Source organism: Adelges cooleyi, unplaced genomic scaffold, assembly GCF_023614345.1.
Source record: "Adelges cooleyi isolate 19-005CV unplaced genomic scaffold, UGA_ACOO_1.1 ACOO_flye_CR_arks_rails_tigmint_CR_PRNA_247, whole genome shotgun sequence".
NCBI classification, from domain to species: Eukaryota; Metazoa; Arthropoda; class Insecta; order Hemiptera; family Adelgidae; genus Adelges; species Adelges cooleyi.
In genome coordinates this window covers 614,702-686,790 of record NW_026095912.1, presented here as the reverse complement: position 1 = coordinate 686,790, position 72,089 = coordinate 614,702, and the positions used below count along the sequence as shown (strand labels likewise).

Here is a 72,089-nt window from a genome sequence, read left to right as displayed (position 1 = left end):
CTTCGAGTATGAACTCTCTTCCTGTTATTCGATTCGGTAAATAATATTTGTATTATTTACCGAATATACAGTTTTTTAAATAATACAGTGTTTTTAAAAGTTTTTTTAAATTTCATTTACGCAGTAGGAACGTCTCGTAGATTGTGTTAAATGAAAAACATTTGTACAAAAAAACAATACTTATCTACGTAGCAACTCAGAAAATACTAGCCAGTTAATGCAATCAACAAAGTTCATAAAAAAAAATCTTACATAGAGCTACCGATTATAACATAAAGCCAAGGAGATAAATATATACAAGGAGCAATAAAAAATATGTACAACAATTTGTATACTATTTTTTCTATACATGAAAACTTTTTGGGGGTTTTATCTATAAAAAGTAAAAATTAAAAGCATTCACATTTTTGTCAATCTTTATCAATTACCTACTTCACTCTCTTCACTCTCACTTAATTTTCCAAAATATCACAAAATCATGGACAATAAACCCTGATATAAAAACGCTTTGAGCAAAGTTAGAACTTATTAAATTAAGCGCCTGTATTTACAAATTAGCATTTTATTTATAATAATTCCTGTGGACCAGTGACCTCTCCGTCCCCTCGATGCTTTGATTCCATTGGGCTTATACTCTACAGACTAGTCCTCTCGGATAAAATCACTTTCAAATTAATAACGCTTTGATGCTTATTTTTAAATACAGCACCTCAATTTAATAATTACTAACTTGTTATTAAATTATTTTTAAAAAATGAAAATAAAATACTTCTGTTGAACAATTTTTTTTCTAGCAACGGTCGGACTAACTTTTTAATGAAGAAATAATTTTTTGAACGATGAGAGATTAAAAAACTTGTTTTTACCGTTTGTTCAGACCGAAGAAAATTTAATAAGGATGATAAACAATTTGATGAAAAATTAAAAACAAAAATGATCTTAGCTTGCCAGTTTTAATTAATTTAGGTAACACATTTTGTTTCAAACAAATAACAGTGTGAAATTTCCTTAAGAATAGTTTTATCTATAACTTCGATAGCCGAGAAGGTATTTTAGTTGTATAATACATAATTATACATTACTATACATGTATATAGTCGAGTAATGAAATCAGTGAATGTGAACAAATAGAATATCATCACAATGTTTAACCGATTAAACAACTATACACTAACGTTACAGTAAACAGGATAACCATACTATAAAATATGATATTGTATTAATGAAAAATTAAATAAATAATTTCGACGTTTAAAAAAAAGCAGATAAATCTTACATACCATTTTCAAAATAACACAGTTGGAAATTTGTAATAATAATAATTGTAGGATCGCCCATTAGTCACCCAACTCAAAAGTATAGATAATGTTTCCATCTTACTTAGATCTAAATCGAAAATCCGCACTCAGAAGAGCTGGGAAAAAGTCTGGATGAACTCTGAACCTCGCGCCAACGGAATGTTATGAAATCACTTCTCCAAAAGAGTCAGCTAGGCGACTTCAACTGGATTATTAAGTATGTAAAAGGAGTTCCGTCAATTGTGTCAAAAAACTAGTTTACTCGAAAGATCAAAATTCTGTGTTATGTACCTAATATTTGTAAATTAAATAATATATGTTTTTGTAAAATAAACTAAAATAAGTAAATAATGTAAAATATTTTCTAGATATTACCAAAATGTAAGGGGTTGAATGTAAAAAACTACTTCACTATTAAATTTCTTAAAATAAAACAAGTTTTTGTAAATGTAACTCCGAGAAATACGTTTAGGTATACAATAGGTACATGTTATATACCAACATGTATTCATGTGTTCTGTTGGTGTGTAAAAAAAGCACATTGATACAGTTGACTTTTCTATTGCTAATGCCAATGCCTGTGTGATCTTAGCGGATGAATACAATCTTAGTGGAACTAAATGGTTTGAAAATGACATTGGGCTAAATTATAACGAAACTATTACAAATTATTCTTAGCTAATTTATGAATACTTCACTGGGCTTAATATTTATCAATAAATAACACCAATAATGATTATGGTTCAACACTACATTTAATATTTGCAAGTAACAAATCACCAATAGGAAACAAGTCTGATAGTAATTTAGTTTATTCGGATCGGTATCATCCATCATAATAATTAGTTGATTCAAATAAGCAGTATAAATTTAATTTGTGGTACTATGACTTTAGTAATATTGATTTTAATGGGTTGTCGTACTATTTGTACGGCTGTGACTGGTCCAATACCTATAGCAGTAATGATATTAATGTTGCAGTAAAATATGTTTATGATGGATCAAATGAAGGCTACGTTTATTTGTTGTTAAGAAAAAACCCAACTCACTAAGTTTTCCTATCTAGTTCTTTAGTTCATTACGTTCGTTAACTTTAATAAATAAATATTATAAATTTAGAATGTAATACACTTTTATACTTTATGATTGGCTAAATGTTTTAAGTACACTCAGCAACTAAATGGCTTCTCGCCGGTGTGTATACGTTTGTGGCTTTTAAGAGTTCCAAATCGTATAAAGGTCATCAAGCATATTTCGCACTGAAAAGGCCTTTCGCCAGTGTGGGTCCTTGTGTGGCTTTCAAGAGTACTAAGACGAGCAAATGTTCTTGAGCACAGTTCACACTGAAAAGGCTTCTCACCAGTGTGGATCATTTTATGTCGTCTAAGATTGCTAGATTGTGAAAATGTTTTCAAGCATACGTTGCACTGATAAGGCCTTTCTCCAGTGTGTGTACGTTTGTGGCTTTTAAGATTTCCAGATTCTGAAAAGGTCACCAAGCATACGTCGCACTGATAAGGCCTTTCGCCAGTATGTGTACATTTGTGCCTTTTAAGATTTCCTTGTTGTGAAAAAAACATCAAGCATGTTTTGCACTGAAATGGCTTTTCACCAGTGTGTGTACGTTTGTGACTTTTAAGATGTTCAGATTGTGAAAAGGCCACCAAGCATACTTCGCACTGATAAGGCCTTTCGCCAGTGTGGGTCCTTTTGTGTTTTATAAGACTTCCTGATACTGAAAAGGACACCAAGCATACTTCGCACTGATAAGGCTTCTCGCCAGTGTGGGTCCTTTTGTGGCTTTCAAGAGTACTAAGACGAGCAAATGTTCTTGAGCACAATTCACACTGAAAAGACTTCTCACCAGTGTGGATCATTTTATGTGTTCTGAGATGTCCTGATTGTGAAAATGTCACCAAGCACATTTCACACTGAAAAGGCCTCTCTCCGGTGTGGGTCCTTTTGTGATTTGTAAGATTACCAGAATGTGAAAATCCCTTTAAGCATACATCACACTGAAAAAGCTTATCGTATATTTCATTCTGTGCCCTTGTTCTTAGGCAACACGGACGTTGAAATATTCTTTCATTGTGCTTTATCAACTCTCCCTGCGTTGGTGTAGATGGCTCTTCTCCAGTACAAGTTCGTTCGTGTTTTACTGTACTGGGTGTAGCGCTAAAACAACATGATTTATTATTTAAGTAGTGAATTGAAAAAAATTAAATATGTTAACCCTTTGAATTATGAAATATATAAGGAGTCATATTTTTTACGGGAACCTAACTTGAATCCACTGCTCCACGGTGTTAAGTAGTATTGAAAGTACTTAATTTGATTAGGTTTAAATTTGGCCAGATTAGTTATGATGAATGTACGAAAGAATAATATAGATTATTAAAAAAGATTTACCTAGTAGACCAATCAAAACCATTTTCTTCTTCAGCTTTAGTTTTAATTTTATCGACGCTATGTTCTCCAATACTAGACGAAAAAAGAAGAATAGTGTTACATTTATAAAAAATCTAGCTCATGATCTGATATATATACTTGTTAAACATATAAATATTTAAAACAAATTATCTTTTAAAAACGTAAATTTAAGTGATAATCTTGTTATCAAACTAAAGACAAAAATCACACTTACCCCAAAGAAATGTGGTCCACATCTTCGTCCTCTTTATCTGCTAAATCTTGGTTTTCTTCTATTTCTATCTCAGATTTGAAATAATAATCTTTATCGACTTGATCAACTTCCAATTTAACTACGGCCATGCTGTTTTAATTTTTAACAATAAAAACATAACTAATGTTATTAATTGAGGTTGTTCTACGACTCTTGGAATACATTTATATGGTGTAAATTAATTCCCTAAATAAAATATAATTTTTCAAAATTACTTTTCATATTGTTTGCCCGTCTTAGTTATAACGCTCGTGCATGCGAAGCTCTCGACTCCAATCATTTTTTATAAATGTTGTATTAGTTAATTTATACAAAAATTATTCAAACATGGACAATAAAAATGTTTTTAATTATGAACGTTTACAATACAATAAATACAGATTGTTTACGAGTACAGAACACAGTTATTAGTTGTCTTGGATAATTTGTTCAGTTTATACTAGATATAAGTTATTACCGTTTTATTTTCCTATTTAAAAGCCAGTTATTTTCGAAATTTACAAAATTATTTAAAATTTAATTATATGTTTACACCAAAAGCATTCGTTTATAAGTTTAGAAAAGACTTGGCTTCGAAACACAACTAAGATGGTTTTACTATCCAGAGTGTTACACCCAGTTTCATTAAAACCAAATTAGTCAAATTCTTTTAAATGACACTGTTATTTACTGATCCTGAAAAATTTGTCAATTATTTGCTACAAACTACCGGAATTAAAAACATCACTACAGAAAAGCCTCCACACTAGATTTTTGTACGTATAATAGTAATAATAATGAAATTAATAAAAATAAGTAACTTAGATCGATGATTTAAACCTTATTTTGCCAGGTCATCTTATTTGGACTTTAATGGAATGGGTACAAAAAAAAAATGTAAATCATTAATTATCAAGAAAAAATTAAAAACCGGAAGTTCATAAATTTCTTTATTTTACTGATAGGCATGAAAAATGATTAATCGAGCTACTATAGTTTAAGTAGTTATTGTTAGTTGAAAAATATGAAAAAAAGTTATTATTTTTATGCAAGTCGTTTTATTTGTGATTAAAAAAAAAAACATTTGTTTTATTTTTTATTACTTCTAAATACATATTATTCAATTAAAAGAACTTTTTTTTTCTATGCATTTAAATATACATGAAAGCATTTCCTTATCGTAGAATAGGGTCTTCTTTAGTTTATTTCACATAAATGTATGCGTGTATAGGAAGATTGTAAAATCATAAACTTTTGGGCTCTAATAATAGTGACCGAAAATTTAAAAATAATTAAAATCCCTGAATTTGTTATAATTAATAATTATATAGCATTATAACATATTATAATATTAAATTATAATTACAAATGTTTTAGATGAAAATGAATCAGTTGTGTAAAAGTACATGACGTCCACTACTAATTAAAATACAAATGTATATTTTACTCAGAGGACGTAAGAAATATCACTACCTCTGTTTTTGCCCCGACTTATATTCTGTTGTTGTTTTGGTTGCACCTTTTAACTTTAAGAAGAAACCACTAAAATCCTCCTCGGTAACTTCTTTGGTGCAGTTTTCTTATTACGTTAAGAAAACAAATAATACGTTACAATATTTGTATAATACAAATTTATACTAATTTTGTAATTAATAAATGATGTTGCATCTATAAATGTTTATTTTATTTTATAACTATTTGAGAGTAATAAATGTGATAAATTTTTTTTTCCTGAATAGTCCTTGCATTCCTGCATAATAAAAATTAAAACAGAAAAGTATTAATTATTAAAATAGTAGCAAAGTATGTTATCCACGATGAAATTATTTAATTGCTTGATACCAGTAAAGCTTGTATAACTTTATACAGACTAACGACATAGTAGTGATTAAAAAAACCATGTTTCATGAAAAAATCTAAAATAGATATTCAATATAGCATGCTTAAAAGTTAAAACTGAAGCATATACGAGTGTCCAAAGAGTTCAGAACTAAGCTTTTCTTGAAGCCGTTATAGATTTTTTTTCAAATTTGGAATTTTAGATGTTGGTATGTGTTATTTTTTGCACATTTTAAGCCTAAATCCAAAATCTTATCATAAGTAGTTTAACTTTAAAGTATAAATGGGAACCTATTTTTAAGAAAATTCTATATGTCCTAGTTTAATTATAGATTTACCTTCGTAACAATTTTCAGACCTGAATCGCTAAAACTTGCCTTAAAAAGTGAAATAAAGAAAACATTTTTTTCTTATCTAGGGGAAGTATTCACGATATTGTATTGGTTGTCAATGTTTATTGGTAGTACTATGTTTAACGAATATCCTATGCAAATTTGGAATTAATTCGACTATTAAAATGTAAGGTGTGCCATAATTTTTAGTGTTTCTCTGTTTTGAGAGGAATGGATAACCTTTATAAATTGTTGGTCAAATTAAGTACCTTACAGATAAGATTTCTGACCAATAAAGTATAATTTAATTTTTTGATAGAGCTGATAGCAAACTGCGTGATAGTATAAAGGATATATTGTGCACAATTAGGATATTTTAAATAAAATATTTAGGTATAAATCGTTATGAGAAATATTAAATTTTCTATATTACAAATACATATATTATTTATAGGTATGCTTTAACTCAATTGTACAAAACTTGTTGTACAATGCACAAAACATACAATAATCTAACAAATTATACTTAAGCATGCAATACACTTTTTAACTTTATGATTGGCTAAATGTTTTAAGTACACTCAGCAACTAAATGGCTTCTCGCCAGTGTGTATACGTTTGTGGCTTTTAAGAGTTCCAGATTCTGAAAAGGTCACCAAGCATACGTCGCACTGATAAGGCATTTCGCCAGTGTGTGTACGTTTGTGGCTTTTAAGAGTTCGCGAATGCGAAAAGGACACTAAGCATATTTCGCACTGAAATGGCTTCTCGCCAGTGTGTGTACGTTTGTGGCTTTTAAGAGTTCCAAATTGTGTAAAGGTCATCAAGCATACTTCGCACTGATAAGGCTTCTCGCCAGTGTGGGTCCTTTTGTGGCTTTCAAGAGTACTAAGACGAGCAAATGTTCTTGAGCACAATTCACATTGAAAAGGCTTCTCACCAGTGTGGATCATTTTATGTGTTCTAAGATTGCTAGATTTTGAAAATGTTTTCAAGCATACGTTGCACTGATAAAGCCTTTCGCCAGTATGGGTCCTTTCGCGACATTTCAGAATTCCAGATTCTGAAAACGTCACCAAGCTTACTTCGCACGGATAAGGCTTTTCGCCAGTGTGTGTACGTTTGTGGCTTTTAAGAGTTCCAGGTTCTGAAAAGGTCACCAAGCATACGTCGCACAGATAAGACTTTTCGTCAGTGTGTGTACGTTTGTGGCTTTTAAGAGTTCGCGAATGTGAAAAGGACACTAAGCATATTTCGCACTGAAATGGCTTCTTGCCAGTGTGTGTACGTTTGTGGCTTTTAAGAGTTCCAAATTGTGTAAAGGTCATCAAGCATACTTCGCACTGATAAGGCTTCTCGCCAGTGTGGGTCCTTTTGTGGCTTTCAAGAGTACTAAGACGAGCAAATGTTCTTGAGCACAATTCACACTGAAAAGGCTTCTCACCAGTGTGGATCATTTTATGTGTTCTAAGATTGCTAGATTGTGAAAATGTTTTCAAGCATACGTTGCACTGATAAGGCCTTTCTCCAGTGTAAATCTTTTTGCGTCTTATAATATTACTAGATGGTAAAAATGTTTTCAGGAATGCGTCGCACTGAAAAGGCTTCTCACTCAACTCTTCTTGTGTAGGTGGCTCTCGTCCAATACAAGTTTGGTCGTGTTTTGCTGTACTGATCGTATCGCTATAACACCAAATTTTATTATTTTAGTAGTGAATTTTAAATATGTTAAGAATTGTTTTGTAACCCTTGTAAATTGTGAAATATAAACTTGAAATATATAACTTGAATCCACTGTTCCGCGACTTTTTAAAAATCCATACCTAATGTATATCCTGACAGGCTAACCCATGTTAAATGTTTGATTATGATTTATTCATTGAAATGTTATTTTGGATTTCTACCGAATTCAGTTTATAATTTGTAATTTTTACATTTTAAAATGTTTATTATTTGGAATATGCCAAATTTTATATTGGAATTCAATTCAAAATTATTCCACAAACATTTTGAATGTATTTTACAAATAAGGGAACATTTTAAACATTGCGTTACCAGTTTTCGTTTGATTATTATGCTATCTAATTGCTTATTAGAAAATAATTCTGGTGTAACTATTTTTACAACTCCGTTACCTATCAAATAAAAACTATCCTAGTTAGGTTTTTTAAGTTACCTAGTAAAATAAGGGTACACATCTTCGTAGATTATAGTATCTGAATCTTGATTTTCTTCGATTTCCGCTTTGATTATGGCCACGTTATTCAAATTTCTAAATATTATGCAGAAAAAAAACATTGATTAACAGTACTTAAGTATATTAAGTTTTATCACATTTTAGTTGAAATTTAGAACGACACTATATATATATAGAAATAAAGGTGTTTATTGAATTAAATGTTTCAACATTCTACATTTTGCTAGATTAGAAATGATTAATGTACGAAAGAATAATATAGACTATAAAAAAAATTCACCTAGTAGACAAATCAAAATCATTTACTTCTTCGGCTTCAATTTTAATTTTGACCACGCATGGTTCTCCCATACTAGACAAAAAAAGTACATCAAGTGATATGACAGTACCTATTTTTAATTTATAATGTTATTTTATAAAAGAAAAGGCTAAAAAACAAACTAATTACTTTGAAACTTATGTACTTCTTAAACACACAATTATTTTAAAAAAATAAGTTATAAAAACAAACATTTTAGTGATAATGACATTATTAAAATTAAGGCAAAAAAATGTACCTACCCAAAAGAAATAGGGACCACATATTTGTCTCCTATAGCTGCTAAATCTTGGTTTTCTTCTATTTCGATCTTAGATTTGAAATAAATATCTTTATCGACTTGATCGACTTCCAGTTTAACTACGTCGAAGCTCTCGTTTTCAATCATTATTATTAATGTTATAATAATTAATTTATACAAAAATAATTCAGATATGGACAATACAAATGTTTTTATAATAATTAGTTACACTACAGAAATACACATTTTATAAGTGTACAGAATACGGTTAATAGTTGTCTTGGATAATTTGTCAAGTTTATACTAGACATCAACATGGTTTAATTTTACTATTCAAAAGCCAGCTATTATCGAATTTAACATAAACCATACAACTAATATTATTGTATTAAAAAAAAAACTAGGCTGAATTTTTATTTGATATGAAGTATGTTTGGCAAAACCAAAATATCATAAAAAAATTATGGACATAAACCCTGAAATAAAAACTTTTTTAAGCAAAGTTAGTGTATTAAATTGAGGGTCTCTATTTACAAATAATCATCAAAGCGTTTATTTGAAAGTAATTTTATTCACTTTCAGACTTAAAAATTTCTGTAGACCTGTGACTTCTCCGTCCCCTTGTCGCTTTAATTCCATTATGCCTATACTCCACTGTAATGGCTTTTGTTCATTAACAAACATACGTATAATAAAAAATGTTTAATAAATAAGATAAGATGTTCATAATGAACCAATAAACACATATTTTACCTTTATTTAAAAAATCAAAACCAATACCAAGAAAATATTTTTAATGCTGATATATTGTCATTTTGAGAATCATTCTTCAGCTCATCGTGTTTCCTTTTTTAATTTTTTCTATTATTTTTAGTATTATGTTAATTTATCTTCGTAAAAATAACAAAATAAGTAATACAACCAAATAAGTTGGATGTATTGTACATTTCAAAATAACTAAATAAAACTAAATAACTGTTTCTTCTCTTAATTATCTAAAACTCGGTTCTAGATTATCTTTTCAGAGTAATCTTAATTTTTATTTTCCGTTTTCTTTATTATATCTTTCCTATTAAAACTATTCGAGCATATTCAACATTCGTTTCAAATTCATTGCAAGCATTAGTCTTTTAGTACCTAATTAGAAAACACAGACCGGTAGAAAAACAACACAGGATGATCAAAATTGATTTTTAAATTATTTAAAAATAAATAAAATATCATATAATACTGCTGTTGAACAATTCTTTTTCTAGCAGCAGTCAGACTAACTTTTTGATGTAGAAATAAAAATAGTTATTTGATTATTGTTTTGAACGATGGGAAATTAAAATTTTGCTTTTATGGTAATAAACCAAGGAAAATTTAATAAGGAAACCCGGTAAAAATCACCGAACTGACACAGTTCAAAAGTCAATATTGATTTTATTATGATTACTGCTGGTAGAATAATAATTGTAATGCGTGTAAATGGTTTCGTTTAATACTATTTACCTCGAATTATTTTCGGCATGTTGTATTTTTGCTATTAGTTGTAAAACAAAAACCAGATAAAACGTACTCGCCATTTTCAAAATAACACAGTTGGCAATTTTTAATAACAATTATAAGACGATAGCGTACCACACAATTCATTATAACAACACATAAGTTGTGGGTAGAGATTTTAGTACGCAAGATTTTTGTGTGAAAATTTTCTTTGATATATATTATAATTCTTAAAAATTTCACAAACCGTGAGATAATTTAGTTGAATATTAAAATATATTTACTTTAATGAATAATTTATTGGTAACAAATAAAATCAACCGTATTTTATCCGTTGTAATTATTATAGATTTATAATTACTTAGGATATGTTAATAAATAAAACAAAATGTATACATAATTTTATAATCATAAAATATACTACGTTTTTTTAAGGGGCTTTATATATGCAACATTTATGAAAATTGTGGTTTTAATAAATTTCTACCTTGCCAATTAATTTTCAAGTTAATTTGTAAAAAGTTCAGAGTATAGTTTTGAATTATAATGTGTAAAATAGCCATAATGTGTCGATACAATGTGATTAAAATTTTTTTTTTGTTTTTTTTATAACAACTTTTGAAACTTAAATGGTACACACCATTACATACCGCATACATATCATTAGCTTTTAAAAATGAGAAAAAATTGATGTTGAATTAAATTTCTTATTAAACCATATGAGACATTGAGTGGTTCAAAACGATCACCTGTTTTTGATATTATTCTAAAATTAAAGAAAAAATCCAAGTCTAAACAGCGAACTGAAACACGGTAAGTTTTGATTAAACTTCAGTAATTTATATTCTCTGTACTATACTGAACACCGTAGAGCCCTGCAAATGATTCAAAGCCAACATAATCAAACAAGTTTAAAGCATATTAATGTATTGACATACGGACAACAAGAATGTAAAATTAAAAAATACCTATTTATGATAGCAATAATATTGATTTAATTAAGTTTGTAGTAAGGATTATTGGGGGCGGTTAAAATGGATAACGCTGTACGTACCTACTCAGATTACCGATTTATTTAATCGGCCACGCCTATTTTAATGATATAGAGATAGTAATAATAATTATTATTAAAATAATATATATATATATATATTGCTAACAGTCCATTAGTATTAAAACAACGCATGTATTGCATCAAGGAGAGACATTCCATCTCATTATTCTCCCCAATTTTGATTTATATGTTTCCATCTCTTATCTCTGTCGTCTGTCCGTCTATGTTCCCATAGGTTTGCCCATTAAACTTGAGACACCTATTATCTTTGGAAATAATTAATAACAATAACAATTTTATACTTTTTCTTTTTTGTTGAATTTTTAGTCAAAAGGTATTTGACAGCATTTAACAATATATCAATTATACTTCACATTTTTATGTATCGTTGCCGTTTCTAGAGTTTATTCTATCAGCTTTTTAAAATGTAAAAGGTAACGTTTGTATTGGACAATCTTTTTTAAATTAATAAATTATTCACTGAAGCATGTTGTCCGGTCGATAACCGGTTTTGAATAATTATTTTTAAAGTTATTCAAGCATAAAACTCAGGACGGGTGAGGAAAGATGAATTGTAGTATATTTATTATATTAATAAACGCGCTATACTCAACTGCACTCCATCATCTCACGTTCTAAATTTTACACTCTTTAAAACGTTAAAAGTAATCATTCATGTCTGGTTGTCGACCAGTCAACGTTTTTAGCAAATTATTGTCAATTGAAAAAAATCATTTAAAAATAAACATATTTGTTACCGTTTATACTACAAAAAAAGGTAAATAAATACTAAAAAAGGTAAATATTTTGTAAGATTATAATGTTGTAAGCATACAGTTTTTCAAAAAGAAAAAATTTAAAATTTAAACCATTTTAATACATATTGAGAGCGTCTTACGTTGGAATTGATCACTCTCTATTGTTAATGTTGTGTGTGTAGTGCACCAAGGAGAGAAGAAGGCGCCAAACTCGTGGACGACATTCCCTCCCTTTTACTCTCTACATAATATTCCATGGTTATCTTTCCATCTTTGTCCGTCTGCTATACTATATTATACCGGATGATCGGTTTAACGTGAGACACTCGATTTAAAATAATTGCAATTTTGTAATTTTTTCTTTAAAAAAAAAAAGTATTTTTGTTTGTGTTATATTGCAAGCTGGTATGATAATTGTAAACGAATTGCATTGTATTTTCTGCATAATATAGTGATTGAAAAAGCTCAATTTTAACTTAAGATTTTTAATTATTAATACAGGGTGATCTGTTTTGTCGCACTCTTTTTCACTTAAAATAATTGCCAGTTTTTCTTTTTTGGCACCACTTTATTTTATGTTATTTTACAATATTCAAATTTGTACCTAATTCATTTTTTTCAAGAAATGTTTAAACTTACACGGTACCGTATATATGTAATTCAATTTTTTAATTCAGAATAATTTACTGAAAATGTCGACTGGTCGGAAACCCGATTTAGATGATTACTTTAGGAGTTACCGTTGTCTAAAATTTTGGACGGGAGGCGGATCAATGATATTACTTTTAATGGATAGGTTTACTCTGTAAGTAATCACACAATATGTAAGTTTGGGTTTCTCGGTAATGAGACGTGAGTGGGTTACATGGGCGTGCCCTATTCTTGTACGGATGATTAATAATTCTTCTTTTCTTTTGGATGTTAGGATGATACTTACTTTTTTTGACACTGAGTTGACTGCTCGTTGAGTTTGTTCGAGAGGAGTGTGTTGTTCGGCCGTGTTTCCATTAATGTTTCTTAATAGCTAGTACAGCGGGGTAGGAACACATAGGAATGGGAGAGGTCACAGGTCTACAGGAATTGTTACAACTCAAAGTGATAAAATCACTTACAAATAAACGCTTCGATGGTTTTTCCTTAATAAAAACAAAAGTTGGACTACACATTTTTGAGAAAATTGTAAATGTTTTAGACCCTATGAAAATCTACCTTCGGCCTAATTATCACACCTAAATCCCTAAGACTTCAGTCTTCACCTAATAAAGCGAAATTAAGAAAACAATTCCACCCATTCTAGGAGGGAGGTTAGGTTTGGTTAGGTTAGGTTAGGTAAAAAAAAAATTAACAAAAACTCATCACTGATTAATATTTCAAAATTTTTACGGTTTATTCTTTGGCCATGGTACTAATACCTTTTCCCCAAGAAAACTTGGAAACATTATTATTTATTTAACAGTACACCGAAGGGTGTATAGGTAGGTATAGCCATAGCGATATGTATTCAAAACTGGTTATCGACCGGTCATTATATTATTTTATATTACATAATTTGTGATTTTTTTTTCAAACGATATGTAATTAGCGATAACAGATCTACTTGTAGATCAATATAGGGTTACCATGATCCTTAGTCCTAACCAACATTCTTAGCTTCCTTACATACACAAGGAATGGGCTCTGGTTTCAAGTAAGCAATTCCTTTTTATTCAGTGCAAAATGCACTGTCAATTAGACGTTTTAAAGGTTCAAACTCATACATACATACGTCCATTAATAGCTTAGTACTGTTTTATTTCATTATAAACTTACCCGCGACGCTCTATGACTTTTAACAGTTACCTTTTGACATTTGGAGATAATAATGACACTAATATGGCAGACACAAAAATAACAAACACATTATTGTAAAAAAAAAAATGAAAAAACTATTAATACTCGGATGTATTCGAATGACTTAAACTACAAAATTTACTATTATTATTCGACGACATATCGAGCGGTAAACGCATCACCCTGTATATGTGTGTATATACAAATATTATATAATATCTCTCTCCCTGTATGCACACACACACACATGTTTATACCGACTGCAGCCCATTTCATTTGCATCGCGTTACCGGCACATCAGTCTCGTGCGTTCCACCGGTTCGGCGACATTCGTTTTCGTCGCGATCCGATCATATACCATTATTACTATTATTTCATTATCGTTTAAATAAAATACAAAAAACATCAGTGCCGTTCGATCGCGCGATATTGGCTATTATTATTATTATAATTACAATACGTCCTAATATTAATATATATATTGTTGTAATAGTTTACCTGGAAGAACCGAACAACATTAAACAGCACCGGCTCGACCGTCCCATTCGTCATGATATTGTTATTGTATTTTTGTTGAACTAACCGCAGGTGAGTAACGGCTAAAAATTAAAATAGATTTGTTTTCTTTTTTTTAAAACAATATAATATAATATATATTAAAATAGACGAATCCATTTCCTTCCCCCCACACCCCCAAAAAAAAAAAAATTCCAACCGTTATTTTCAAAATAATACCATATCATCATTTTTATCGTACCCACAGCTGCTATGCTTTGTGTTTATTTTAATTATAAATTTAAAAATAATTATCGCCTTATGCATATTTCGTATTGTTGAATAGTCGGCCAGCCGATTAAACGTTTTTCTAGTATTATAATTTTATCCAGTATTGACCGGTAATAAAAATAAATTCGGTTGTTGCCCAGACCGACAGCTGTTATCACTGTACTCTGTACCTACCTGTATAGAAATCTAGTCAAAAGAAACAAATATATTGTGTTTAAATGTTGACAAATTGAATCTAAAGTGACGGCGGCGCGGCGGTGGTGGTGGGAATAAGAAAATTAATGTGTAATTTCACACGCCGTTCGGTAGGTGAAGTACTTTAACCTTTATTGTATTTTTACAAAAAAAAAATAGTTCAAATGACAGCGATTTTCCACTTGCTGGGGAAACGTTTGAAAGGAAAACAATTTTTTTTTTCGATGCCTAATTTTTTTTTCTGTATATTATAATATGGTTAGGTACAGCCATTCGCGGTAAACCAGCAGGTAGAAAGATAACCGATTTGCTTAGCCGAAGCAACACTTTGTCGATACATTTAACAGATGGCCGTTTTGTACAATATTATATTCTGTTCACAAATTATTAACACAACGGTACACACCTAACATCCTAACCTTATCTCGTTTGTAAAGTTTTAATCGTGAAAAAAAAATGTATACACACAAGTTGTAGGCATAAATACGTTTATAGCTAATTCATTTTTAGTAAGTATTCGGTAATTGTTCAAGTGTATGACTCAATAATATAAGTCATTAGAATTTAAAGAAATTAAAGCTAGTCTATCGAGTTCCCTCGTTAACAAGTTTTCATTAACCTTACTTTTTAAAAAAAAATTTTAATGTATACAAAATTTACTTTTTTTCTTTTGAGTCTGCTGAACGCATTGCCAGGAAGTGAGGGCGAAGATAGTTGCTTTATTAAGACATTAGATTGAGGGAGCTTAGATTAGAATGAAAATTCAAGCAGTGAGACTTGGCTGGTTAAGTGTATAGGTATTTTTAGGTCTTCGTGTAAATTCTTGTTAGTGATGTAACAACAAAGGGCAGAGGTTATTGGTCGCAAGCAGATCGTCTATGAAACGCCTGAAGAGTTTTGTTGTTCGAAGGCTGCATAGCGGCGCTGATTATGGATTTGTATAAGATTAGTTTATTGGAGACAGAGAGAGAGAGCTTAGGTTTAAGTAGTGATCAAAGGAGTCGAAGTCAAGAGGTAAATGATTTTCGATAAATTTAACAAGTACTAGCAACATTTTGCAGTTAGGAATGTGTTTATAATGTGTTGAGTTTACAACAAATTCCACAATGCGTGTAAAATCTTATAAGTTATTATAGTTCATCGTTCGTTTGGTAATAAATCTGACTGGAAAAATTGTACTGGATATTTATACACAAATTAAAAACTCCAATGTTTAAGTATGGGTATTTAAAAAACAATTTTTTTTTACAATATTGCACCATATCTCGCATTACACAATATGGCGACAATTTCGATACTTAACGGTGTACGACGGTTATATAACAATACATTATAATTTTTTTCTCAACGGGTTAGTTTTATTTTTGCTTATAAAAGTAACATGTCTACACATGACAGCAAATACGGTTTTTTTTTCTGCATAGGTGCCTGGCAAATTTTATTATTAAATATTATACAAGTTACAACTATAAAATAAATTCTACAATTTCATACAATGCCCATTTGATAGTTTAAATAACATGTTACTTTAGTTTTATTAATATTTAAGTAAGTTGAATAAAATTTATTAAAAAATATAGGGAAAAAAACGATTAAGATATTATTATTCAAAAAGTAGTATTAATATCACTGACCAAAAATTTAAAAAAAATCTATGGGATTTTCCCCTAAATACTAATGTGAGCCTTCTCCACGCTGTCACTGTTAATCTTTTCTCAAATTTACTTTTTGAACTCATAGTATATGTTGTAAGTAGTCCAAGAAAAAAAAGATTTTTCCCACAAACCCTAAACTGGTTTCAAATTTTGTATAATAAATTAGTATCCTATTGTCGGGTAAAAGTCAAAGAAATTTATTTACAAATAAAATATTATATTGTACATAATTTATTATTTGCAAGTCGTTAATTTGCAATACTTGATGTAGATAACAATTTAACTACCTAGTTCAGTAATAACAAACTGAAAACGTTTCGTTTAATATTATAATATTGTTGAAAGCAAAACTAATAAATTAATTTTTTCATACCTTTAACCTTATCCAATCTTGTCATTAAAACGTGCAAATTTCAGAACGGGCTATCTTTTTTTTTTTTTATTACTGTTATGTTCACAATATTGTCTGTAATTGATTCTAAACTACTGAAATGTCTGTTTTTGTTCATCCACCGTCAATGTTCACCTTTGGTTGAATAATAGTAATTATATTTTGCATCTTATTAAACTTTATCATGCCGGTTTCGAAACCGGACGTTGTTTATTGCATGGAAACCTTGTCGAATTAAAAACCACGAGTCCCACAAAATTTTATTATAATTTAATTAACCGTAAAAATATCATTATTCGATATTCATTACTGTCGGACTTCACAAGTCCTACAAATACCGCATAATATGAGAATCCCTAACAGTTACAACGAAATAAGATTATAATAAAGTTAGGTTGGTACCTAATTAAATTTATCATATCATTGTTTGTTTATGGTCCAATTAAAATTCAAATGCGTTTTTACTTTTCAGTAGAGTTTTATATTGTATTTATTCGTTTTAACAAGTCGACAATAATAATAGTTGCATGCAATTTGAACACTTTGAATATAACTTTCACTATATAATTTTGTTGTCATGAAATTTCATAAGCGACCACAAACATTACTGGTAAAGTGGCAATGCAATTTTTCATGATTTTGTATTTTATATTGCCCTACCATAGCTTTAAGCTAAGTATGGTAATAATAACAAACTGTAATTCTTGAAAAGTTTCCAATAAATATACTCTTTTCGAGTATTCTAACGAAAAAAGATGATTTTTCAAGTATTAAATAAACTTAAAACGTTAAGGAAATTGGCGCCAAATCAACCGGTCTTAGTGGTTACCGAGAATACTTGAAGTAACCTTCTGGTCAAGTACATATTTAATTGTTTTACCATACCACTATCGAAACGCAATCAAATGATATTACAATATTTTAATGGAATAGGTCAAATTATACTTAATTGCCTTTGCATAATATTAATTCGTTAATAAATTAAAAAGTATAAAAGTATGTAAGTTACCAGAGTGGTATTTCAAGATTAAAGCAATCGTTTAAAATGTATATTTTATAAGTAGTCTGTGAATCATAAAAATGTCACAATGAAAAAACAATCGCATTTTTGAACCTATCGTGTGCCTTATAAAACCATTTGTCTACTTGTTTATTTGGATAAAATATAATTCAGTTAGTAGAATTATACTGTACATTGTAACCCGTCTTTGTTGTCTCATTTATAATAATGTCATCTCTGGTTATGACTCGAAGGAAAAATAACATCAGCTGTAGCCTGTATAATAATTAGCCAAACGACTTTCTTGTTGTATGCTTGGCTTGGATTGTCTTTAACGTGCAAACATAAAAAGATTTATTTTAACAATGGTAATTACCTGGAAAATACACGCCATTCGTGATTCCTGGTAATAATTTCATATGGCAATCGGATCTAAAACAGATAGAGATTTAATATAATATATAGTTCCTGGTAAATGTATATATTATCGTGATCCATATAGGTAATCATAAATCAATATGATACCGTTATCCATTGCATTTCATAAATATGTATGTATGTGATATGCACACTGATATTTCATGTCGATCAATTTAATGTAATAATAATTCAAATCTAAATAGGTTTGTTTTTGTAAAATAATATTATCTAATCAATTTACGACATAAGTACGATTCTTCTTTGTTCGCCAGTTTCCGTGTAGGATACACAAACCTGGTTGAGTTCAATACACACACACATGTTGTTTTTTAGAACTATTATTATTGATATAAAAAAAAAACAATGTATTTTAAAGCGTCAATAATATAAACACACAATAAAACGGTGTTAAAAACAAACCGTCAATGATGTTCATAATTCCTTAGCTGATATTCTGCGTTTAGAATATTCAATTAGATATTATAATTTATTTAATGTATTTATTGTATTAATTCTAATAAACATTATATAATACATTGCAAACTAGATTTCACGTTATTGTGCAATACTTATTTTATATACTCAATTCTTGGATTAGTTAAGAAAAGGTGGAGAAATATTTTGTGATCACTGATCAGTCTTACAAAACAAAATAGATTGGCTGAAACAGCAATAGGTCACACAACACAATCCCGAGGTGTCGTTTAGAGAAATAGAAAATTTGGCTAGGTCTTATCCTTTTTTAAGTATTTAAAAAACCCCATAAGGGTAGACATAAAATATGCAGTTTAGAGAACATACTCTCATTGCATCACTATTTCTATGATTTTTTTTTTTGTTAAATATCAAATCTGGCCAGTTTTTATAAAATGATAATTATTAGCAAAAAATTAGTTGTTTAAAATCAATTTTCATTTAGCGTCCTGATTCAATAATTAAGTATATAAATAATAAGTTATTTGAAGTATATTATTATTTAGAACTTCAAATAATATTTAAATGATTTAATTAATTTGGCATTTAAATAACTACATAATGTTCATTTGTATAGTATTATGATGCATATGCAGTAGGTACAATAGAAAAGAAATCATTTTGTTTACTAGATAAACAACAATTGTTAATTTGATTTTAGTATTTGAACTTTTTTTTAAATCATATTTTCACTTCACTAATTCAATTTTTATTTAAATAAAATTATTAGAGTTAAAAATTAAATATTTATTGAAACCAATTTTTATTTATAATTGATTTTTATTTGTAATTATTTTTTGAATTTATTTTTAAATAAAAATAAGTTTAAGACTTAAGTAAAACAAGTTTCTACTACTGTTTTTTGTTGGTTTTAACTTTTACATGAAGATAGGATAGGTTTATATCTGACAAATATCCCAAACAAATTTCGAACTGATTCTACTGTTTCAATCATTATTACCTGATCGACCATACAATGTGGAGCAGTTTTTATTTCTTAATTCATTATTTTTAAAAGTTAATTATTTTTTTCATAAGTTATAATATAAGTTGTTTTTTGAAATCGAAAAATAAAATACCGTAAATTAACGGCACTGTTATTACCCGACAAGAAGGCATTTAGGGGGGAAGAGTGTTTTTTTTATTGGTAAATAAAATGTTTAAACATCCATTTGTCTTATACGACGACGTTTAAATTATTAAATAAAACCTATTTTTTACAACATCCCGACTGTTTTAATGATTACTTTTTAGGTAGGTATACGTTATCTCGTCCAGTTGGATTTAAACAATTATATATTAACTACCGTATAAATTACCATAATAGTGATTATTATATATGATGTGTTTATTCCTTATACTTAACCCTATGCATACTGTTGAGAATGACTAAAAAATAACGGTGTGTATGGTAATTATTATTATTTTAATCTAATGGAAGATTTGGTTAGCTGTGTACAGAGAGATCCTGTAACCGTGAGACACTCAACATCTCTTAAGGTAATAGCAATTTATATTTTTTTTTTTTCAATGTTTGAGTATTTTAACAAAATTATATCAATATCTCTTACCTACTGAAGAATTCCACCTCGCCGGAACAGGCCATCAATTACCTACAATATCTCCAAAAGGAAAAAACTACAAAAATGTTTAATTATTTTTTAAAGAAAACGAGTGCCTTATACGTTAAACGGATCACCTTGTATACGGGATAGGTATGTACTCGCACTGATTTAATTTAAAAGTATCCAATGTCGTAGTAAAACGATATTGTCCTTTTTAATGAAATAATAACATAACATTATTGAAACTGTAGAGCAGTATCTACTTGCACGTCTTCACCTCATTTATTTATATAACACACATACATAATATAATTCTCATTAATCACATTGAAAATAATCCCATAGAAGTGTGTTTACTTCATTATGTTTCATCTCGGGTGTCGTTAATACGGTCGGTATTGTGTGACACGAGTATTGCCTACCAACAATATACCTATACACAAAAACCGAAAAACATATTAATATAAGCCTATATTATAGTATTGAGATCAGTGTGATATAGCATAAAACATACATTAGATCATATTTAACCCCATTTTCGATCTGTTTAGGCGAATGGGTGCGTGAGAACCAGCGTTTTTGGTATTTTACACATTTTGTGTACACACGTTTTGTCTACTTTTGTTACTTGTACTGATATCAGCAAACCAAATAAATCCATCACGGTTCACAGCCGTCTTAGACTTAACATCGTAGTATTCACTGTACAGTTGTTACAATGACTACCTTTTAGTTCCCTAACTAAGAAAATGAGAAATATTTAGCACATATTATATCATATTTGTGAATATCTTGCAAATAATTGTAGCTGTTGGTGTGGGCAAATAGTGTAATCAGTCAACATTATGTTGCAGACTGCAGTTATGCTGTTATATTTATGTCAGTCATTCTGGGCAGGTATAAAACTATAAATTCTATATGTATATATATTAACTTCGATGGCTGAGAAGCTCAACCGACAAAGCCCCGCCAACAGTTCTACTGAACAAACGGACTTTCAACATGTTTTTTTTTTTATGTACTTTGCATATTATCTTGGTGTCCATTTGAATTGTATAATATCTTCAATATCGGTGTAGTCAGCAACCAAATTCAGTTACGACGTTAGCCAAATGAGTGTGACCTGGAACTGCACATTACAAGGTATAATTAAGTATTTCATCATTGATGTTCTACGCATCTAAGCCATAATATTATTACACCACTCTGTGAAAAAAAAAAATTGGTTGTATCTACAAAAAATGTATAAATATTTTACATTTACAATTCATATTTTATACAGTCGACTCCGCTCGAAAAATAATTATTCAAGTTGACTTCGCTCAATCTGAAAGGGAAAATAAGTAATAATTTATCTGTTTAATCTATCTGCACAGTGCTGTAAATATTATGTTCTTGGTCTTCATAGATTAGCTTTTTGAGTATACATTTTTCTTCTTCTAATTATGAATTGGTATTTGTTCTTCATTTTGACTTCTCTTCAGAGAACAATGCGTTTAACATATTATAACAAGGTTCCAGAGATGCAAAAAACCGTCGGAACGTTTGCTAAAATTATGTAATCTCGTACCATTATAATTTATGTCCTATAATGTTAGAACGCCTTTTATTCATAACACTCGTGATAAACGTATCGTTATGTTGTAATGAGAACGTACTTAGTTAAATTTAAACAGAAACGTTTCATCGCCTTCTAAAGACAGATTTTTTTTTTTTGCTTTAGTCGGTTCGTGTCCGATAAGATATTTAATTTTGCAGACTAATTGAATAATTGCGGTTTTTTGTTAACGTTTTTTTTTTAAAAAGATACTACATAAGTTTTGTTTTGAAATACTTTTTCTTATTTCACACATTAAAATAAATACAAATCGGCATTATTAAACAAAAAAAAAACCAAATAATAAACATATTTTCAATTTAAATATTTTTTATTTATATAAGAATTGACAATTGAAATAATAGTTCAAAAGTTGTTTAAATAATACAATTTAAATAAATACTTTTTTGCTTGAGTACATAATAAAAGAATTCAATTTTAGTATTTGTTTATTATTAAATTATAATAATGGATTTTATGTAGTTATAAAATTAAAAAATGTTTATGTAAAAAAATAGTTTAAATATTCATAAAAATGCATTTAAATAAGATATGATTTGAAGTTAATAGATCATGTTTTTGTTGACAATTTTGAACTATTGTTTAGTATAGTCAGAACAAATTTATTTTAAAACCTTTTTTTGAGTATACATTTTTTTTGCAGATGATTATTATTTATTGAAATGAAAACTTCCCAGGTTTATAATAATACTATCCAATAAAAATTCCAAATGGAGAAGGACTAATACTATTTTAAAAATCTTATGAAAATTAAAACTAAATTACATGTTAGTATTTTAGGTCTTTTTAATGTAGAGCCAAATATTATAGAGAATCATATTATTTATACAATTTTTTTTAATGAATTTTGTTATACTACTATATTTTAATACAGCACAATTTTTTTTAATTTGTGAAACAGTGTAAATATTGTACCGACACGTTTTGAACAATTTATGGACGACGTTTTTTAAAACCTTCTCACGATATTTTTTTTTGTAACTCTGATGTTAAAAAATGACATATAGTGGAGGGGAGGGGTAAGCCCTTTAGCCCTTTTTTCGAATATGATACTTACTATTATCCTACGGTAGACTACAGTATTGTATCGTATAGAAATAACAACCGTCTCGCGTTATGTGTTTTATGATTCGTTTCTAATTTAAATCATATTATTCCAGTCTACTCCGGAAGCACCTTTCCCCTTTCTGAAACCCTCCGAATTGTCATCTATCAAACGTTGTCTGAACAATGTGCATTATTAACGTGTGAAGAGTTCTATGATTAACACCAACAATATCAGAACTCTAACATTGTAGGTATGTATTTTAATATAGTTTTTGTTGATTGATTCGTATAAAAAAAATATATTGATATTCTCCTAAAAAATAGAAAAAACGAGGACAGTATTTTTTTTTTTTTAATATAAATCTAAGTATGTAAGATTACTTTCTTCGAAACGAATGGGTTATTTTTTTGTTTAGTGTAATATGCAACTGTTGCATTATGTTGGATACGATTGCGTTTTGTGGTGTAACCAAGTATTGCGCTTATCGAGGTAAATAAATAATAAATATTCATGCATACGGATTTCTTGGAGATTGCTATGAATCATTTCTCAAGTGATGTTTTTGTGTTTTTTTTTTTTAATATTATTACTTGAGAAGTATGCACTTTGAAAATCTCAAGACTTGGAGAAAATAAAAGTGAACATACTATTATTATATGTGTTCTACAAAATATACTGTTAAAACCGGATTTATATTATGTGTTTGTCTACAGTATTCTCCTTATCGGTGTTTAAATATTACAACGGCAGTTGTCTGTTATTATAATAGTGATAATTGAAGGTTTCCGCGTTAAGTACACACACTGTGTGGCTTAATCGATTGGGTCGGTTTGATATTATCATCAAAACATACATATAAGGCGGCTTTCTGTTTATCATTTCACCGTTACAACATGATATATAATAATAATCCAAACTGGACGGGTCGAGAGAGATACCTCGATATTCAGTCATAATCAAATGAACTCTTCAGAGCCTTGGGCTGTGTTAAACAAGTAGGTTTTTTTCACACGAGTCGCCGCCAGCCTTGCAATTATTTGTCGACGGCTTGTTTTAAATTAATTAAAACGTCTGTACTATTATTTTTGAAGCCTTTGTCGATCAGCAACAGATCCATCGTAGATCATATCCGGCCTCGGTCTTTCCAATCTTACAACATGGCGTTTAAACAATTTTCAAAACGTCCAAATGTCTAGTATAATTTAGCACAGTGCGTCCACTGTGCTAAATTCACACAGTGCTAAATGTCCACAGTCATTTAAATAATGGAGTTGATAGGGAAAAAATTGTTTTTTTCATAATTAAGAAAATGAGATATATTTATATCATATTTTGGAATATTTTGCAAATTTTATTAAAAAAAAAAAAATACATATTTAATTATGTATAAGATTTGAGTTCATATTTTCAAAAAATGTGGTTTTGTCTGGTTAGGTTAAGGGTTTGTCAGGGTCATGTTGGTCAGGATAAACCTATTTCTACCTTACAAATGGCATTTACCACACCAGGCGTAAAGTAGAGTTGTGTGTTTTATTTTCTTTACCAAGTTCAGAACCGATCTCAATGTTTTTCTTGCACACAAAAGGAAATTATATAATAATTCCGGTTTTTGTTTTCTATGTAAAAATAAAGCTATTTAAATAATCGATTATAAATATAATGATAATAATAATAATAAAAAAAAAACAAACGATTAAAGTAACAAGAAACATACTTATCCATTTTAAATAAATTATTTTAACGATAATATTCTAATAATAAAAGTACAAAAATAAACATCCTTGACACCTTGAATCCATAATATTACAATATTTATATTATTAAAAAAATAATGTAGGAAGTAAAACATGATATTTTTTTTTTCAACGAATAAAGAACTTGTGACTAGATTTTTGCTCATCATACGGGGAAAACACACGTTATCGTTATAGTTGCAAATCGGTACTTATGTAACCTTGATTGTGGTGTTCTTTATAATTATTATAATAGTACAGTTTTAGGTCATTCCGATAAGAATAAATACATGATATTATATTAGTGTTGGTTGTTCCAACTCATCCTTAAAAAAATTAATCAAATAAGCGTCGGCAGTCAGTGATTAAATGTGCTATAAAGTAGTATCGTCCACGCTGCGTTCGTTTACACAAAATTCATTTTTTTTTTTACTTTAAATAAAAAACTATATATTACGTTATAGTCGTTATTATTATTATTTTTTAATATATTGTAATACTGTTTACGTATTGTCTTAGCAAGGTTATCCGAAGAAAGGTGAAACTGGTCAGTTAGAAAATGGTCATGTTTGTTGTACCTACATCTAACGTGTAATGTTTTTTTTTTTGAAGGTCGTTTGAGTCGTTAACATTACACATCTTGTTTACCTGGTTTTTGTTTTAGACCACAAATTTAGAGGTAAGTGATTTTCAAATTTTCAACAATTTTTTTGTTGGACATTTTGTGGCGTTTAAACGTTTATCAATCCAATGTTAGGTCAGGTCCAAAGCATGGCCTAAGTTTGGGGAACAATATTAGTGCTTAATGTTTATTTACTGTTAATGTTTTCTTTCTCTTAGGGTAACAACTGTTTACTCTTGTTTGGTTGAGAACCTCAGACCTACTTTAGGATGTTAATAATTTATGTCTGGTGCGCTTCTTTTAAAAATAATATCGGTTAGTTTAGAACGGCTCTAGTTTCAAAGATACAGCAGCTCACTGTAATTTTATCTTACCCGATTCAATAACATCACGATTCAGTGTTTCTAATTTGATTACCATTTTAACGTAATATAATATTAACGTTATTTATTATTATTCAAATTATTTTTGGGACAGTGAATGATGTATTGCTAGCATGTGAAGTTAAAATTTGTATATTCATTCATAAATCTAACCATAATAATTTTTTCCCTCATTGCACTGTTTAAAGACATCAATACTTGATCTAAATTTTGATGAATAACGAGTTTTGATGAATTCATTAAAAACAGTGAGTATTCCCTTACCCTGACATACAATGGTGGTTTTATAGGAAATCGACAATGTCAACGATAAAAACTGCTTTATTTCTCAGAAAAGTAAACTAACTGAAACCGAAAATAATGAGGTGTATACTCGAGCATAAAAAGCATAGTATATAAAATTATAAAATTTATATTATAGTTGTTTTCCTCGGTAATAAATGTTCTTACCAGGCAGGTAAAGTCGTAAGGCCAGCAACTATGCATGGAAGTTAGTGCAATGGGAACGTCGAGCCGGATGTGTGTAAGGACTAGGTATATTAAAAGGAAGTTTGCGGGGGTTGTGCCAATAGCAAGACAACTGAGAGAAGACATAATTGAATGGTTTGAGCATGTTTCAACAAAAAAAAAGAAGCATTCACAGGTCGAGGTAGACCGAAGAAGAAGTGGGTAGATCTGAATAAAAAAAAAAACTCAAGAGGTGTAAAACCCATTAAACGGACTGAATATCAAGTAATGCACAGTATAGGTATTTTCCTGTTTTTGGTGAACAGAGAGCGTTAATGTGAACGAAGAGGCGTGGTCGAGAAAATAGGCAAAACCGTTGGACATCGCATAGTTAGAAGATCTATACTAGCTAGAATACTAAAAACAGTTTAATATGTGAACAGCTTTGATGCACTAGTAGCAAAGTGGTTTAGGTATCAGAGCTGCTTATTGTATAGTGGATCCTGACAACGGCGTTAACAGACCCAACTCAAGACCAGTAAATATATTTTAGCTTCTATGTGGATCGCTGAGAAGGTACTTTTTTTACAATGTTGTATTTTTTCCTTTTGTTGGTTATTTTATTATGTTGTCGATTCGCTAACAATGAATCAGTAAGAAAGACAGGCGATCAACCCTAATCTTATTCACCCTAATAGTAAAAATACAATTCTAAACACTATCTGTCCTTACAATGCTTTTTATTTCATATGAGATGTATATCTACAGATTCGCATCGACCTGTGATATCTTCTCACCCCAATCTGCTGTCTTTTCTTAAGTAATTCCGTTATATTCCATTCAATAATCAAGTAGTTATTTTCACGATTGGGAACATTGGAACCGTATCATGCCCGATGATTAAAATTTGTTTTTTTCTTACTCTTCCACCATGTTTTTTCTGCCCTGCTCTGATTTGGAACTTGATTCTATTTTTTTTGCATCTAGCCTAGTTTCTATACATCATTATTATTGTTTTCTAGCTCATTGGTTGAGACATATTCAGTTCAGAGGTTATCCGGCAGAAGTGTTGGTGTACATGTGTATGTTTGGTAATTTGGTAATCCACTTTTGACCCAATGGAAATATTACATAACGTTAACACTTTAATAATAGATTAGAATATTTGGTATATTGTTTGGAGTGTATCCATTATCCACTATTTGCTGTATCTTGGAAATCCTCAATATCATGTCATTAGTACCTAGTTATTTTTCCAAATTCCACTCGCATAAACAAAACAAACCCTGAAATTGTCGCACCTATTAAAACTTAAGTCGATGTTCGAAAAACATCAACTACGGAACGACGACTACCTGTGGCATTTTCATAATAATCGTTTGGGATACGTCATTGACGGTAATTATTTTGTTTTTAATTGCACCTGTTAGGTAATAGGCCGCATATTAATGATTCGTGTCTGCGCCATTTGAATATACTATGATAATATTATAATCTCTGGATAACGTGTAACGTTGTTTTTCTGTAAACGGTCGTGGAGGGTTTTAAGTGTTTCGGCACTTAAACATTATATAAACGCCATAATATGGGCTCGAGTACCAGCAGTAATAAGATAACTAAAAAATATTACAACAGTAGATAGATGTACAATGAACATTTGGTAAGATATTTGTCGCATAATGTAATACAATTTATATACTACACCAAAATAATATGTAAACTCATTTCCCAACCTCGGAATCCTCTCGAGGGGTTTATTTTGACCATAATTTGTTTGACGGTTTTTGATATGGATAGAGGGTCATGTTCGGGAATTGTATTGAGGTATGTCGAAGGAAATAAGTTCTAGAAATGGGCAACAGGGAATTTTGCTATTTATTCATTTTGAAACGAAGGTAATGTCTGTATTGATTTGACAGGTAGACAACGGATTTAGATTGAGATATGTCTTAACAGAATTTGAAGTACAGTAGTCATTGTTATTTAATATCAAAGCGGAATAATCTCCTTTTCGGTGTTTCAATTTGAAGAATTTGAGCACCATACTATTAATCCGTATTCTAACAAACTAGACTCTAGAGAACAGATAATACTATTTAAACAATGCACCGCTTTAAAAGATCAAGTGTTGTTGTTGCTTTTAAACAAACAGTATGTTATCGATGAATGTTATTATGAATATTTACTATTCGCCTGCGTGACGTGCACAATACATAATACACATAATATTGATGTTAGGTAACAATTAAAATAATAGAAAAACATAAACTCCGGTTGCACCTACCTCGTGCTTGGAAGGTTTCGCGGTAACGACAAATATACTTATTCTCGGATGGGTGACCATAGCTGCAAACATTACTGTAATATAATACATACATTCGATATAAACCGCATATTAGGGTAATGTAGAACAAAGTCGAGGTCTAATGAAATCCATAAAGTTGGTAGAAAACGATTACTACATAATTTTGTTGTCTGACCTAACTCGGACAGTTATCATCGTGTTTTGGATGTTACCACCGATCCAACCGACAAGCCTGTCATAGACATAATATGTATCAAGGTTATGTAACCCGGTTACATTTGTGTGACTTGCTAACTTATTTGTATTTTCTATCGTTTGACATTAATTCAGATCGCAGAAAAATTATTAAAATGATGCCAGAAATATATTAAGAAATTTGGTTTTCAAACTATATACTACACTGCCTATGTTCTATATTAAAAATGTAACTATCCGAAATAATAAAATTATTGATTAATAAATAATAAGGAATTTTAAATATTTTCAAAATACTCAAAGCATGTTCGAAGCAAGAAAATAAAAATATTTTTTATGTACTAGTTAAACTTGTGTGCCTTGACCATTAGTTGTAGTAAATCGATAGCATCTTTTCAACTGAAAACTTCTAACTCTGCAAACTAAAAAAAAATGCTATTCATTAAAAATAGAAATAAAATACCTCAGTTTTTATGTGTGTTTTTTTTTCTGTTTCAGTTTCTACATAAACGTGTGTGCGATTAAGTAAAAAATCAAAAACTAGTAATATTAAAAATAACATATTTTGAATTGTTAAGTTTTTTCTGCGTGGTTTTTTTTTTCTGTTGTTGTAAAATTATTATGGTATGTCGTCTTTGCTAAAGACACAGTTCGCGATCGACGGCGAAACGCAATTAAATCAACATAAGTACCGAAACGATCATGATAAATCGTCGGTTCGTTACCGCAAATCAAAATCTTCTTCGACCACCAAGGAAAATAGCGATACCGAAAGTGACGTTCACGATTTTCGACTAAGAGGTAAAATATAAAGCTTTTAAAAACAAACAAAAAATAACCAGTCCGACGCTTTAAATTTGTTTAAAAAAAATAAATTTCCTTTCGGACGCTTAAAATTTACTTTAATATAAAAAACAACTCACCGCCTTTGTATTTAATTCTAGCATGGCCTGAAAAATAACACTAACCCGTAGAGTAAAAAAAATATATATATAGATCTTTAACATCAAATTATAATGCAACGAAGTAATCAAGAAGGCGAGCGACAGTGTGACCACTTTAGATAAAAATAAATACTTTTATATAGGTCGGTAAACACTGCACGTGTATACTCCTTATCAACTGTACGGATCAATACAGATAAGTTATTCGAATTTTCTTATGATAATAATATCACTGAATAAACAAAATGGAATCTTAGGGTTAATAAAAAAACCGAACAGACATATTGAGAAATAGCCGCAGTGATGTTCAATTTTTCTGTGATTCGTGGCTACACCTACTAGCACTGTCCATTTCACGACTTTAGCTCTTCCCACAATATGAGCCCTTGTAAAAATTATGAAAATTGTTAAACATCACACCCCAGACCTGGTTGTAAGACCGTGATAAAAATAATTATGTACCAGAGAAATGAAATTTCATCAGTCTAGTCACACTGTAGCTCACCGTTGTTTCGCTCACTATATAATATTTCACATGATTCCGACCACCTACATTAACCGTGTGTTTGCTGCATCGTCGCGTTCACGTGGCTAATAATATTGTGTGCAACTAATATTATAATATGCTTAATAATACTGTATACCTAATCTATACCTATGTATAAGTTATAACCCGTATCTCAGGCACGTTGGAATTATCAAATAATAAATACACACACACGCCGATGTACTTAGACCCGAACGCACGTTGTGATATTTTTTTTTCCAGCAAATAAAAAAAAGTAATGATAATAGACGGATCTACACACGAGGCACAGCCGCTATTGTTGAACGTTTATAATAATAGTAATAATAATATTATCATCGTGGTCATAAAGTAATAAAATGGCTATTAGTTGGTGGTATAAAATATGTTAAGGTATTTTCATATGTAGGTACCCATTGATTCGAGTAACCCAAACTCGCCCTATAATATAACTACCTGCTAGGTATTTATAACACAAGACACTCTAATAGACAAAGTTATTGAAATTTTGTAGTCGCTTTTAAATAGAAAGAATAATTTGACTGGTCGGCAACCAGTTTTAATAATATTTTAAACTTACTTGAAAAATTATTATTATTTAAAACTAGCTATCGACCAGTTAACGTTTTCAGTAAATCATTCTTAATTTAAAAGTATAGTTAAATATATTATTTTATGAAAATGGTGTCTAACGTTCAAGCGATCATTCTGTTTTGTTTACCATAAAATATTATTAAAAACGGGTAATAGATTTTTTTTGAACAGAGGAAGGGGCCTCCTTTCGAATGACTTATTATAATAATTTTCTAAAGCTAGTTCCTGTATATTATACAACAACTGTACACGAAGCACAGGAACAAAGCATTGTTGCCAGTGTTGTTTTTTTAGTTAAATTATTTAAATATTGTTTAGACTGTCTATCTGTCTTAGATAAACAAAGGTTACCTGTGAACAATTAATTAAATGGTTGATTTGTTAATATTTCCGTTAAATTACTTTATTTTAAATGACCAATTCGTAAATTAAAAAATAATTAGATCTATATTATTTATATCACTCAATAATATAATTTTATATTGTCATACATATTAAGTGTTGTATGTTAACTATCATTGTAATGTATTATGTATAACTATCGTACCAGTATAGAGAAAATAGGAAATAAAACAGCTAACCACCGAAGCTAAAACATAACAAACATCTGGTTTTTATCTGAATAATTAATGTTATTGATTTTTTATCGATTATCTAGATAATGTTCTCTGGATGAAAACACACAATTTAATATATTTCCCTCGATGAGAAATTACAATTTTTTTTCCTAATGATGATAAGTTAAACTATGTTTCGTTGGAAACCGTTTGGTGGGAAACATAATAATTAGTAAACTGATTATAATGAGACCGTAGTAGAAAAAAAAAAACTTTGGTTCTTGCAAATCTGTATACACCAAAACATGGTTAATCGCTGTACAATCTGATCCATTTACCGCAGTACAATCTGATCCATTTACCGCAAGACGCTGATTTTCTTTGGAAGCAATTACAATTTCATAGATATTTTTTTTAAAGACATTTTACAGTACTAAACCTTATTGACATTTTTTTGGTAAATTCTAGAGATTCGACAACTCTTGAAACTGTTATGGTAACGTACAAATTGTATTGTAACTTATTAAATTAAGAATAACTTGCTGGGCATTTTGACAATACTATAATAACTTGAATAACTTTAAAAGTTATAATTCAAAAAAAAGTTATCGACCAGTCAAAATGTTCAGTAAACGTTGACGTCACCGTTTGAGTTTCAAAAGTTAATAGCACTGTGAAAAATACATACTAAAAGAAGGTAAACATCTACTTAGTGATTTTATGATATTGTAACATAACGATATGAACAAAAATGTTTTCAAAAAGGGAATCTACACATTTTTAATTATTTTCTTAGAAATTGAGAGTGTTGCGTCACTCGGATCACTCCGTATAATAATTTATGTCCTTAGACCATATTAATCTAGATTTCGGGTGTGTAATTGGAAAATACTATTTTGTGCCAGAAATCGTTTATACTTACACCGATGTAGGATGTATTGTGATGTTACTGATTGACTTTCAGAGCCCATAATGCCGGAGAAGTTGTTCAAAGTGATCATCATCGGAGACCCGACGGTTGGCAAGACGGCGTTTGTCAAGAGGTACGTGCAAAACTCTTACAGCCGCGAGTACAAGGGCACGGTGGGTGTGGATTTCGCCTTGAAGATCATCAAAATATCCGAAACGGAAACCATCAAGTTGCAACTGTGGGACATAGCAGGTAAAACACCATGGACGTACACCCTGTATAATCTAGTGTATAACTTAAAGTGATTAAACCGCTTCGACGCTGAATCTGTAATGGTAAAAATGCAAATATCGATTAAAGTCTTGTACCACCGAATGACAATAATGTGCTAAAAAAGTTGTCCCTAGTATTGGGGTGGTGGTACGGTTAGGGTCGATAGTCTGCCAATGCAAATTTATAAGCCGTTGCCATCCTTATAATATCTCAACATATATTATAAAGAATATATAATTAAAATATTTCCAAGAACCTGTTGATTGATTCACTCACGCCTAAAAATTTCCTACGGTCTAAGCAGGTTTTGCTTAATTCAAAAATAGATTTTGAGCAAATTATACATGCAATCTTACAACTTTGCTCAAAAAAGAAAACCAATGAAAAAAATGTCCACCCCTTCTACAAGGAAAGGATTATGATAGTTTTTTTTTTGGTTTGGTCAACGCTTATAGATTGAACTTAAGCTGAAGAATATTCTACACCAATTTGGAACTAATTCGACATTTATTTTAACCACTTATTAGCATTCTACGGTATTTTCATTGTAGAGTTATGTAATCAAACTAAACTCGATTGCTTTTTTTTTGTTTTGCAATTTTATCTGTACTTAAATAAATTTCAGTTTTAGTCGATAAAATGAAAAACTAAAAATGCCGTGAAAATCTAGATTGTGGCATGTTATTTACTTTGCAGGCACTTAACTAAATTCTTATACGTAATAAATTATAGTCAAGGATCTTCGACGGACATTGTCCCCATAATTAATATTCATAAATTGTTTAGCATATTATAGTTATTAGCGCTGTATTATAACGACGTTTAAAGTGTCCTCAAACCGACCACGTTGATTCATTACCATAACGTTAATAAATAAGTACCTACTCGACCGAGGTTTTCCGATGGATATGCAAACAGATATTATTAACATTTCATAATGTATTCATATAGGTTGATTTATTTAAAAAAATACACTATAAATATTATTAACGGCGCTAGTATGTCGTGCGATAAATCTCCAAGAAATGGAAAGTCAATTGAAGTATGTTATAATAATTTATTATTGAACTAGTTTAATACCACTCGCTTAGAGTAGATATTTTTTTTTTTTTTTTAAGAAAAAAAGGCAATACTCGATGATCTACTTATTATGTTTATGCGATAGACCATTACATAATAATGAAGTTATTAACAAACACTAAGTAAACACTACCAAAAGCAAACAGTGTTTGGATCGACTGATTCACTCGTTTTAACTTAACCGAGTTATCGGATAATTATTGTACAGGGTGGTTCATTAAGGAGAACACACACATTTTCTCTATAAATAATAGCAATAAAAACATTTTCAATATCCAAATTTTTATTTTTTTATTTTTTCCAGAGCTCTATCAATTTGTATAACTTAAACGTTAACGTGTATATTTAATTAGTTTTTTTTTAGTTGAAGAATAATTTAGTTAAACTTTAGACTAGTCGACAACCAGTTTTGTGTAAATACTTTGCTACCAAGCTCGAGCACATGAGTGGTATATTATACTTTTAATTGTTTATTGATAAGGCTGATCAAACATGTTTGTAAGACTTTGATTAATAATCAAAAACTCGCGAAAACGATGATGATAAGTTAATAATTAATAACTATTATCATAATAAATAATAATATACTAATGTAGGTTATTTAATATTAAATTCTAGTCATTAGTGTAGTTAATTATTTGTATTATAATGTATTTACAATTAAGACTACATACTATATTTTTGTAATAAAATTGTACTTGTATTGTGATACTCATAACTCATAAGTATCCCGTGGAGTCGTGGGGCGATGACACCGTCAACAAATTCTGTGCACAAGAAAATAATATTATAATATTATTATTAGTTCATAACTCAAACCTGGGATGATTTTTTTTTATCACAAAATACTAACAGGCGGTATTTATCAATTGGGAATCAGTCCACGTGCAACTGGATCCGAATAAATTGAAATAAAAGTTAAATCGTTACTGTAAAAAATAAGTTTTGTTTCATGATAATAAATTCAACCTTTACAAGTAGATAAATATTATATATTAGATTAGATTATATTAGGTGTACATATTATATTTTTTTTAATTTTTAGTTTTAATTACAACTCGATTAGAATAATTGTTCTGTTTAATTGAGTTAAAGGCAATTTTCAATCGATATTATCAGTTGGATAATTTTTTTTAAGAATTTAAATACAAATAAAATTTATTGGATTCCTACTCTAGATTTTATTTATGCATTTTTTGACGGTTTGCAGGACAGGAGAGATTCACGTGGATGACCAGGGTGTACTACAAGGATGCTCACGGCTGTGTGATCATGTTCGACCTGTCGAATAAGAATTCTTTTGTCAATACTCTGAAATGGAAAAAGGACGTGGACGCCAAGTGCACACAACCCGACGGCAGTCCCATACCGTGCATGCTGCTGGGAAACAAGGTGAATAGAACATTTAAAAATATATTATATATATATATATATATATATATGTATATATTTATACACGTCTTACAAGACCCATATTATATAACATCTACTGTTCATGATCAAAATAATAAGACCGGTATTTTAACGGCGTGGGCTATATTATAGTCTACCGGCTAGCTCGTCATTCAGGTTTGTGTGGGCGATTATCCCATAAACGTGTCAACCAATAATTTTCTAATATAATCGTTATACACACACACACTTGTCCAACACAGGAATATAATATCGTATAGAGTCTCAACTTTTAACCCCTCAACCCTCAGATTGGCACTTCAACGATTCACTTTGATTTAAATCTGCCTATAACCACCCTGTTTGAAACTGACCAAACCACGACGGTGATTTTCTGAAATTATTAAAAATATATTTGATAAAAAAAAAAAAATTGTTGGTTTTTTGTAGTCAATACAATTTAATTTGCATTTTTTTCAATATTATAATCCAATTGGTTTATATAAAAAAAGCAAAAAAGAACAAACCTATGCCTTACATAACCTAGTAAAGTTGCCAAAGAATTCGTATATCTATACAGAACTGAAAACAGACCATCCTGAGTAGTCGAAATTTAGACTTAAATCACTTTGTTGATATTATTTATTGTAATTATATTTTTATTCACCAACTACATTATTTTTAACTCGATGCGACTAAATGATAATGCGGATATTTATGATTTATAGTCCCACAAAAAAAATTGTTGTAATAAATTCAATAACGTTATTTTATTAGAAAAAAAAATATTATAACCAGTTTATTAAATATAGACAACATTAACCTCTTAATAAGATCAACATTTTGGTTAGCAATCTACATTTGATAATATTATAATTAATAATACCAGTAAAAATACTTAATTTATATGTATAATAATATGTTTAATAAATATGTTATATACTGTTTATATGTGTATATAGACAGTATAACATAACCACTAAATATATATATATAATATTTTTGTTTTTATGAAGGTCTAATGTTTACAACACTTATAAAACAAATATAATATTTTCTTTTGCGTGTAAAAAAAATAGTTAACTTAAAATACTCACAATAGTTCTAGGACCAGTTTTGAAATATTTTTTTTCCAAAAAACTGTTTACAATTATTTTTAAATAATTATTCAAACGTGTATAGAACGCACATGGAAAATACCAGAAAACTATGTTTTTTAAGCCTTGAAAGGCAATAATAATACAAAAAATCCTCCAAGTGATTGGGAAAAAAAAGATTAAGACTACAATGTATTTTGTTATGACGCTGTCTGTTAATAATTATTGATATTTGTATAATCTTAACCGGTTCTGGTTAATCTGTATAACGATATTATAATGGAATGCCATTGACTCGTCGAAAAAAAATCATCATTAACGTTATCTTTGGACCAACGAAAATCTCAATGACGTTGTTCGACAATAATAAGTTTAGACCGAACTAGGTTCGACAAAATATAATATTTTAATTAGAGTGTATTTATTTTTTATCAAAATTCAAATAACTATTTATACCATGTGATTCATTCGAGAGGATGTCTCATCGACGGTTATCAATGGTAAAACATTTCTACTCAAAACAATTTAAATAATAATTACTAATAATAACTACTACCCAACAAAGTGATTTTAGAGATATAACACTTATGGTAAAAAGATAGAGGACAAGATTTGAAAAAAAGAACCTAGTATGCGTTTTTCAAAACATCAATCGGAAAAAGTTACAAAGATTTTAAAAAAGTTAAAAAATGCAAAACGCATATATGACCGTGTGAAGTAATTTTCCGGTTAACCTGTATAAGCTTCAAGGTATTGTTTTTTAAATTTATATAATTTATTCTTCTTTTACTACTTTACTAGATTATATAGGAAACGGGTTATCGTTTAAAAATGTCAGTTTCTTGTAATTAACATAATTAAATTTAGAAATTTCGCAATAGTAAAAAAGCACTTTTTTACATAAAAATAGCAAAAATTCGTTTTCGACATAACTTAGGAGAGTGGCCAAATAAATCGTTCTGGATTTAAATCAGACCACCCAGCTAAGTATTCGAAATTTTGACAGATTTTTTGATATAAAACGCCAAACAATTGGACCGTTTTAATCCCATTAACGTAAGACACTCATTTTTCGGGTAAACAATTCAAATTTTACATAGTTTTTTTGGGCTGATATATTTGTTAACGTTATATTAAATTATCATAAAATAACTAAATTTTTACCATTTTTAGTATTTTCCAAAGCGCTTTGACTATTTAAACTTAAATGGCAACATTTGTATTTAGTTCAATTTCTTTTTTTTAAAAAGAAATATTTTTCTGGCAATGTTGACTGGTCACCCACCGGTTTTGAAGTTATTAGAGTTTAATCCTTAAGGAGGTGGAGTGTGGTTGGATAATACCTCATTTCACCTTTCCTCCCAACCTTTATCTTTAAGAACTTTAAAAGTAATTTTTCAAAACTGGATGTTGACCAGTAGTTCAGTATGTTGTTGTTCAGCAAAATATTAAGGTTCAGGTAAATTTGATTTTAATGACAGTGAAACTAACGGAAGCGAGTTCCTGTGTATATTATACAACAACTGTACACGAAGCACAGGGACAGAGCTGTGTTGCCAGTACCAGACACAAAAAGGAAATACAATTTTAAATTTAGTTTAATTATTGTGTTTCAGTGCGACTTGCCGCAGAGACAAATCGATCAGTTGGACATTGAATCTTTCTACAAGGAGAACAATTTCATCGGTTGGACGGAGACGTCGGCCAAAGACGGGCTGATGGTCAACGATTCCATGCAGTAATTTATCAGATTAAACACTATTTATAGGGAGGGTAGGAAACAAGGAAGGAGAGGGAAGGATAAAGGGAACGTGAGATGAGCAGTTAAGCTAACGGGGGAGGGGAGAATAATTAACACGAATTTACTAAAAATTATGACTAGTTGAGAACCAATTTTGAACCATTTTGAAGTTAAAATTTAATGAAATATATTTATTACAATTTATACAAATTTGTGGAAAATTGAGATCACATTATATGAAAACACTATGAAATAAAAATTAACGATATTTTTGTATTTAGGTTTCTGATCAATTCGATGATGGGACAGTGCTCCGACGAAACGGACCATCCGGATTTGGTCAAGCTGAGCGGTCCCAGTGCAGAATCCAAGAAACCCTGTTCCTTTTGCTAGCACAATAATAGTTATAGGATTATTGTTTTAAACCATCGGCACTTAACCGCCGGATTACAGTTGTACAGGGGCAGGATTTCTGTAGGATTTATTTGTCCTGGTCGGCATAAACGCATCGCAAGCGTGTGTTCGAAGGTACGCCGTGTACATATAATATTTTTACTCAACACTGTTATTGTTTTATTAGCAGCCCGACGGGTAAACGTTATCCATATATTTTTATTACGCTTGTGTAACATAATATATACATATGTATAAATAGCCATATTTGTTTTTTATTTAAACCGCTTGTGTGTTATATTTAATTACTAATCATTAATTCTTATTCTTTTAACACCGACAAAAATCATATATTTTTTATAATAATTATTATCGTGTTGTCTGTCGAGAATCTATACGTGATTTCGGTTTTTAATCATTATTAATATTACTATATTTATTTCCATTTTAATTTTATCATTGTCGAGTTATAGAAACGTAAAACTTTTTTTTATTGTTGTGATTTAAACGGTTAGGTTGTATTTTTTTTTTTTTTTTTACATACACTTGTCCGTTACGATTGCTTTCCATATCATAATGCGTTATTATTTTATTATGTAAATATTATTATTGTTTTTATCGTCTTCAATATTCGAATGCGTCTACGTCGATCCATTGTTGTTTTTTTTTTCATTTTTTAATAGTTTTACTTTAATTTAGTTAATTTTTATAAAAAAAAAAATACTATTTTTTCTTTAAAAAAAATTATAATAATATACAAATTTATCTTTCCTTTTTTTCTTTCTATTGGTCTTTTCAGTTGATTTCTACCGACTTCGATCGCTTTTTGGGTTCCTGTAAAAACAATAAACATTTTAGCTGTAATATAATATATTTTTAATAATTTACCTAATTGTATAATTCAATTAGGAACACAATCAAAAGTAAGTGGAGAAAAAAATGGTACACAATTCATTCAAATAAAAAACGTCGTTTACCCTATATTTACTGGTTTTATTTAATTTATAAAATATATAGTGTCTATTATATTTATATAAAACTATGTTTTAAAAAATAATTACTTAAACATCTAAAACTATGGAAATAATATGTTTGAAAATTATTCGAATGACTTTTAATTGAATCATGTAATATCTAGATGATTGTTGTTTGCATACATTTTTATACTAATGATGAACAACACTAAAACCCTAGATGGACACTATAATATTTGTTTTATAAATATATATATATATAAAGATATAAATTAATAAATTTAAATAGAAACTATTTCCACAAAAAAAAACTATTCCTAAATCGAGTAAGTATTCTATTCACTATGTACACTGAAGAAGAATTGTCCAGTTATTAGAACACTATCAATAATATATTATTTTCACCTACTCAAATTAATGTCGAACTTATTTCAAGTGAAACATTAATTACGATAATGATTGTAATTAATTGTATGAAACATTACCAGGTTTGTAAAAAAAAAATGGTAAAAATTCTAATTTTCCAACGTTTTCATGTATTTTTATAAATTGAAACCACACAAAAAAATCGGATAACAATTGAAAAAATGAACATAATAATAGCTTATTATTATTTTTTTTTTTGTTTATTCAAATTATTACAGTCACAGTCGTGTGTTTGCCAATATTGTCGGTAAACTTAACAACTACACCTATTGTTTATAAAAAAAAACTGTATTTGGTAAAATCTGTACAATAGACAACAATAGTATGACCTAGGAATATTAAAATAATGCTCAAGTAAGTACATACTATGTAATAGTATTCAATATTCTCATAGTCGATAAACATCTTCTAGTCAACTCTTTGCCTTGACCTCGCTCCCGAAATTGAATGGTAACATCATAATTTAATGCAAACCATTGCTTGTATTTTTACTTTTTTTTTTTTACTATCTTATATTCTATGTTTTTTAGTTGTTTAGTTTGCAAGCGATTTCATACATATAAGTAATATCTTTGACACTTAGATGGGAAAGTATATTTTCAATTGACTTTTTTGATTGAGAATAATATACTGAATATTTTGACTGGTCGATAACCAGTTTTGGGTAATATTAATTGCTTTTAAAGTTTGGGGCGAAAGGGAGGACAGATCGAACGTTCTTAGTAAATAATACTAATTTCAAAATGTTCATTAAACATAAATACATATTACCATTGAAGTCTGATAAACTTATAGAGGTTTGGAAAAATATGCTTAAAAAAGTAAATATTTAGTAATTTTTTAATATTTAACAATAACAAAAATAAAAATTAGGGGATTTCGTTTAATATATCACATATCATTTTGCACAAGAAACAAATAACTTTTCTCTCAATCAACTGATTTTACACCGTTTGCTTACAAATTATATTATCTATATCTATTTATTTATTACAATTTAAGTGATCTTTCTATGGACTCAATTTGCATGGTTTGATAAACTGAAATCGTACAAATAATCGTAAGTATAATTCTGATTTTAAATTTGACACTGTAGGTTTGTTTGAAACGAACGTTTTTTTTTTTTTAATGTTTTTAAAAAACTATATGCATAAGCTCGACTGTAGTCCAGACAGTTTAGTCTATAAGTATTCGTGTAAAGAATAATTCGGTGTCGGTGTGGAAGCCATACTGAAGTTGTTTGTAGGGTGTTCAATAATATGCTATCGAAACTTACCTAAGTAATCCCATTACAATGTGCCCCGTTTGGTTTGAAAATGAATGCGGTGTTTCCAGAATGCGTTTGCCCTAAAAGTTAGGTTGTTCGAAACGATAATTGGATTGCACATTTGCGTTGAATTTGAAAACATCGAATATTGAAACCCTACTAAAAAAACTTCACTCGGGATTATTGTGTAGTTCAAGGTAAAAAGTTGATATATTTGTTGCTGAGAAGCTAACTTGTAAACCGTTATCTTCGTCTAGCAACTCTATATACTCCAGAAATCCTACATGAAAGGTACTTGATTGCAAAAATGCTAAAACACCCTAAAAATATATATATTTTTCTAATTAAAAATAAGGTACTCTATAAACTTTTTCTAAGAATACATGAATGAGTTCCAAATTTTTATGAAATATTCATTAGACGATATAGTACTACTGGTAAACGTTGAAGAACCAAAATATATCATAAACCGTTTCCTCTAAAAAGGGTGGAAACTTATTCTTTATTTCGTTTTTTTAATGTTGAGTTTAAGGTTAAAGTTAGGCCGGAGGCAGATCTAATATGAGGCTATAAAATATACAATTTTCTTAAACATCTCTAGTCAAACTTATTTTTTTTTTTATTAAGGAAACGAAGGAAAAAAGGGGGGAAATTACACTAATATCTAGGTTGCTATGTGTGAGTTAAACAATCAACAGATACTTGCAAATATTTTCATTATATTATGTTAATTAAGATATTATATGGATAACTAAGGTAATAAATTATACTAGACAGACGTTCAACTCTAATCGTATCCACTTTAATACCAAAAAAAACATTTTTAAGCACATTACTTATTATTGTCATTACAATGCTTTTGTGGATATTTATATTTCAACATTACCTTACAGATTCGCGTTGAAGCGTTTATTCGAAATTGTTTTTATCACTTTCAGTTGTAATAATACCGATCTAACTGCACTGACTTTTTTCCTTTATTAATTATAATTATTAATTGTAAGAAATAAATTATTTTACAAAACTTTAATGAGCGTTTGTTGTTATCAATAAAAATTGTCCCAACGCCAACATAAGCGAGGTAACCGGTAAAAACACAATTGTGGTTACCACAACCCGAGATAACCGCGTTACCTAACCGCACCCACGTTGACCGTGGTATGGTGACCATTTAGTTTTGTGCTCTTCTCGTCTCGACCGTAAACGTCAAAACGCAGTGAACGGATGTCCGACATTGAGGAAACATTAAAGAAAATGTCTTTTGCAAAGAAAAACAATTGTAAGTACACTCAAAAGTCAATGATTCACAGAAAGCAACGTTAATCTACTTTATCATAAAATACAGTTTTTCGAAAAAAAAGAGGAAACGACTTAGAGTTTACTAAACCTATTAATCAAGTCAATATTTGACAAAAAATTAATTACAATAATTAGTGACAACTTTTTTTTTTAAATCCTAATAGTACATACATCGCACAAATTATAATTACTAGATATACTTTCATTAGTAAAAATGTTAACAGTCTAATTTGTTTAAACATATAAATATAGTCATAGTATAACATAGTTATGTTTCTGGAAAAATTGTATTAGACGTAAACGAAGTAAAGTAACTTTCGACGTTTGAACGAAAATGTATTCCAATTCTTCTTATAATATTTTTTTCACCCTGATTATAATTTAAATAAAAACAATTAATTAATTTAATGTCAAAAATAATTGGGGTGAGAACTAAAAGGGTACAAGTGACAATTTGTTCAATAACATAAGTTATAATCATACAGTAATTGCCAATTAAACGTTTTTCTTTAATATGCATTTTATATTTTTCATATATTTTCTTAAGAGAAATATTAAAAACAATAAAAATATAATTTACATTTTTTAATAATCATTTTTACTCTTTTGATTATACCAAGAGCTTTCTATTATAGTCAATTTGCATTTGAATATTATGTTCTCTAGACTAATTTTATTTTAACTAAAAAACTATATTCGCAATAAAATACACTTTTCGGGAAGAAAAAAATATTACATAAGTACGTGGCTAGTACTGAATTTAGTGACAGGAAATAGTACATATAATGTTTTTTTTAAACAAATATCAGAAAACTAATTAAACATGCTTACATACTGTATAATACAGTATTATGTAATTATTTAAAAGAAAATATATACAATTAAATCTTCCATGTTTATAATTGAAAATAACTAACGCACGACTGGAATTGAGAATTGAGAGATACAACATTTGTTACTTAGTGATTGGCGAGCTGCCCAAGGTTATAGTAAATTCAATATAGTTTATATTGACTTTTAAATGGGTACAATAACGAGTTGTGTGCTAAATTGGATTTTTTTTTGTGGTTCAATTCCTATCATACTTAGATCTTGCTTTGGATGGAAACACATTTACTCACAAGGTAGATTTAATTTTAACGATAAAAATTAAATACCTGTCAGGAGCGGATACCAATGGGAGGATGGTTGAGGGGACTGATGCCTCTTTATTATGTACTTCAATTGTACGCATTAGGTAGGAGCGCATTTTTATGTACATTTTTTTTCCATTACTATTGCTTATATGTAATTTAAATGCATTTTTTTTCTAGCCCCTCTCCTTTTACAAATGTCTAAATCTGCCCCTGATTCTTGAATAACGATACTGCTGTAATAATGTCCATACCTGCATCCTAAACAAATTGTCGATGTTGTTCTTGATGTTTAACATTTTCAAAATTTGAGTGTTGACCTCGTCTATGACGTTACCGATGAGTAGGTGCAACTCCTTTTGTTGGTGAGACAGACTTATAATGTTTTGCATGAGGATTCGTTCGTGGTCTGCTCCGTCTGGTTCGGTCGACGAATCTGGAACACTAAACTAATATAGGGTATCTACCACGTAACCTTATAAAACGAAATCATGAGCAATTTATATTTTCAAAATGCCTGCCGAGTATACTAGCTAAGGATATTCACCTTTTTTTTTCACTTCAAGCCGCATGTTCTTTATACTCAACACTCTTTCCATATAGGTTTTCAAATAGATATTCAGAGAACTGGAAAATATCATGACAATTTCAAATTATTACCATGAATGACTGGCGACCGTTTGATAGTTAAAATATATTGTAAATATGATTTGAGTATAGATTCGAAAAAGGAAGGGATTCTTTTAAAATCCATGTTTTTACTTTAATGGTCAACAGAATAGTATGAACAGAGGTTCAGTCCTTCAGAGAATTTTTTTTTTTACTTTCCTTCGGATAATTTGGTCTCTTTGTTATCAGTCCGGCTCAAGACAAAGCCCATAAGAGATTACAGTAGACTTAAACGAACAACACAGAAGCCAATTTAATCCAAAACTAATATTATTGTCTATTATCTTTGCAAAATAAGTATCTTTCCATCAGACACGGGAATTCACTTATTTGAATAAAATATACCGTTTTATTTTTATCTAAGCGAATTTAAAAAGTAAATAACATTTTAATAATAATAATAATTTGTTTAATCGAAGAAGATTTAGTAGATTTGCATACTATATAAGGAATCATGTGTGCTATTATAACAGTCGTGATTATCTAAAGTAACTAGCCTTGTGCACGGTCTTAAGGGCAAGGAGAGCTAGAGAAGGACATGTTCTTTCTGGCACTTCCGTTTTTATTCCGATATATAACATATTATATATATTTGTTTAAGATAAAATACAGATTGATTCATTAAAAATAAGGCACGCATTTTCTCATAATTGGCCGAAAATGTTGACTTGTCGAAAATAATTTTTAAAGTTACTAAAGTCTACGAAGAGCATTTATCACTTGCTCCATGATGAATTTAAAGCAGAAAAACCATAAAGTACAATCGAAAAAGTTGATATTTAGAAGGAACGTCGATTCTTTCCAGGAAAAATGTTTCAAACGAAATTAAGGAAATAAAGATCTGTTTTAATCGTACAAATTGAGATAAATAATAAATATATTGAAGTTGAATAATTTATTAGCCATATTTTTGTTAAATGAGGTTGAACCACAAAACCCAGAAAAAAACCAACAAATTATTAACATTTTACAGAATTAAAATTCGATCAGCCAAAGTCTCACAATAGTATTTTTACCACCAAAATTGTGTGCATTAAAATTATGACCTCAACTTTAGCAAATAAACCTGAAATTAAGTTGAAATGGTCAAAATTTATTAAAACGAAATTTATTAAAAACTTTTTTCTTTTGTCTTTATAAAACTCCGCCTGCTTTCGATCCTCATTTCCGGCCATCCGGTATTGTATATAGTTTGATCTAGTAGATTTGTTAGCATTTTTAGTGGAATGTTTTACTAACGACTAGTTTATGTAATATATTATTAAATTGTTTACTATTGAGCTCTCTCCAGCTTATGCTTTTTGTATCTGGCGTCTTCGAAAATCGAGCCGTTCCGTTTCAAAAATCTCGACCATTCTTGCGTATCGATTATGGGCAGTTTGTCCACAAGAAGGATTTCGTCGACGGTCCCGTTCAGCTTGTCTACCTAGTCCAATATATACACACACACACACACACAAACACAAGGACAAACACACAAACCGTTTGCAAAATCGCATTAGATATCTTTAGTACAGTTGTAATACCAAAGTACCTATACCTTATTGATGATCACTTCGGTTTCCTTCAACCAATTTTCGTAGTTCTTCTCGACGTCTGCAAAAATGGGACAATTTTTAGTCTGAACAATATTATGATGAATTTAAATGCCAATTTTTATAACTTTGAGTAGAGCTGTGTATCCAAAAAGAGCACTGGAAGGGATGGGACACGTGTATGTATCTCAAACACAATATTACTTCAAAAAAGAAATATCAAGATAAACTTGTTCATATGCAGAACTGGGTAACCAATAAGGCGGCGGATAAACTAAACAAATTGTTAACAGAACTCAAGCCAAAAGACATATTCATGTCAGTATTATTGACCACGGTTGGCACAAAGATCTTCATTTCACTTGGGGTATTATTATCAACTCACCAACGTCGCCAAACGCGTTGTCTTTAATTTGTTGCCTCGCAATTATTTTGAACTGCTCGTTGAACTTGGTCTCGGTGCCTTTCATTCTGTACAATATAAAGTACTTGATACCGACCGTTACCGATATTAATTATGTTTAGAAATCTTACACTAGTCGCAGTTCTTCCCTGACAATCGAATAAGCTATGGGCGGCAGCCATTCTGGCAGCGAATCGTGGGGTATAGGCTCACTGTCGCTGAAAAAATTGATGACGTTTTTTACTTTTTTATACTTTTGCACGTCCGCCGGCGATACTAAGAAATCTGTCGAATCCGTATGCTCAAATTCTTCTTCCAACCTGTCCACATAGGTCTAAAATAAAGTATAACATGGACTAGAGTTAGATAAGTTAATGTTAGTTGACTTTCTACCACGTAAAACGATTTATCATCATTGATTTGTATACTACAAAACTATCTGTACTTTCGTTGGTCAATGATTGCAACAGAATAGTAATATTTCTATGCAAGCAATCACACTTGTATATTTTAGAAAAGAGCAACAGAATCGTTACTCAAAAATTAAAATTGTTTTTATATTTAATACATTTTATATATATACCTCAAGTTCTCGAGTTACCAAAGTTAGGTATAATCTTTTCCTTGAAAAAAATACATTGAATCATGAACAACGAACATGTCTTATGATCAGCTGATGTTCTATCTATGAATCATCTCTCTGATTCTCTTACCGATAATCTCTAATTAGTTATCCCTGAATTATCGATTTACCCTTCACTTATCTCTATCCCATCTCCTTTCCCTCCCTTTCAGTCATATTCATGTCAAACCGTTCATAGTCAATGTCCAACAACCTGGTGCTGTAGCAAAGGTACCTACTGGTAGGTTTGAAACTTGCCTGTAGGAGTTCTATGTCGTCCGATGGCGCATAACTCGGGATACTCAAGGGTGGCATCATCCGCAACGACGTGGCCAGACTCAACGTGGACAGGGACAGCTCCAAGTATGAACTTTCCGGCCTTATGTGGCAAATCAACCTGCATGGGGCATACAACTGCTGTATCAAGTACACAAGTGACAATTGGGCGAAGAGCCACTGAGCCACTCTAAATGGAACGATCCGAACACCTTATGTTGCTGTTCAAGGAAAATGAGTTTTCGCAAAAAGTCAAAACAGGAGACAAGTGCTTGCTGGCCTTCAACGCGGTTTCCAGACGTTCCGAATGTTTCGCTTCGGCCAATCTCAGAAACAAAGTGTTTAAACTGAGTTTCATTTTGTTTGCCGTGCAACTGGTGTATGCATTTAATGACGACCTCGCCCTTTGAATGCCACCGGTATCGATCACGTGTATCTTCTCGGCAAAAAGAAAAACACGAAATACATAATATTATGTTATTAACAAGGTTGTCCTAATTTCATGCAACAGTAATTTTTCTAATGAAATAATTAGGTAAACTAAAAAATAGGTATTATAATTAATTCTTAACTATATTAAATGATAAACAATTATATCATTATTTATTACACTAATTTAGGTGAAGTTTTAGGGCTTTAATTCTGAAAATTGGAGTGAGGGTAGCATGGTGTCATAAAACATACAATGTAATAAAAAATCTGTAGTTAAACATTTTTTTTTACTACCAAAAAAATAAGGGGAAAATAATCTTTAATCATAGTCGATTTCTATGTTGCTACGTGTGAGTGAATAAATAGTCAACGGATATTTTTCAGCAATAGAGCTATTAATTATGTATAATAATTATTATGTGTACATAATATTAATATTATGTAAAATTAAAATAGGTGATGGTTTGAATAAATTACAATTTTCTAAGAAGCTAATATTCAGACTGATGTTTTATTAGGTACCTATTATAAAAAAAAAATTGTTAATACATATAATATGAAATCTGTTCTTTTTGTTTTTAATACAAACTATTTATTAAAAAAATATCAGCTATTTTGTAATCGTATATTTCAATATGACGAAATGATTACTTTTTGTGCAAAATATCACCGGTTTATGAAATAATAATTTTTTTTATACCATTTTTAATATTATAATAATCTTAATTTTTATTTTATACTAATCACCAATGATCAAAAATCAATATAAATATTGTAAATTTAGTTTTTAACAGTTATTACTTACATGTTAAAAAATATTGCCCAATAATTTTCATAATAATTTTTTATCATCAAAACGCACATGTCATATACAAAACTTGTACAGATATACTTTATAGTAAGGCCTTAATACATGTATTTCTTATTAAGGATGGACTTTGAAAGTTCAACATTTTTTTAACCATATAAAAGTCTCATAATTACTTGCATTCAAGAGGACGTCAAACCCTCCATTTGTTAAGGAGTTAGGTATAAGCAATTTTTTTTGAAAAATCTTAATTTAAAAGTCAAACTGTAATGTGTAATTTTTAGTTCAGTAAGCCTAAGATGTTTTTTTATCCTTAGGGTAAACATGGCACTGATACTTAAAATTGGTTATAGTGATATGCACTATTATAATATATGTATTTATTTATTATGTATTGGTATTTTACGGCTGATAACACAAAGGCTGCATCAGGAGCATATGGCCGTGTTGTGCCATTGGCGGCTGACCGCCTTTGCCGGCCCGACTAGCCAACGTTGCTCGGTTTATGCATGTGCTCCTGTTACCTAAGGAGCTAAAATAACGGTATTTTCGGTACTTTCAAAAAAGGGCGAATCCACCGAGCTCGGATGCGAATCGAAAAGGGTAAGGTACCCGGAACCCAGTGGCCTAAGTGACGCTCAAGGGTACCAGGAGCGCATAGGACCGAGCAGAGTCGGCATTTGCCTCTCACCCTGTCATCGTAGCACATGGCGTTCGAGTCCAAGCAAAAACGCTTTTTGGAAATATTTTTTAATAAGTTTACCATCGACTTTCTGTCTCTTATAGTTTAACAGAAAATTGAATATTATCCGTTCATAAGATGTAGTGACACACAGACTTTTTTCCAATTCAAATCATACTAACTACCGTAATTTCAAAGGTGACAACGTTTTTTGTATGTGAAAAAAAGTCTTTATTCCTAACAATTTTAGTAAAACGTTAGTAGATACATTATCCGAAAATCCTCCAATGAAACTTTGGTACTGGATGTACATAATGCAATGTAATTTAAATCAAAATACTACTTACCTTGGACGATTTCTTTTTCTGTTTTACAGTGTCGTAGACTGTGACATAAATTGTGAATATGAAATCATTGACATTGGCCCCTAAATAATTTACACTCTTGTCCATTTGTTTTCGCGATTCGGCTTCGAATAATTTCGTCAGACCGTCTCGGTAGTTTGTTATTTTTTGTTTTACCAATAGCTAAACACACAAAGTGTATAGATAATATTATTAACAGTCGAGAGTACAGCAAAGGAAAAGTATACAGTTATATATAATTTTTAAAATTATTCTACTGTATACTTTCATAGTCAATTTTAATTTATTTCTCAAAATTCATCCCTTGTGTGTTAAAACCCTACGAACTTAACTTTTGAAACGGTAACTTATATATTGTATTAACTTTTCATATGTTTCATATGTTTACAGTTATTAGTAAGTTCAAACGTGATATAGATTTCAACTATTACATAACTGAACATACGATTTTTAAATAGTAAAGTAATCACAACATTTTAAAATTAAGAATAATTTACTGATAATATTTACTGGTCGATAACCTGTTTGGATATTTACTTTTAATTTTAATCTTAAATAACTTATAAAAGTAATTATCCAAATCTGGTTATCGACCAGTAAAAATTGTCACCAAATTATTCTTAATTTTAAAATGTTGTGATTACTTTACTATTTAAAAATCTTATTTTCAGTTATGTAATAGTTGAAATCTATATCACGTTTGAACTTACTAATGACTGTAAACATATGAAAAAGAATAATTAAAAAAGTCTAATATTTTTAAGTTAACAGTTACAAATTACCTTGTAGATATAATGTACAATTTTTTTTAATTAATCTATATTTTAAGTATTTTTTTGAAAATATGCTTCATAAACCATAAACCAAATTGGAAATTTTTAAGAAAAATAATTTCAGGTTATTAGTTTTGATATTTTAAAATATTATTTATGATGTTATTCGTAACAAATGCTGTATTCCATTATTTTCTTTTTTTTACAATGAACTTTGTGTAATGCTAATAGGTTTGTTGATAAAATGTAGACAGCAAGTTTAAAATTCAACAAAAAACTAGTGTGAAATATTTAACTCTGCAGATAAAAAAAATTTATCTCTAAAAATAGTTGCAATTTAGTAGAGTTTTTCTTTTTGAAAAATATTTGTGCATGTTATTTTTCAATTTTTATAAAAAATTTTAATTATTTACCCATTTTAGTGTTTTTCCAGAACTCTTTTGAAACTAAAATGGTATTGTATATTTTATACAATTGTTACATTTTTAAAGCTGGTGGATAAGCAGTTTTCAATAATTACTTTTGAGTTATTAATGTAGAATGGGAAGTGGATATCTGTTGAGTAACATGTGCAAGTAAATATATGTATAACTCAACTACTTACTTTTTTTAGAGAATGCGGTATGGGGTTAGTGGGTTCCAATAAATCGTTTACGCAATTGTCTCTTGTCTCGACACAGCTGATTTTAATGGAGATTTTTTTGTCCGGCGAAGACGAGTGAGATCTTTTAAACATCTCATCCAACAGTCTTGGCGCTATGCCTCTATTCTGGGAAGACAGTTTTTATATTTTCAGTGTTTCCAACTTATTGTTTACCAACAAGGAGTCGTTATATTGTTATAGTTAGAGCTTTTTGAAATGCTAAATATTCTTGCTCGACCCGCCAAATCTCTACTCTACCATTAGCCATTTATCATAAATGTTTATTCACTTCACACACACACTTTCATGTCAATTCCTTCATCACATCCAGCCACTTTTTCTTTAGTTAAATCCGTTTACCTCTCACCTCCCACCTATCGGTGTTGGCCCTTTGTAATGTGGTTTTTTTTATACTTAAATTTTTATTTTTATCTCAATAATTAGTTGCCTCGCATTTTGAACAATCGTGTATCCTTTTTTCTCCCTCCATACCTAATCAAAATCGTTAAATGAGGTACTGTTATAAAGAACAAGTTCCCCGCTTCTGACCAATCGTTAACTCACAATTGCACTTTTCATTATATGTTCAAAATTTGAAGTTGAAAATTGAAAATTGACCTACACACATCACGGGTACGCTGTAGCCGCAGAAGAGGCCTTATTTTTTTTTCTAACAACCTAACCTTGATCGCGTGCTGATTATTCCCACGGGATAACTGGGATAACATACAACAATGTGTTCTTTACCCGAATGTTGACGCTGCCTTCGTTGTCTGTAAATGTGCCGATCATGTTATACGTTTTACCCGAACATTGTTGGCCAACAGCAATCACCACACCGTCGATGCCGTCCAAAGCGCTGGATCAAAAAGCACAAAAAAAAGGGATTAAGATCATTTTTTTTTAGTTTTAATACGGGGCGTTATAAACACAGTGTGTATAATTTAAACTTGTGATTAAATTGATTTTATCAAATAGTAAATAATGTTTAAGACAATCGTTTAGAACGTAAGCACCTTGAATTGTTTGCTATGCTTTTTTTAGTCAGTTTCAATCCCATAAGTTTCGATACCCGTCTGATTACACCAGCTGTCCAAATCCAATATACCTTACTAAACTCAGGATCTAACAAGAAAGTCCACTTACCTATTCACGATTCCTTCACAGACATGGTTGTATATCGTGTTCTTGTTGGTCGTGTGGACGAACAACGCGTTTGCTTTGAATTCACGAATTGTCATATCCACCTTGGACTTGTGACTTGGCTCGGTTTTCTTTTTTATCTTTAACGTCTGCGCACGGCGGTAAGAATTTATTTAGCGTTTGCGTCGCATTTGAATTTTTCTACTACAATATATATTGTAAATAACCTGATTTGCTAAGTCTACTTTGTAGACATCATCAGCAAAATTCTGAACTGGCATCAACGAAATATAATACCTAGCTCTTTCTGCAGATTGGACATTTGACGTTGTCGCCATTTTCATTCGTTACTACTAGCTATTTAGAGTTTTTGGACTAATTTAACAAGTACAACTAAATATGCAAGGACCCTTTTAAAAACAAATAAGAAACAACAACGACAATTTTAAAAGAACACCAAACATTCGTAAAAACGTTTCTTCAGTAACCGTTCAATGTATTTTATATCACAAACAACAAAGACAATTGAACAGTATTATGTGATATTATTTGTACAGAAAACTTACACGGATGAAAATTCTGATATTGTTGCTATGAAAACTAAAAATCAGAATATACTATGTCAATAACCATCGTATATTTTTTATTTACAATATTATAACAATTCCTAATTAAATACCTACTTATTGAATATAAGTAAGTGGGGGGGGGGGGATATTGTTTAAAGGCTTGACCAGAAATTTGCAATAAAAGTATCAAAGGGATTGAAAGCGGCCTGTTGACTACATGACATATTTCTTCAAGGCTACAACATTGGCCTACTATCTTCGGTACGAGAGAGTATTCTGTGTGTAGAAGTTTTTGTAGAATATCTAAAAAAAAAATTGACTGGTGTAAATTTTAATATTTTGGAATCGTTCGAGGTGTTCGACGGACTTGTTCGGGAAAAGCAATTTGTCGGGTGAATAAGTGAGATTATGTTTTAAGAAAAATACTCCTGTTCAATATGTTCATACAAAATCAACCTAATATGTTTTAATACCATATATCAAAAATGTTAAAAAAAAAAAATAGAAAATTTGTTTAAACTAAAATCCCTCTTCTCAATTGTATACACTTAATATCAAAAATCCTGTCCCACCAAGAGAGGCAAGACACTTTTTCTTGTGAACTTTTAGGCCTGACAATTGGACTGAAAATGGATCTAGTGTAAGGCTTGTAACATATTATACAACTTTTTTTTTTTTGTTAAGGAAAACCCCAAAAATAAGAGGAAAATTACACTGACTAGATTTGTCGGGTGCCATCAATTTAATTATTCACTATTTAGCCCAACTGACTTACAAATATAGGCTTACCGCCTATTAAGTAGATAATTGGATAACAGTTTTACAATTTTTCAACGTGCAATCACTATCACACAGTTCAATTAGTTGTAATATAAGTACACAGTGTTAAATTTTACCTAATATTAAAGTGTATAATAAGTAAACACAATGTCAAAATTTATAACGTTTTTAGAGATTTTCAAACACTGGCCTGTGTTCGCCTCCTTCCCAAAAAACTCTATTCCCATTTAGTCACTGTACTGGTCTTTTTAATTTATTATTAAGATCACTTTAATTAGCATAAAATATATTAGTTTTGATATTTTGTTTTCAAGCGCCAAACGAAAACCCTATATTTTTATTATACATAATATTAACTAACACAAAAAAAAAAACCAACAAATGAAAAATATTTTTCATCAATGATGAAAAAAAAAAATGGTCAATTTTCGTTATTAAAAAACAAAACAAAAGCATTTCACCTTTGCCGTGTTATTTCATTTAGAGATTCTATCTCGAATAATGTAAACAATCAAAATAAAATATGTGGTTTCTGTTGTTTTTTTTATAATAATAATAATTAATAGTAGTATAAAAATTGTCATTGAAATAACACAAAACAAATACAAATAAAGAAAAAAAAAATGTAAATAAACCGACAAAAAAAGTATAATATTGTAAACATTTTGTTTACGGGTAAAAAAAAAACCCGTAAACATAATATTAAACGCTGCCGTTAAGTACAATAAAAAAAAGGAAATAAAAAAATTTGACATTATTTTCTGTTAAGGCACAAACGATTCGTAAAATTAACGTACAAAAAATATTTTTTTTTATAATTAATCCAAAAAAAAAAAAAAAATAGATTTAATAAAAATACTTACACAACTATATAAAATATTAATGTCATATAATTATAATATAAAATACAGCACGTAAATTACTTTACATAACTCTGTTAACGTTTCTCAACGTAACTCACATTTAGTTAGTTTTTTATTTATTTAGATATGTCTCAAGTCATCACGAAATATTTCTAAAAAATATAATAACGTTTAATAGTTAAATATTCTTTTTTTTTTCTTAAGTTACAGATGCCAAAAAAATAAAAACACCAATCAATTACAATAAAGAACAACGATCAAAGAAAACCAACAATTCTTAACTTTTACGGGTAAAACTTTGTCAGAGAGAATACGCAGAGTCAAATTCTCGCAACGTAATGTCATTCGGGGTAAAAAAATTCTGTCAAAACTATTTCAGTTCATAAAACTCGATTACCGTAGCGTTAAACATTATTAACGTTGTCGAGCTACGAAGCTCGTACGAATAAAACAATTGTATTTTAGCGTAAACTCTCCGATTAGGTTATTAACGAAAAAAGAAATACTACAATTCAAAAAATTATTTTAATAATACCCTGCCTTTAACGTTTCAAACAGTCCGTAAAATTATTAACACTTGATATATTAATCGGTTTGCATTTCTCGGTAGGATTTTTAAATATTATAAAATTTCCCTCAATTATCAATACAATTTCCGGTACAAACAACAATCAACGCGATTTTACATAATTTTAAGTACCAAAAAATACAATTATAAAAAGCAATACAATAATAAAATTTATAATATTTTAACACAATAATTGAATTATTATTTTAATACATTTTCAGTCGAGTTTCGCGTTCGTCTGATAATTGTTCTTTGAAATTACTAATAAAATCGTTTTTCAAACCGAAATTGAAAAAAAAAATATGAGCTCTCGTTAAGTAATTACCAAAAACGCAAGTAGTGGAGATATTCAAAAAATTAGATTGTTAAGTTTTTCGAAAAAATATCGTACGGTTCGATCACACTGTTAACTATAAATTAAACATCATTTGATTAGCTATTTTGAAAATGAGTAAATACTTTAAGTAAAACAAAATTAAGTGCCGTTACAATATTATTATGCGGTTGTTATCACTACATTACATAAATAAATTGGCAAACGTTTTAAATTAAAAAAAATAATTATAATACATTGTTATAATAATAATAATTACAGGCAAGTAATAAGTTATTAACATTACACAACTTAGCGTTAACAGTTTTTAAATACATGTACAAAATAGAAAAATTAGTTACAAAAAAAAAAAAAAAAAAGGTATCATGCAAAAATAATAATAGTAATCGATTGAATAAATTCGATATTAAAAATGGTAATCTTACAAACTAATAAACTAAAAGAAAAAAATATATCAGATATTTCTAAAACAAAAGTTTGTTTGAAAAAAATGGTGATAAATTCAGTTTTGAGATTTTCTTTTTATACATACAAATTTGTTCAACGATTTTTGGTTAGTTATTGAATACTATTACACTATTATATTGTTAATTCGATTTTTGTATATATATATTTGGCACGTAAAAATAATAATTAAATTTATTATCAGTCAAAAAAAAAAAAAAAAATTAGAGTATAGTCCTAAGATTAACTAAAACTGAAACGGATTGGCAAACGACTGCGATGGTTTTTTAAAGAATTATTTTCATCAAAACAGACCACAATCTTTGAGATTGTTTTTGATGATAACATCGGTGACGGCGTCAAAAACGAATTGTATGTTGTTCGTGTCGGTCGCACATGTAAAATGAGTGTAGATCTCCTTCTGTTCCTTCCTTTTGTTTAGGCTTTCAAATTTCATTTGTATATAAGCGGCTGCTTCTTCGTAATTGTTTGAACCTGAAACAATCAGGAAGAATCACAATATGTTTTTTGTTTCAATCGAACCGGCCTATTGAGATGAACGATGGGCACAATCTACCAATTTCTCTACTGCACTTAAGTCAATCGTACCGTGTCACGGTTTTTGTTATGTTCGTTTCACTGTAAGTTGATTTACGAATGACTCATAAATTATACGACCAATCACTAATAGAAATAGAAATTATTTAAGTAAAAAGTTACTGAAATGAAATTTATTCGACCAATTCAGAAGTTCACGAGATAGACAAAAAAACAATTTGAGTACAATATTAATAAGTGCTTGGGTGTTGAGGAAAATTGAAATTGAAATACATTTTTACTACAGTCTCGATAGCTAATAAACTATTTGAAATAATTTATTATTTATATTTTGAAACAATATTTTATTTAAATACCTTAGACCATTCTCAAATTATTTGTTATTTTAAATATTTTATTTAATAACCGACGGAATCTACAATTGTGTTTATATGGGGCTAGTTTCTTATGAAATTTTATTAATAGGATGTTTAGTTTAGTTAAAATTAAATTGTTCTTGTTTTGAGTGTTTATTTTAATCAATTAGTATTTTTAATAATACTTTTAAGTTATATTTATTCAAATAATGCCCGGGTTTGCTAAACTTAGTCGACTAATCACCAAATTAGTCTACAAATACATTTTTTCTTCACCCAAACTAATCTGCCGTGCAAAAATATAATGAAAAATAGTCAGTTCTGTCCATCATGCAACAGTTTTGATGTTCGGAAACTCACCGGTATATTCTGGAAAACACGAGTTTAACGGGCTACGTCTGATTTTTTCTTCAAAAAGATCTTTCTTGTTCAAGAACAATATTATCGACGTATCAACGAACCATTTACTGTTACAAATTGAATCAAACAATTTCATTGATTCTATCATTCGGTTCATCTCCTCGTCTTCGGCCAACACTAAATCGTAGCCTGTAAAACAAAACAATAATATAGAAACAATAGTAAAGCTAAAATATTAGGTAAGGTTTATTTTTTATTCAGTACCCGACAGAGCAACGCAAAATATTATAGCCGTGACTCCTTCAAAACAGTGTATCCACTTTTTCCTCTCAGATCGTTGGCCACCGACGTCAAACATTCTACGGAAAATGGCAAACAAATGATATTATTAATGGTTTCGAGTTCACCATTGGTTGCGTGTGGACTTACTTGAAATTCAACCCTTTGAATGAGAAATTGGTTTCAATTATTCCGGTCGTTTTCACTCTCGTCCTCAATACGTCTTGTTGTGTAGGCACGTAATTGGGCAAAGATATTCTGTCTAGGGCATTTAGATAGTAGGCGGCAGAATCGTTGAGTTGATACTCCCTCGAGCGTAGGAAGCATTCCTGAACGCCTGAATCGGTCCAAAGTCGTTTCATCAATTTCACCAATTCCGGAGTGAGTTCGCCTTCTTCGGTGGCGCTCGCCAACGAGAAAAATTGACGGGCATTGTCCTGTTCGATTGACGGAAAAAATATATAAAGACAGTCGCAATACAGTATTATGTTAACGATCACTAAAGCACGGATGTTTATGACTTTGCATATTTTTTTAGTGAAATTAGATTTATACTCAAATACAGCATAAATTCAATTTACTAAAACTAGATTTCAAAATAGGCAAACTTATATTGCATACTTGACACTATTGAGCATATATTTGCCTATAATGATTATTTCTAGATTTAATAGTATATTACTAAGTATAATTAATACAAATGTTCGATTTTATTTAATCATATTTACAAGTATGAACTATAAAAAATTATATACAATTTGAGAAAAAATATTAAATGAAAATTCACCAAAATAATTGTAACTCAATGTTATCCTGAAACATAAATTACCTTTTAAATAATTAACCAATGAAAATGTTATTTAAATTATAACAAGTCAGCTTTTTGAAAACTCAGCTAACTTTTTTAGTCAGTTTCAATGAAGGCATATAATTGCATATACAGACATTTTAAAATGCATATTTCAATACATTTATGGTCATTAACATCCGAGCTCTAACGATCAAAAATAATTTTGATCTCGCATTAATTTACCGTTTTGCTTGAATCGGAAAAATCTATTCTCAACGTTCCCATGGCTCGTATGATGGCCATTAAACTTTGAATGGTGTTGCTGAACACGACCGGTCTGTATTGTTCACATTCTTCTTGTGAATAACCGGTTTCATGTATGATTTTCATTTGTTTTACAATTGTACTTTTACCCGATTCACCGGCCCCTAAAATACACAAAAAAAAATGCTCATTATACAAATTTATTTTTCTAATAATTTTAACTTGAAAAACATTAGGTATTAATGAGAGGAAATCCCACATTAATTTAGGAATGTAAACATTCATCTTACATAGAAGGGGCAATACGATTATAAAATGTTTAGGTATTCATTTTGGAACTGTAAACATTTCCGCGAGGAGCTTTGCAATTTGGCAAATGTATTTAAAAATATGTTTATATTTTTAATGTTCAAACAAATTTTATAAAACCTTTTTTTTTTATGTGAAAAAATTTATTTTCATAATTATTTTATGTATATTGACACTTAAAAGGTTAGTGGCCTAATTGGCTTGTTGCCAAAATATACCTTTTTACGATACTTAAAAAAATATTGTTTTTTCACAAATTTTTAAGTTAATTTTTAAAATCTTAAAAATATGAAATGTAAACAATACAATTGTTAACTTTGTTTAGCCATAAAAATTATACAGTTCTAACAGTTCAAAAAATAGTTACTGTATAATTTTTGTTTAAATAAAGCGGCTGATATTACTAACAATAAAAGTTTAGTGATACAAAATAATAATAACTCGGAACACTCAATTAATGGAGTGGGGGGGGGGGATAGTAAAAATTCTTAAGTTTTTGTTAAATTATTAATTTTTTTTTCAGTTTTCAGTTTTTTTTCACTTTTAAATACTTTGAATAAAATATTAGAAATTACTTAACCGGTTCGGTTATTATTTTATTAATGAAAGTCTGAATTCATTACAAAACATATTTTTAATCAAAAAATACATTTTTTAGCGGGTTGCCTATTTAATTTAAATCTTAAAATTCAACCCCAAATAAAGAAAAATCCGAATATAGATCACTACTAAAAAAAGTGACGTAATTGAATCTCTAATATCGATTTAAAAATAATTCAAGTATAATTTTAACTATATTTATAAAATATTTTTGTAGTTACGATATTTGATTTGGCTGTCTAATATGACTTCAAATCATTTTCGACAACAGTGATAATGTTCCTATTTTAGAAATATAATACAATTAATATGCGAGTTACATACAAAATAAAATTCAAAATTATTAATAATTATTGCATTGGATTTGAAATGTCTTAAATTAACTATCAAAATTAAATAAAACTATACAAATAAATGATATGTTAAAAACGTTATTCACATTATGTTAAACAAAAATGATCAAAAATTATATGACTGAATTAAATTGGGAATAAATACTGAAGGCAAAGGTAATATGGCGTTGATTCTTAAATTTTTAACCAAAAACACTGACAGACCATGTGAAATTAAAGAAATTTGCAAAAAGAATACTATTTATTCAAACATGTGTTTGAAAAAACTAAGTCCTTAGTTTGATGATTTCTTTAAAACTCTTATTTAGATATCAATATAACACTTTACGCAATAGTCTATTAAAAGGCGGGCCTTAATTGTTATTGTAATTTTAATCAAATATATATTATAATAAATAGAGGGCCTATTATTAAGCCGTAACTAATGTATTGTGCTACCAATTTCATATATTTTTAACAATTATTAATTTCATATAAATCTAAGAAATAAAAATATTGTAAAATGTCCCAGAGTGTCTATAAGTCGCCCCATTGTGCGTCCGCCCGACACAGTCGATTACATCCATCCGTCCGGCACTTACCCAACAATAGCAGTTTCACCTCTCTGGCGGCTTTCTCGCCGTCGGCCCGAAGGGATTTGTCGATTTTCTTTGATCGCTCCACCGCTTCCTTTTCGCCCGAACTTATCGTACACCCCATCGTGCGCAGTAGTAGTGACGACGGTGTTGCCGCAGCAAGGCGAGTAAGACTTTAAAATAAAAAAACTTTCGGTCCGCCAAAATTGGGGAAAAAATCAAATTCCAAAAAAACACCAATAATTAGCGGCCGACTTAATAACATACACGATATAAAAATTAAAAAAACAATCGAACGATTAATCACCAGAGGCGGCGTCGGCGGCGATGACGTACAGCGATTATTACAAAATTAACGTCGTTGTTGTTATTATTGTTGATAATTGATATTATTATAGCTGCGGTTCACTTGTGAGATTATTACTCATTAATTTACTTGAAAAATAAAATGAGAGAGAGAACGGAAAGAATGTTAGAACTTTTTTTTTTTTTTTGTAACAGTCGCTTTATGGTAAACAGTCGTTATCATTGTTTTCGGTGATCGACACTTTGACCGTTAACTATCCGACCCCCCGTTATCCCCACCCTACCGCACCACGGCGGCCGAGCCCCGCCCTCCCGCCAAAAAAAACGTGCCGTCGGCGGTACGACGCGACCGCCCGGACACAAGGTGTGTCGACGGTTCGCGTTACCGACATGGCCGCCGTAAGCGACACACGGCCGCCCGGCGGCCATTTTGCGATGAGCGCCGGTTGCTGACTTACCTGTGTATCGTGACCGGGGCGGGCGTAGCATATATATTATTATATTTTTCCCAACACCAAAGTCGGTCATGTCGCGGCGGACGCTTGCGCGCAAACAAATATTTCATGGAAGAAACTGTACTTATGGGAATATTTCATGTAAGAAACCGTATTTGTCCGCTTATCAATACAATATTATCATAAGAAATAATAATAATTAGCGGGGTGGATTTAAGTCATAAGAAACCCTTACAAATATTTAAAATAAAAACAAATCAAGTAACAGTTAAAAAATAAGAAAAGTTTCATTAGACGATAGTTTAAGTTGTTTACAAAATATTTATTTTATTTTACAGAGACAATTTCCAAGTCGAATGATAATATTTAAAATAAATGAACTAATCGAAACAGATAATATTAAACAATAGGTACGATACATTTTACAAAGATGCTAAAATCATCAGTTTACCAGGGCTCGTGTGAGGTTTTCATATCGACGGCTTAGAACAATCGGTAATTTCACACGTCGTAGGGCTTTTAAATTATAATTGTGTGAAATTAGTTCTACTACTGCAAAAGTATAGTAGATAACGATATAAATTCAACAATTATTACTTAAAATTAATTTATTAACAAAAAATTTTTTAGGTTTTCATAAGAGGTGAAAATACCTGTGTCTAATATTCCTTCAATGCCCTTAGTGATGTGGGTACCTTATTGGTAAATACTGAAAATATAAAAATTTGTCGGGGTTTTAACTTAAATATTTTTATCATTTGGTCACCTAAATTTACTAAGCATTAAATGAAAAAATTAACACTACTTGCATCAAAACAAATATGTTAATACAGAAAATTACTTAAACAAAATAGTATATTTTTCACTTAATTGCTCAATGTATGTAAAAGATGACAAATATTATTATAATACATGCTAAAAATGTACCTAAATATATAATATATATAAGTCCTAGACTACCATACAGTTATTATACAAAATTGAAATTTAGTTAATATCCTGATTTTATTACAATCTCTTGTGTTTTAGGTGCAACTAAAATGGTTAAGCGCAGAAAGGGGACTTGTTCATAATTCAAAATATCTGCCAATGGCTTATAATAAATAACTTGCAGTAATTTTTGGAAAATACCGAAAAGGAATTTTTTCCAAGTGCTTCTTTCCTTTCCAGTCTTACCTAAACAGTTATTGTGACTCCTGTAAAATTTGATTTTACGAAGAAGTCTCCTTTCTGCTATAAGATTTCATAATTTTTGAAAATGTCCTAAAAAGTATACAATATACACCATGACGAGTGTTTTTTTTAGCTTAGCGAGATATTAGTTTTAATAATTAAATTACTTTCAAAAGTAAATTGATAGTTTTCATTGGAAGCCGTTGACTACATTAAAGAAAAACCAAAATCACAAACTGAACTTAAGTCTTTTATAAGAAAAACAACTATTTTAATTACTATTAACATAACTGTTTTTTTTTTCAGTATACTTTTAAGTTAAATAAGCTACTTTTTTTTATGATGCTTATAAATTAACTTAAAACTTAATACATTTTTTTTTTTATTATTATACACTAAATTTCAACTAGTTTTATAGTTAAAAAAATATATCTGACAACAATTAGTTACACAAACTCTTTGTTAATTCTAGTCATAATTATTGTAATTTATAGTTTGTACAATTTATATAATTCTTTAGTGAAATATTGTACTGCTTATGTTAAGAGCAATGGTTCGTTTAGTAAACGAAAAGTAAGCTGTCATGTTTCATTTTTTTGAGTTTATTAATATTTATTATTATACATATAATGAATTCTATTATTCTAATAATAATAATATCATCATTGTCCATTCAAAAGAGTATGGAATGAAATATATTTTATTTTTGTTTATTAGGCTAGTAAAAAAAATATTGCCTTTCGCTAATAATAAACGAGCTAGGCAGATTATTTAGGTAACAATAATATTTGATCAATATTTACAAAAAAAAAATTATATTTAAAATAACAATACATTTTTTAAACTTCTTCAATAATAAGTCTTAAGTCTTTTATTAATGCCTTCATTAGCTCAGGAAATACATAGTCTATTTATAAAAACATATTTTTTGATTTTGTATAATATTATTATATTTTTATCAGGAACTTATGACACAGAAAAAAAAAATTTTAATAAAAACATTTATGATAAGTCCATATTTTAACCCTGTTACAACCACTTTTAAACAGTATGTTAATTTAGAAACATAAAGGAAAGAACCAATCTTACCTTGATTTTTTTTATAATAGTTCATTAGCTTAGAAATTTAATACTTATATTACATTATGTCTCTCGAAAAAACATCATCAAACGAGGACATTTCTTACAAGAACTGTAAATAAATAATTAAATGTATCCAATTATATAAACAATTGTACTTCACACATAAAAATATTGAGTAAATATACGTATGTAATTTAGTTCATACATGTAAAAAATAATTAAAATTAACCAAGCAAATAGTTTGGTAAACTGTTTGGAAGTGCAGTTTTGCAAAGTATTTAAATACTTTTGAACTATAACTAATTAAGTAGTGTATAAACCTATTGTAATAATAATTATTATTACTTTGTTTCAAAACATATCATTTTACTTATTGGCTATTTAAAAAAAGGCCACACATATTAGGTAAGTATATTGTAATATATTTTATCTTCATTATGTTTTATTTTCTATATTGTAGTATGATTCATTATAAAATTACAATTTATTGCACCTACAGTGATTAATTTAATGGTCGTTCTTTATCAATTTTTTCATATAACTAGTAAAACATCTAGGTCAGAGTGCCTATTTTTAATTTTATTAATCTTTATGAATAAAAAAATACCTAATATATTTTCAGCAATAGGTTAGGTATTAAAAAATAATAAACACTAAGGGCATTGAAGGCAACAAAACATTATTTTCTTATTACACAATCGACACTGGACCAGCCAGTCTCGCTGTTTTGTCACAGCATTTCTTTACCACAAAAATGTGGTATTTACTAATGTATAATTATAGAAAAAAAAACTGTTAAATAACAGCAAGTACTTTAGAATCAATCTATAGATTCTAGAACCACTTGTGCTAGGAAACAAAATATTAACTCTTTAATGTGCGGTGGTTAGTGTATTAATCACTTTTGTCATGGCCCTTTAGGGGTGGTCGTTTAAGTAGATAATCATATAAAATATATATATTTACATATTTCCTTTTTTTTTTTTTGGTATCGATTAAATAAAATAGTCAATTAAATATACCATGGCGTTTTACGGTTACTTATTATTTTGATTTCTCACTTGCATACCTATAACTGTTGTATCCTATATTTTTCCAAAGCGTTAAACGTTTATAGTCTGTTTGACAAGAAAATTACAAATTTCTTTAACTCCTCGTTGTCGGCGTCGTTTTGTGTCTTCTATTTTTTTTGTAATATTTACTTAGCACCCCCCCTCCCACAAAATAATTACCAGACCCGCTAGTGCCCTTCGTTTGTTTATAAATATACCCCAAGTCTCAGCAGCTGCATAATATTATTTATTACCCCGTCGAATGTTATAATATAAGCACTTGATCAGCAGTGGCCGTTAGACGCGAAATGCTGATAACAACTGATAAGAGCAAACCACACAGATTTTGATAACATTTGCGCCATGGCCATGTGTTTACATAATACATAATGGATTTCTCTGTGGTCTACATATTAGTAATTTATTGTGCTGTAGCTGTTGTTCAAAATTTTAATAATATAATATTGTAGTCTTTTTGGAGTGTGCCCTATCGACGCGAAATCAAGGTGAGTCGAATCATATAATGTACCACAACATAATATCATGTTATATTTCTCGCCTAACAGTTGTACCTATATTTTTAATTAGTTAACCTTGTCAACAGACAACAATACTTAAGTTATTATTACCGACGTTGTCCAAATATTTCAAAACTTATAATATTTTGTCGTAAGTCTTGTTTATCCGGTTATGTCTTTCTTGTGCGTAACAAAACCGACGGCATTGTCGGTAAGGACAAAGTCCAAAAGGAGCTATCAGGAAAACGTGAAATTTCCAATCTAGTTTAGTTCACCAGTCTCGAAAATATATTTTTATCGACATACTATGTATTTTTTTGTATAGCTTAGTTAAATATACCTAGCTTGCAGCTACCGGGTTCATCGGATATTATTTATAAATGTCACATTTTCATAGCAAACATAGCCTCCCTAGAATATAACGTTCATTCACAGATATGTTATTATCAAAGTTGAAATTTAATTTTATGTTCGGTACTTTATGCCGAGTATATAATGCGTTGCAATGTGCATGACCATTGTTTTAAAAGTTATTTATTTAATTTTGAAAATATAACGGCACTGACCACAGAAAGTACTTCAATGTAGATAATGTGGACTTTCTTATAGCGCTGGGCATTACTATCGACCGATTAATCTAATTTAATTAAAGTGATTTTATTACCACTTAGCTATTTATTTATTTTACTGTCTTGGTATCTTGCTGACTTAACTATTTAACTATCACTGAGGCGTATATGCATGTCCGATGTGTTCAAAATTTACTATTGATTGAGTTTTTGTTTCAAAATATATTTTATAATATTATATATATTATATTTTCTATCTTATATGTACCTTTATGTATCGGTAAAATGTCTTAATTGTTGTTTTTGGTTTGAAGGTTTGTACTTAACTATGGCTCCCAAGAAGAATCCGTTCGGCGCTTTCTTGATGTATCATAAAGCCGAAGCAGAAAAAAAACAAGGAAGAAAATCAATAACCATGTCCGAGCTGGCCACCGAACTCGCGCCGATATGGAGTGTAAGTTTAAATTTTGAATGTTATATTTTAAAGCGCGCTATTTAAACAATATAAGTGGATGGATCAAATTAAACTACAAATTTGTATGAATTATTGTTTTAGTCCATGACAAATGAGGATAAACAGTATTTTAAAAATTTGGCCGATAAAATGAATCGCACAGAAAGAACAGCTCGGAGCAAAAATATTCCCGAAAACATCAAGAAGATGCACGAAAACAGCACAGAATATTGGATGATGCAGAAATACATAGAAAAAATGTTCCAATTCATTACCGATGAAAAAGGTAAGAAGAGATGCTTATCATTTATTTCAAATTTTTTTTAAAATAGGTAAATAAACTATTCTACTTAAATTATGTCCAAGTTGTCCGAAACCGTTATGCATTAATGTAGTTAATTTTTTTATGATAAAAATGTACATATTGATTTACATGTACATATTTATGAATTATTGTATTTAAATAGAATGTTGTTCAAGTTAATAACTAAAATATCGTTTAAAAATATTTTTTATTTGTTATTTGAGTTTGTTTCTACTAAAATAACATTTTATTTTTTTCTTGTTTAAAAAAAGCATTTCAATTTTTATTTAAAAAAAAAAAAACGTTTCCATGCATAACTTTTTTTATGAATACACTTTTTTTTTTATTCGTCTCTATCAAGAGACTATTCGGTTTTCTGTTTATACGATTATTATTGTTACGACTAAACACTATATCGAGTACATATCGCTTATAACAAAAGTTTGAATACAAAGTACTTTTGTAGTTTAATTTTTTTTCCAGAACTACTCGACAAAAAATTTATTTTGTTGCACGTAAACTCGCACACTCATTCATCTGAACACTATTATTTTCCTGCCGAAATCGCCGCGATCGAATTTACTTTGAAGAACGGTGTCAGTCGCACATATTATCAAATGGTTGGTGTATGTAAGTCATGTCTAGTAACAATACTAGACTTAAGTTATTTCTCGACAGTTACTACTAGTAGATGTATAAAGTACCCATTATTATAATTTTTTCTTTTTACAGCCAAAATCTACCCACGTGGTTACGGAGGCGGCATGAGAGAATATTCGGACACTTTCCATCGGATTTCTTGTTGGGAAGATCATCCGGACGATCATAAAAAAATATTGTTGGAATTCCTGAGTTTCTTGAAAGTGAGTCGGCCATTGTGGTGAAACATTTTTCTTATATTGTTGTTGTGATGGTGGTCGCTTTGACTTTAGGACGGCACAGTGGAAGTACGCGAATTAGAAGAAGGTACATTAGATTTGCCATACATGTACATTATGGAAAGCGAAGTCGGCAGCAATATGATGAACGCGAAAAGCAGTCTGGAAAAATTGTACGAAACCGTATTTCCAAATAGTGAGTGTTTATCGTTTTGACAAAGTCATGCAACGGTTATTTTGAAATATTGTCCGTTTTCTACAGACGCTCCGAAAAGCTGTAAATCACTGTTCAAAATGGGATCTCTGGAGAGGTTGTTTCATGAAATCATAAAGAAATTCAACATTCATTTAAACCGAATGTTCATAGACAGCGGCTTTCAATTATCCACCCACCTCGAATCCGATATGTACGGACACGGTCTTGGATGTTCGGTAAATTGTTATTAACAATGAGCTGCGTTTTAACCAAGAGATTTCCGTAAAATTACGTAAAACGTTTTACAACATAGTTTGTTTACAATGTTTACTTAAATAAATTTATTTAAATTAACGAAATACAGTTTGAGAAACCACATTAAAATATTTTACAATTCAAAATTAAATAACTGCAATTTGAGCTTAATATTTGGGTGATTTTGTCGTTAAATGTCTGTAAATTACTACCATGTTACGATGGGATATATTTACATAAATTATTGAAGAACAAGCTAAACAGTAGGTTTCTTTTATTTAAAAAATAATATTAATACACCTGCCCAATATTTTATGAAAGGGAGGTATAACAATATTTATTTTCTTATATTTTTCTTAGTTTAGGTTTTGCAATAATATTTATAGATAATATATGTTATACAATTCTTGCTGTAAAAATAAAAATAAACAAAAAAAAAAATATGTTAGAAGCATAGTTGAAATTAAGTAAAAATAAAAAACGGTATCTGGCTTCTATGCAAACTTGTAATGGTAGAAAATAAAAATAGAAATGTTGATTAAAGCATTATACGTAATGAAAATAATATTGTGCTTAAAAATGTATTATTGTTATTAGGATGGATACGATTAGGATTGATCATTAATTATACATTGTCGTCGTTATCTATATATCCCGATTAACATTAAATGAAATTATTTTCAACCCCTGACGACTGTTGATTCACTCACACATAGCAAACCTTGATATTGTCTAGGGTCAATGTAATTTTTGGCTTTTCCTTAATTAAAAAAAAAGTTTGATTTCTGATTTTTGAGAAAATTGTATATGTTATTGGCTCATTTGAGACCTTTCTTAGAACTAATTCGGAAAGGGTGAAGTTTTTAAATTTATGGTCTAATAAAGTACCTTTTGGGTACGATTTCTGATCTATATTGAGTTGCTATACAAAGAAATCAGTTTTACGGTTTAGAAGTTATTGTAAGTTCAATATTAAAAATAAAAACCCATCAACGTAAAAACAATACCTTCTCAACTACGCATTAATGCTAAATAAAAAAATGTACTCTTATAAATAAAATATATCAATTTTACTTGTTTATTATTTGGAATTTACTTTTTACGGTTATAGACAAGATAAATATGTAAACAAATTACATACATGCTAAATTCAATATGCCCTCAAAAAAACATGTAAATTATATACTTAATATTTATATTTTGCTCCAATCACACCAATAAAGATAAGGAACTAAACTGAAAGTAATAAAAAACAATATATATTTTTTAAATAAATAGGTGTACAATAGCCCATCTTAATAATTGTTCTTTATAGTATGAAAGTAATTTAAAAAAAATATACAAGTATATTTTGTAGTAAAGATATAAAATCTACTTGAACCCTAAACCATAAAAATTATACACTTCTTGCGTACATGTGTTATGACAACGATGTTGTCATCTTCAGCGCTTACAACAGACTGAAGTGTATTTTGGCCTATCCAAAGCCAATATTTTATAATATTTGATTTTCTCTCTTTGTTTGTTTTTACCTTATTATTTACTATTTACATGAGAACTTGCTGGGATTGCTTGAAATAAATTTTTATTGTATTTCCTTTTGTAATTTAAAGTTTGCTTTTAAATGTTGGAGAAATATATTTCCTATGTATAACGTTTTTTTTATCAGCTTTTGATAAATTATATTTTTAAACCACTCAAGTGTACAATTAATCAATGTCATACACAGTAATATTAACATTTTAACTGTTTAAAACATTTTGGCGTAATAAAATCTAAACAGTCATGAAATTTCGTTACCTAAGTACAAAAAATTCATTTCAAAATTTTTCTCATCGTCCCATTTTACTTGTGATACGATGGTTTCCCCGATAAATCTTAATGTACCACAAAAAAATGATACTTGATATTATTAGCTTAAGTTTTTTTAAACACTGTATTTTATTATTGTTATTTTTTTTTTATACATAATATAGTATCACGAAGAACGAGACATAGCGTACAAGTGTTCCAAGGCACGAGTGCTGCGATGGATGTCGAACATTTGTACGTTTCTCAAGAAGTACGGTAAGGTGGAAATAGTGCCCGGCCGGAACGTGGCGATCATGTTGAGAGACGGATCGAGATTGGTAAGCGTTGTCGTAGTACTAAAAATATTTATATGTTTGCATTTGACGTCAAATCAAATAATTAACCTTGTCTTTTTCCCCCACCAAGATTATCGAAGACGAAGACATACCTCTGACGAGAAAACAAATCGGCATGAAGTCGATAGCCGAGAGTTACAATTACAACAGTGCCGATTACGATTAAATACCTCAAGCCGTCTTGTCGTGTAACACGAGAACCGAGACGACGTACACATACAATTTGACTACAATCAAATTCCTAGTGTTTCTCTGTCCTCTATTTTATTATTATTATTAAAAAATTTTTTTGTACTTTTAAATTGTACTTTCAACTTTTGATTCCGTTAACAATAGTTAACGTAATATTTTTTTTTTTTTACTTTTGATTTGATTTGTTTTTATTTACTTGTATCGAGTCGTTGCGAAGGTTTTATGCGTTTTGTCTCGACAAATACAATTTTGTTGCCATTATAATGGAAGACGATAAAGACAATACCGTAACTATAATTTATTTACAGTTAAAATATTAACTTGGATAAATTCGATTTCGTTTAAGTATAATTCGACAAAATTTTATAAAATACCGTTTTTTAATAACCGTTTTTTTTTTTTTTAATAAGACTATAATAGTAGGTAATTGTTATTTCTAGTTAAGATATCAACTTGGACGATTCCGTTGTTATTTGAATACATTCCATAAAATATGTAATAAATTCGATTTTTTTTTCTTTGTAACCCAATATTTTACCTTGCTTCATTTTTATATATTTTATTTCATTACATTATATTTATGTAAATAAATGTGTTGTTGATAAAAAATGTCTTTTTTCTGTTATTTTCTGTATTTTGATTAATAAGTATAATTTTATTATTATTTTTTTTTTTTTAATAAATTATTGTTCGATTCTACCTTGTCGATATCAGTTTGGACATCTTTGGAAATTTACTGATGATTTTTGTGTGAGAAAAATAAGATGGTTTATAGCTATGAAAATACAAAGCTAAAATAAGAATCGTCCAGTTAGCACTATATTAGTTAATTGAAAGTTTTAATTATTTTCCCTAGAAATATTAAAAATGTATCATTTTTTTAGATGGCTAAATTTAATGAGCTTATAATGTCATAACGCATTATTCTATTTAATTTGCTTAACGATGAATGTTCATTTTGTCTTACAGATTCTCAAAGACGATGAATGAATAGGGGAAATCATCGACGGGACAGTTAGTGTAAAAGATAAATCTCGTTGCTTTAAGGTAAAGTAAGTTAGTCAATATCGAGTATCTAAGTATTATAATAGTACCTAGTAATAACCGGTAAGCTCTCTGATTTTAGTAAATCAAGCCACAATCAAAAAATTAACCTATCAGACTTGCATCTACCGTCTCCCATTTTCATCTTATGCCGCCTTATCCTTAGATTACCTTGTTCATATTATAATAATTTATACTCTAGAATCTAGAGTCTAGATCTACCAACCATTACCTATGAGTCTTTTCTTTCGAGTACGTCACCCGATCATTCTTCGCTACCAGCTAACCACATCATCTTCGGGTTTTTATCTTGATAAATTTCATTTTTACCTGTTTATTCCTTATTAACCTAACTGCGGGTAACTCGTTTATATTGGCCACACTTCTTGATTAGTCGAATGAATTCAGTCCGGAAACCAAATTGGTAGCTCAGAGTAATTCTTTCACATCCAATGGTAGACACCAATTTCCAATGTAAATGCGAATAAAAAAATATGCAATAGTTATTTATTTATTTTCTTTATTGTCCTGCTGTTGGACAGGGTAGGTGGAAATTTTGGTTTTGCCACACTGGAACTTTTTTCTAAACGGGGCGGGTTTTGTTTCGCACCCAATTTTGCCTTAATCGATTTGTCAAGCACGTCTCGCGTGCTTTTCTTGACTGCGGCAGCCTTGTTTTTGGCAACGTCGACATTAACGTTGATTTGCTTTACGATCGGCTGGGACCGGTTACGTTTCTCGCCAAAAGTCAAGTCCATACCCGGCGTGGACTTTTTCTTCGACGGTTTATACGCGTTTTGATTGCCCACGTTGTTGTATTTGGTAGTGACGGGCAAAGTCTCGTTGTTGGCCAATCGGAGGGCCATCAGGTCTTCGTAGGTCTTCGGGTAAATCGGTTCCGCCGGCAACTTGGTGTAGACAGCAGCTTCGTCGTCGGAGTATTCAGCCAGGTGCGGATCTAAAAAAAAGGTCAGACGGGGCTTGCTTGCATTAAAACGATTACACGACACCCATTAAAAGTCAGCGAGGGTAGAAGGGTTTTCTTTATCTATTAATCTCAACTTGATCTAACACGACTAAGCATGCCGGGGTTTAAGCATAATATAGGACAAAGAAGGAAAGCTGTACAGTGAGCGTCGGTGTGATGCTAATATTTCATCGAGGCATGAATACAATTAAAAGACAAGGTGAGGTTGGGTTAGATTTATGAGATAATATTGATGATAGACGAGGTTGCGTTAGTTAGGCGACGATGTAGGTACCTAGCTTAGGTTAGGTTAAGCCATTCTCATCTGGTAATGATTAGGTTAATGCTTAGTCTTAACTGTCAATCCAGAACTTTATCCCTGTGAATAGGGGAGAAAGAATACTTCCAAGGTCTACACGTCTGTCGTGTAAAAGGCGACTAAAGTGTGTCGTTCACGCCGAACGTTAAGTAGACCTCCGGGGGGAACCACAAAAGCCAAGGAACCTCGCCTGTCAATCCAGAACAACGCTGCTCTCGACCTAGAATAGATCTCACCTTGGCTTGACCTAACAAACACTCCCGGTGCGAAATCATTGCCACCACCTTCGGGGTCGTCGTAGGTGCGCAGTTGGCTGCTAGGTTCCCACGAGCGACGGTCGTCTTCCGGCGGGTTGATCATGTT

The 72,089-nt window shown here is 29.8% G+C and overlaps 5 protein-coding genes across 6 annotated transcripts; 2 read left to right on the top strand and 3 right to left on the bottom strand.

Moving 5' to 3' along the window:
* Positions 1 to 2,467: 2,467 nt before the first annotated feature.
* On the bottom strand, positions 2,468 to 9,035 carry LOC126836920 (zinc finger protein 583-like). The gene is made up of 7 exons (XM_050570641.1): positions 8,890 to 9,035; positions 8,609 to 8,680; positions 8,308 to 8,403; positions 3,943 to 4,071; positions 3,708 to 3,779; positions 3,370 to 3,473; positions 2,468 to 3,195 (listed from the first exon to the last, which is right to left on the bottom strand). The coding sequence occupies exons 1-7, from the start codon at positions 9,033 to 9,035 to the stop codon at positions 2,468 to 2,470; spliced, it is 1,347 nt and encodes a 448-aa protein (XP_050426598.1).
* Positions 9,036 to 14,308: 5,273 nt separating this feature from the next.
* LOC126836681 (ras-related protein Rab-7L1-like) lies at positions 14,309 to 38,657 on the top strand. Of its 2 annotated transcripts, XM_050570286.1 has the most exons (7): positions 25,266 to 25,450; positions 25,516 to 25,582; positions 29,354 to 29,656; positions 32,441 to 32,638; positions 34,950 to 35,131; positions 37,845 to 37,966; positions 38,251 to 38,657. In XM_050570286.1, the coding sequence occupies exons 3-7, from the start codon at positions 29,482 to 29,484 to the stop codon at positions 38,360 to 38,362; spliced, it is 789 nt and encodes a 262-aa protein (XP_050426243.1). In that variant the 5' UTR covers positions 25,266 to 25,450; positions 25,516 to 25,582; positions 29,354 to 29,481; the 3' UTR covers positions 38,363 to 38,657. The 2 variants fall into 2 exon arrangements, with proteins under 2 accessions (XP_050426242.1, XP_050426243.1); XM_050570285.1 differs by lacking the exons at positions 25,266 to 25,450; positions 25,516 to 25,582 and adding an exon at positions 14,309 to 14,606.
* A 6,746-nt stretch (positions 38,658 to 45,403) lies between these two features.
* On the bottom strand, positions 45,404 to 51,910 carry LOC126836919 (kinesin-like protein KIF9). The gene is made up of 10 exons (XM_050570640.1): positions 51,816 to 51,910; positions 51,417 to 51,528; positions 50,631 to 50,795; positions 49,236 to 49,415; positions 47,233 to 47,402; positions 46,949 to 47,087; positions 46,200 to 46,402; positions 46,051 to 46,136; positions 45,671 to 45,726; positions 45,404 to 45,556 (listed from the first exon to the last, which is right to left on the bottom strand). Exons 1-10 carry the CDS (start codon positions 51,908 to 51,910, stop codon positions 45,404 to 45,406), a joined length of 1,359 nt encoding a protein of 452 aa, XP_050426597.1.
* Positions 51,911 to 55,414: 3,504 nt separating this feature from the next.
* On the bottom strand, positions 55,415 to 60,340 carry LOC126836329 (guanine nucleotide-binding protein G(i) subunit alpha). The gene is made up of 6 exons (XM_050569560.1): positions 59,821 to 60,340; positions 57,957 to 58,141; positions 57,074 to 57,360; positions 56,909 to 57,003; positions 56,645 to 56,833; positions 55,415 to 55,865 (listed from the first exon to the last, which is right to left on the bottom strand). The coding sequence occupies exons 1-6, from the start codon at positions 59,936 to 59,938 to the stop codon at positions 55,675 to 55,677; spliced, it is 1,065 nt and encodes a 354-aa protein (XP_050425517.1). The 5' UTR covers positions 59,939 to 60,340; the 3' UTR covers positions 55,415 to 55,674.
* A 3,907-nt stretch (positions 60,341 to 64,247) lies between these two features.
* LOC126836541 (protein maelstrom 2-like) lies at positions 64,248 to 69,956 on the top strand. Its single transcript, XM_050570042.1, has 9 exons — positions 64,248 to 64,389; positions 65,285 to 65,424; positions 65,527 to 65,710; positions 66,212 to 66,358; positions 66,461 to 66,591; positions 66,661 to 66,802; positions 66,869 to 67,038; positions 69,034 to 69,186; positions 69,275 to 69,956. Exons 2-9 carry the CDS (start codon positions 65,299 to 65,301, stop codon positions 69,368 to 69,370), a joined length of 1,149 nt encoding a protein of 382 aa, XP_050425999.1. The 5' UTR covers positions 64,248 to 64,389; positions 65,285 to 65,298; the 3' UTR covers positions 69,371 to 69,956.
* The last annotated feature ends 2,133 nt before the right edge of the window (positions 69,957 to 72,089 follow it).

Coding starts and splice junctions, on each gene's coding strand:
- LOC126836920 (XM_050570641.1), bottom strand. CDS start 9,035: ATGATTGAAAACGAGAGCTTCGACGTAGTTAAACTGGAAGTCGATCAA. Junction 8,404..8,608: donor GATTTTGATTTGTCTACTAG/GTGAATTTTTTT, acceptor CATAATATTTAG/AAATTTGAATAACGTGGCCA. Junction 3,780..3,942: donor GTGGACCACATTTCTTTGGG/GTAAGTGTGATT, acceptor TTTTTCGTCTAG/TATTGGAGAACATAGCGTCG.
- LOC126836681 (XM_050570285.1), top strand. CDS start 29,482: ATGTCGTCTTTGCTAAAGACACAGTTCGCGATCGACGGCGAAACGCAA. Junction 29,657..32,440: donor TCACGATTTTCGACTAAGAG/GTAAAATATAAA, acceptor ATTGACTTTCAG/AGCCCATAATGCCGGAGAAG. Junction 37,967..38,250: donor ATGGTCAACGATTCCATGCA/GTAATTTATCAG, acceptor TTTTGTATTTAG/GTTTCTGATCAATTCGATGA.
- LOC126836919 (XM_050570640.1), bottom strand. CDS start 51,910: ATGACAATTCGTGAATTCAAAGCAAACGCGTTGTTCGTCCACACGACC. Junction 47,403..49,235: donor AGAAAAAGAAATCGTCCAAG/GTAAGTAGTATT, acceptor TTTGCCGAGAAG/ATACACGTGATCGATACCGG. Junction 46,137..46,199: donor AGGGAAGAACTGCGACTAGT/GTAAGATTTCTA, acceptor TATATTGTACAG/AATGAAAGGCACCGAGACCA.
- LOC126836329 (XM_050569560.1), bottom strand. CDS start 59,938: ATGGGGTGTACGATAAGTTCGGGCGAAAAGGAAGCGGTGGAGCGATCA. Junction 57,004..57,073: donor TTCAAAGGGTTGAATTTCAA/GTAAGTCCACAC, acceptor CATTTTCCGTAG/AATGTTTGACGTCGGTGGCC. Junction 56,834..56,908: donor ATTTTGCGTTGCTCTGTCGG/GTACTGAATAAA, acceptor TTTGTTTTACAG/GCTACGATTTAGTGTTGGCC.
- LOC126836541 (XM_050570042.1), top strand. CDS start 65,299: ATGGCTCCCAAGAAGAATCCGTTCGGCGCTTTCTTGATGTATCATAAA. Junction 66,803..66,868: donor CGAAACCGTATTTCCAAATA/GTGAGTGTTTAT, acceptor CGTTTTCTACAG/ACGCTCCGAAAAGCTGTAAA. Junction 69,187..69,274: donor TGAGAGACGGATCGAGATTG/GTAAGCGTTGTC, acceptor TCCCCCACCAAG/ATTATCGAAGACGAAGACAT.